This window comes from Telopea speciosissima, chromosome 6 (assembly GCF_018873765.1).
Source record: "Telopea speciosissima isolate NSW1024214 ecotype Mountain lineage chromosome 6, Tspe_v1, whole genome shotgun sequence".
NCBI lineage: Eukaryota > Viridiplantae > Streptophyta > Magnoliopsida > Proteales > Proteaceae > Telopea > Telopea speciosissima.
The window spans coordinates 35354213-35426301 of record NC_057921.1 but is presented as its reverse complement, the minus strand read 5'-3'; the positions used below and the strand labels follow the sequence as shown (position 1 = coordinate 35426301).

The following is a 72089-nucleotide window of genomic DNA, read 5'->3' as shown; positions in this document are numbered from 1 at the left end:
ATCTTTTTTGGGATTGCAACTAGAGATGACCTAGATGAAAATGGAAGGATGAAAAGATGGTATCTTAGACCAGATGATACAACAATTTTCTTTGATCCTAAAAGAGCACCCATTGCTGCATTTTTTCATTTCTTACTTGCCCTAATGATGTATGGTGATTTTATCCCAATCGCCTTGTATGTATCCATAGAGATTGTTAAAGTTCTTCAATGCAAATTCATCAATGAAGATGTGTATATGTACTATGAGGAAGCTGATAAGCCTGCACATGCTCGAACCTCGAATTTGAATGAAGAACTTGGCCAAGTTGATACCATACTTTCGGACAAAACAGGAACTTTGACCTGCAATTCCATGGAATTCATCAAGTGTTCGATAGCTGGTATAACTTATGGTCGTGGGATCACAGAAATTGAAAGGGCTATTATGGCTAAGAGAAAAGGGTTACCATTGGTTCATGTTGAGGATTCTGCTGATCATGAAAACCCTAATGTTAAAGGTTTCAATTTTAAGGATGAAAGGATCATGAATGGTGAATGGGTTAATGAGCCAAACTCAGATGTCATCCAGAAGTTTCTTCGCTTATTGGCAATCTGCCACACAGCCATACCTAAAGTGGATGATGAGATTAATGGAAATATCTCATATGAGGCAGAGTCCCCGGATGAAGCAGCTTTTGTGATTGCAGCAAGAGAACTTGGCTTTGAATTTCACCAGAGGACACAAACAAGCATCTCATTGCATGAGTTGGATCCCGTATCTAAAATGCAAGTTGAAAGGTTAGTTTCTTCCACCTAATGATCATAAAGAATTTATAGCATTAGTTATTGAGAGTACTTACACCTAATTTGCCACGGCCTAGCTCTGATATCACTTATTGGTACGGGTTGGGCCGGGTTTTTTTAATACCCTAGCCCAACCCTGAGTCCTCTTAGCTCAACCCAAGCCCAACCCGGCTCTTGGTTGGGCTAAGAGAGGCCCAACCCAGTCCGATCCTGATTAACCCTAATCGGGCCGGTTTGGCCTTGATTGACCTTGATTTTTTGGGCCATGGTTGGCCATGATTGACTAGTCTCATATGATTGGGTATTCGTTTGGTTGATACTCAATTTCTATTGGACTTTCTTTGGGAAAGACTTAGCCCAATCTTAAAATTTTAAATTCTTTTGTTTTATAGATAAATAGCCCTTTTTCTTTGTTTGGGTAAATTAACAGATAAATACTAAACAAAAATTACAAGATGTAATCAATAAATTGTAAAACCTAACCCATGGCCGAGTTGGGCTTAGCCCAAGGCCTCAACCTTGGTCCAGTTTGACCCTGACCACAGGCCTGGAAATTTCAACCTAACCCGCCCTCAGGGTTGAAAAATCCAGCCCAGACCCTGTTCAAGCTCAGGGAGGTCCAGGACAGGCTCAGATCGATAGGGCCAAATTTACACCCCTACTTACTGAGACTTGGGTAGAACTTATCATTAAAAGCTAGCCAGTAAGGAGAGAGTGTTCAAGTCCTTATAAGCATGCACACGGGTTATTCCCGTTCAATGTGAGATTATTGCTTTTGCATAGAACCCTAACATTAATTACAGGACTTCATCATATAATCCATTAATTAATCAATACGTTTCCTTTTGCAGGACGTATAAACTTCTGAATATCTTAGAGTTTAATAGTGAAAGAAAACGGATGTCTGTGATAGTAAGGAACGAGGAGGGACAAATATTATTACTTTGTAAAGGTGCTGACAGGTTTGTAAATGGAAACATTGTCTTAAAATTGTTTCCATTTCAAAATATATTCTAAAACTGTTCTATAAAATTTTATTCCATGCATGAATGCAGTGTTATGTTTGAAAGGCTTGGAAATAATGGGAGGGAGTTCGAAGTGCAGACTCAAGAGCATATGAATGAGTATGCTGATGCAGGCTTGAGAACATTGGTACTTGCTAATCGTGAACTCAGTGAAGAAGAATACAGAGAGTTTAATGAGAAATTCATAGAGGCCAAGAACCTGGTCAGTGTTGATAGGGATGCAAGGATTGATGAAGTGGCAGAGAATATCGAGAAGGATTTGATTCTTCTTGGTGCTTGTGCTGTTGAGGACAAATTGCAACATGGGGTGAGTTGAGTTGAAGATTTTAAAAAGTAAAATAACTATTACATTATTATAGAGATTGGGTGAAGGACTTGGCTCCTGTCCAACACTCTGCCCGGTCAGTACATGCAGCGCCGGACAGAGTGAGGCGTGAAAAGACCGCCTCAACCTTGCTTGAGCGCCTTGCCCGAACAGGGGTGAGGCGGTCATTTTATGCCTCACTCTATCTGGCGCTGCACATGCAGCCAGGTAGGGTGCTGGACAGGATCTTTTTGGAAGGATTTTGGAGTGAAATTTCACCTTTTTAACTTGTCTCTCCTATATAGGTTACTGAGTGCATTGACAAACTTGCGCAAGCCGGAATTAAAATATGGGTTTTGACTGGAGATAAGATGGAGACCGCAATTAATATTGGGTAAGATTCCTAGATTTAAATATTAATTTTTTGAGAAAGAGAATGCCACTCAGTTGCATAGGGAACGTCGCCCCTGCGTGCGTCCTGACTCTTGACACAAGGACACACGAAATGACCAACATGATTGGGTGGTGTGAATTTAATTTGTTCCATGTTACTGATGGGTTAAATTTTACAGTTTTGCATGTAGCTTGCTCAGACAAGAAATGAAGCAGATAATTATCAACTTGGAGACACCAGAAATTAAAGCATTGGAAAAAATGGGAGACAAGTCAGACATTGCCAAGGTAATTAAATCTAGTTTACCTTTTGCCAAATCTACCATTTTGAAAAAACCAAATTAATAAGTCCGATCAGTTTTTATTTAATAAGGACATAGAAACTAAGGGTGTCAACGGGCCAAGCTTGCCCTAAACCCTAGCCTAACCCTAGGGTTAACCTAAACCCAAATCTAGCCCTGTATTAAACCTAAGCCCAGAAAAATATGAAACCCAGTCGGCCTGGCTCTGTATTAAACCTAGTCCCGGCCCAACCCTGTCCGGTCCCAGGGAAGGTTAGGGCGGGCTTGGGCTGGCCGGATATTTTTTGACACCCTTAATAAAAACTAAATACTCACCAAAATATGAGAGAAATCTTGAGAGCCTTTATATTATCGTAAAGGGGCTAAGTTGCCCATTAATTAGCGGGTCTTGTGTTTTAGGTTCTCATATTGACCAAACATCTTGCAACCCTATTTAATAAAACAGCAATTATACATTGCACGCCATGAGAACCTAAAACAATGCAAAAAAGAATAAAAATCGCAAACATCAATTATACATTGCACACAAGGATTTATGTGGTTTAGCACGATAGCTTAAGTCCAAGATGAGATATATTGAGGTAATCGCACATCGGCTATGGATGCTCCGACTATCAAGCATAAAAGCCACAATTGGCCTCCCCACTTTGAACCAATTGGTTTTAAGATGGAATCATAATATGGTATCAGAGCAGGTACGATGGGTCTCCATCGATGATGGGCTCTATTCTACCCATGAACATACAGCCCACAAGAAGGCCGCACATAAAGAGGATTAAAATGAGACCTGTCTCAGACTTACATAGAAAACTATCTCACTACAGATATATAGCGAAACTACATAGGCATTTATTACTGAAATACAAAGTAAAATTTACCATGTAAAATTTTACACCGAAACAAATGGAGCCTTAATTTGTTTTATATTTTTTAAATTTTATTTTTTCTTAACAAATCTTCATAATCAACCGCAAATGCAAACAACGAAATACAAGACATCGTACCTCCAACAGTTATGACATGTGATTTTGTTTTATTTATTTGTTATATTACAACAGATTTTGATTGTATATTGCTGATGACCGTTTTAGACATCAAAGGCAAGTGTTGTCCATCAGATAGTTGAAGGGAAGGCGCAGCTCACTGCATCAACTGGAGGCTCAGATCCATTTGCTTTGATCATTGATGGGAAATCACTTGTCTATGCACTGGAGGATGATGTCAAAAACAAGTTTCTAGACCTGGCAATTGGCTGTGCATCTGTTATATGCTGCCGCTCATCACCTAAACAGAAAGCACTGGTGAGTTGATGTGATTTTAAACATTATGTTGCATGCCTAGGGGCGAAACAGGGTCGGATTGGTTCTGGGTTTTTTAAAATCCTAGTCCAACCTTTAGTCCTTTTTTAAGCTCAACCCAAGCCCAACCCGACCCTAGGTTGGGCTATGATACGTTAGCCCAGGCCCAACCCTGCCTGGCTCAGCCCAGTCCAGTCCGGCATGATTGGCCTTGATCAGGCTGGGCTGGGCCAGGTTGGCCTTGATCTACCTTGATTTTTGTTAAGGCTTGGTTGATCTTGACTTGCCCTGCTTTTTTTCCATTTACGTTGTCCTATGAATTAAAATATGAGACATATGTGATTGAATATTGGGTTTGTTTCACACTCAATCGACTATTAGACTTTTCTTTGGGTTAAAAAACTTCATTTTTTTTGTGATAGAATTTGGGTTTAAAAATTGAGCCCAATCTTAAAAATGTAAATATTTTTAGTTCAATCGATAATTAGCCTTTTTTTGGTAAGCCAATAGATAATTAGATACTAAAAAAATATTGCAAAATGTAAACAATATATTATAAAGCATAACCAAACATAGGGCAGGGTCGGGCTGGGCATAGCCCGAGACCTCAACCCTGGCCTAGCCAGACCCTGACCCATGGCCTGAAAATTTCAACCTTAACCCGCCCTAGGGTTAAAAAATCCAGCTTAGGCCCTGTTCGGGTTAAGGGCAGGCTCAGGCCAACAAGGCCAAACTTATAACCCTACTTGGCCCACAAAAGTATTTAAGTTTTTTTTTTAAAAAAAAATTGTAGGTTACAAGATTGGTTAAAGTTGGAACTGGTAAGACAACATTAGCAATTGGTGATGGAGCAAATGATGTGGGAATGCTTCAAGAAGCCGATATAGGAGTTGGCATTAGTGGTGTTGAAGGAATGCAGGTATTGATAACATTAGTGTTGCATCTCATATATATCTATGAACTTTATTTTTTTTATTCATATCCACTTTGTTCCTGCTGAGCTCTACTGATAACTATTATGGTTTTTCAGGCAGTCATGTCAAGTGACTTTGCAATTGCTCAGTTCCAATATCTGGAGCGTTTGCTACTTGTGCATGGCCATTGGTGTTACAGAAGGATCTCATCAATGGTATATGACTTTCTTCTCTTAGCATTTCCAATAAGAAAAACTTATGAGTTGCATTTAACATGAAGCATTCCTACATTAGTCTTCTTAATTGCTGGCTGGTTATTGTTTTTGTCTACCTACCATGAGAGCATGCCTTCTGAGTCAACACAAGGAATTTAACGTGATTTGACACGAATATCTACTTCCATCCAAGAGAATCTGAGATTTTTCAGTAATCTAGAAAAACTCTCTATACTACTCTACCACTTACAAAATGATTTGTATAGTGTTTTTCTTAAAGAGACATTATATAGGAAACCTAATTAAACACCCTAATCCCCATACAATTACAATTTTATCCCATATATGTAATGGACCCAAAATACAACCCAATTACAAATACAGACCTAATAATAATTACGTGGATTCCCAAAATATAAAACACATCCAGATTTTAAGGGTGAGTTGTACCCAAGTCCCATCAAGAAAACCAGGGCCCTAAGCTAGGCAGCCCGTAGAAAACCCAATTAGGTAACTTAATTATATCAACAACAAACGCAACCTTATCCAAACTTTATGGGGTCGGCTACATGGATCCAAGTACAACAAATGAAAACAAAGTTCTAGCAAAAAAAAAAAAAAAAGAAGAGGGATGGGGAAAGCAAAGAAAAATAGAAAATGCCAAATGAAAGATGAAATTAGTAAGAGGGAAGAAGCCCAACCCAACACGACAGGAGAATCTCAACTAAATGGGGTCTGCTACATGGATCCTTGCCCTCCAATAGGCCCTATCTGAAGTCATACTTGGTACAATACTCAAGTTATGCATGTCCTTCCTCACCACTTCTCCTACCGTCATTTAAGGTCTGCCCCTAGCTCTTTTAGCTCCTTCAATCGTGATCATATCACTCCTCCTTACTGGGGCATCCCTAGACCTTCATTAAATATGACCATACCACCTTAAACGACTCTCCCGGAGTTTGTCACTAATCAGGATGACTCCCACAACCGCTCTAGTACGTTAATTCCATGTTTTATCCTTCCTTGTTTTTCCACACATCCATCTTACCATCCTCATCTCTACTGCATAAAGCTTATCAATATGACACTTCTTAACTGCCCAACATTCTGCCTCATACATCATAGCCAGTCGTACAACAGTTATATAGAACTTTGTAAGCTTTAAAGGAATACGACGTCAGCCACACAACACTTTAGACGCATCTCTCCACTTCATCCATCCCACTTTAATTCTCTGTGAAACATCATCATCTATGCCACCTTCATTACTTATGATTGTGATTGTTGTCATGTTGTTCTGCAGATATGCTACTTCTTCTACAAGAATATCACATATAGTTTTACTCTCTTCTTGTTTGAGGCATACACATCATTCTCTGGTCAAGTGGCGTACAATGATTGGTTTATGACGTTGTATACTATCATTTTCACGTCATTTCCAGTGGTCGCTCTAGGTGTGTTTGACCAGGATGTCTCTGCCGAATTTTGTCTCAAGGTATGTCCACCCACCAACAAAATGGAATTAAAGAATAAAGATTACAGAATTAACGTTCAGGCATACCCAATGATGGCTTATTACTGACCCCACTTTAATTTGATATGTAGTTCCCTCTATTGTACCAAGAAGGTATACAGAATGTCCTCTTCAGTTGGCTTCGAATATTGGGCTGGATTTTCAATGCAATATATAGTGGTATAATCATTTTCTTCTTCTGCACAAATGGATTGGAGCTTGAGGCATTCCGTAAGGGAGGTGAGGTTGTTGACTTGGAGATTATAGGAGCAACCATGTATACTTGTATTATGTGGGTTGTGAATTGCCAAATGGTAATCTCTGTCAGTTACCTTAACCTTAGACAACATTTTTACATTTGGAAATCAATCCTGGTTTGGTATCTTTTCCTTTTGGCCTATGGTGCCATGTCACCTACCATATCCACCACTGCCTATAGGGTCTTCATTGAAGCCTGTGCTCCAGCTCCCTCATATTGGCTTATCACACTCTTGGTAGTTATCTCTAGTCTTCTCCCTTACTTCACATTCTCTGCTATCCAGAAGCGATTCTTTCCCATGTATCATGAGATAATACAATGGATGAGTAGAAAAGAGGGACAAACTGTAGATCCTGAGTACAACCACATGGTGCGACAGAGTTTAATCCGGTCCACTACAGTTGGTTTCACAGCACGGGTAGAAGTTAAAGCTAGACATTTGAGGGAGAAGCTTCGTCACAAGACATAATTACTATTCATTCATTTGAAGGGCAGAGGAAGCCCAAAAGCTGTAAATTTGGATTCTTTCCTATTTCAGGCCATTTATTTTTCCCCTCAATAAATTTCAACCATTCCTCTTTTATTATTGCAAATTAATTGAACCTGCCCAAAATTTTCAATTTTGAAGGGATGAATTTAATGTTAATCTCTGCACAATGACAATGAGCTATAACCATCTTTTTTGTACTCCTCTCACTCTGATGTGGTTCAAAGAAGGAAAAAAAAAAAATAATCAGATAAAGGTTATAGGCAGCGCCCAATCACAGCAGGCACAACTTGGAATAATTCCTTTTCCCTTTAGGTTCACAAATGCCCCTACGTTTTAGTATTTTCCAAAATAGCTGTAGGGCTTCCAAGTCCACATTTGCGATTGGGGCATCATGAACATTCTTGATAATTAAACAAGCTCCTAGATTTGCTGATTTTTATGAATAATTTGTTTGAATTCAAATTAAATTAAAAAAATAAGAAAAATAAGGATCTTTATATTTCACAAAAATTTGTTGATAAATTTGTCAAAAAATAACTCGCCCATGCAGGACCCAGCCGAGCATTGTGTGTGTGTGTGTGTGTGTGTGTGTATCTATATGTAGGGTCAATCATGGCCAGGCCAGATCCTGCTTGGAAATACCCTGATAGGGTTGGGATGGGTTGAGGGTATGCTAGACCCCTGGCAGGGTTAGACTGGGCTTGGGTTTTAGGTTAAGGCCATTAGGGTTGGGCTAGGGTTTAGGGCATGCCCGGCCCATTGACACCTCTACTGTATTATTAACTCCCTCCCCCCAGTTCATGGTTATAAATATCTTTTTCCTTCATATAGGGTCATTGCTTATTGGGCTCCACTATGAAGAACCCATGCATGCTTGAGTCTCTTAACAATTGGGCCCTTCTTGGAATGGCCCACTTAGATGGACATTTGAAACCCAAGTCCATTAAGCCACACACACATAGGGATGTAAATGAATAGCCGAAATCCGTTTCCGTTTCGTTTCCGTTTTCGTATCCGTATCCATATCCGTATCTGTTTAGCACTATCCGAATCCGTCCGAAAGCTAAACGGATACTGATATGGATAGGCTATAGCTATCTGAAAAGCTATATTTACATGCAAATGGATAAAATATCTGATCCGTATCCATTTAGCACTATCTAATACCGCCCGAAAGCTAATCGGGTATGGATGCAGATCTAGCACTATACGAGCTGAATCCGATCCGTTTACATCCCTACACACACATTCATCATATCCAAGAACTGTTTGTGAATACCGACCACTTGGTTTGTAATTACTTCAGTAGCTAAGTCTTGTGCATTAGCTCTGTTGGTTGCATTTTGTCGGACTATAATTAATTGCTTAAGGATCCATAAGCACCCAGAAATTGCTTACCAGATGCATATGGTGAAGTCTTTGGTTGAGGGTCACAATCTAAGGCAACAATATTAAACAGAGCTAGCTCAACTACTCATGGTTGAAATGAGTTCCTCACATGTGCATCAAAGCCAAACACTTGGCTCATAATTTAGTTGAAGTTGAAGTAACGTGAAAGAATGAACAAATTAGCTTTACATGCAACAGAAATAGGGGTTCAAAGAAAGTGAAATTATAAGTACCCATCCTAGTAGGGTGATAGAAGTAGGGGTGTAAGTTTGGCCCTATGAACCCGAGCCTGGACAGGGCTTGGGCTGAGTTTTCAGCCTATAGAGTGGGTCTGAGTTGGAATTTTTAGGTCTTGCGATGATATGGGCTAAAGCCTGGACCGGCCCTGATTTTATAAACTATTTTACATTTAAAGCTTTAAGCCTTTAGGATTATTTTTAAGAATGATTGATGTTGATGATATCTAATTTTTTCCTTCTGTTTTTTCAGAGCATATAAGGATACAAATGGCATTAAAAAAAAAAAAAAAAGAGGTCCCCCCAGCCCTGACAAAAAAAATGAGGGTTAAACAGAGTCGGGCTGAGCTAGGTTGAGCACGACAGGGTTGGGCTTGGGTTAACTTCAGGTTCTGGTTGGGCTTTGGTTGTGCTAAGAGGATACAAGGTTGGGCTAAGGTTTAAGAGGACCTAGCCCAACCTGGCCCTGTTTCACCCCAAGATAGAAGGAAGACTAAAACTTCGATGGTTCATAACCAATTTCACATCTTCAAATTAATGAAAAAATAAATCATGTATAGATCCAGTAGTTCTTGCTTACACTCTTCAACTAATTGAATTTTACAATAAAGACAGAGCATGTAATTTAGTCATCCACAGGAAAAGAAAAAACATATCAAAATCTCATCCTCTTTTACAACTAAAACAAGGACCCTTTCTTGTAAATGACATTTAATGCTGACAATTATTAAGGAATTGGAGAGCATTAGTGTATGAGAAGCTAGGAATGGGAAGATCAAGCATCATTAGTGTGAAAAGTTACAAAACTCCTTACAATATAGACCCTTTTTATGGTACCTCCTATCCCAACTCTTTTAGTGTTTTATTTTCAGAGATAAAAATTAGGGAAAGTAAAGTATGGATTGTCAATGTGTACTTCCCTCTTAGACTCTCTCTCTCTCTCTCTCTCTCTCTCTCTTTCTCTCTTTCCTCTCTATTCGTTCTCTCATTAAATATTTTGATCTCTTTTCTCTCTCTTCATTAAATATGTTATTTCATTGTTTGTTATTGTTGGCCAAACAACGGTCAGGGATCAAACCATGGTTCCCTAGGGAGACCAAGATATTTATCTTTAGGGTTTTGCACGTCCTGGGTTAGCCCATGGTGTCCCATGGGTACCCCATTTTAATTTTAGGGTTTCCCATGATCGCCCATGGGAACCCTGGTGCATCCCTATTAGGGTTTCTCCTTCCCTATTGCATTCCATAAAATTAATTATCATAATAGGGACGGAGAAACTAGTCTCTAGTCTATCACATGGCAAGAGGGATCCATCCCATACTCGAATGCGCAGCGAAAAATAATCGATTCGAGTTTCTTTCGCATCCCATAAATATTAATAATCAATGAATAGAAGGAATTAATAAAGAACTGCTAACCTGGTGAGCCTCAAGTGTTGCTCCTCCAATAGACAATGGTTCTTCCTCCAATGAACGCTCCAAGCAAACAGATCTGAACCTCCAATGGTGCTACCAAGGTTCTACACGCCAATCCCAGATGCCCTCAAACTCCTCAGCACAGATCTAGGGTTTCACAAACCCTAACTCTCAAACACAGGTGAGAGAAGCAAGAAGAAGAAGAGAGATCACAAGAGGGAGAGAGAGAAACCAAAAATGCAGGAGAGAGAGTGTCTGCTCCAAAAACGTGGAGAGCTTCTTTTTCTGCGTTTTTTTGGTCCCCTATTTATAATAATAGGGTTTAATTAAATCCTAGATAGATTTAATAGAGCCCTAGTGAAAGTCTGACTCTCTCTCTCTCTCAGTCTGGCAGTTCTGTTTAAACTCAAAGTGCTACACAGGTGAAGAAGCAGAATCTAATAGGGAAAGTATTAATTAGATTCTTTATTTAATTATTAATGGATAATTACAATTAGCACCAAATCCATTAATTAAATAAAGAGCCAATTAAATTAGCAAATTCCAAATAACTCCCTATATGATAACAATTTATCATATACAACCCCCCCACTAATCAACACCATCATTATGGAATCTAGGGCATGTACACATGTACTACCAAACCCCAATCCATAGTATATGTCCATATAAGAGCGTCTGTGCATCCGATCGGGACCCGCAAAACTCGATAAAACACTTTATTTGAAATAACTATAAATAATGTATCATTTTATGTAAAATAAATTTTGCAAAACCATTTCCAAAACGCATCGGATCCGGTTCGATCCGACCATGCACTGAGCAGTCTCTATCTTGGTGTTCCCCAATCGGGCAATGGTGACCGTGTTGGATAACTCCTTTACTCACAAAATGTTTCACGCATTCTCAGAACACCGGCTTTGACTCGTTTGAGTCTCAGTCATTGATGGACCAAAGAATGCGATCACACTTTGCAGTGACAGGGTTCCCTCAGGTACAGGATGTCGGTGACACATGTCTATCCCTTCCTACATCTGGCAGTAATACATGAGGGAATCGACAAAGTAGATTCTTCGCCAATGCACACATCAAACATGTGAGCACTCGCATTCGTACCCTGACATCAAATGTCTAGGCATACCCAATGCGACAACCATATGATAAGGGTGCCTAGCCCAAACCCTAGTCGTGACTACCATTTTAAGTATAACTTACGGACACATAATGCTCAAAAAGTTTATATCGCATGTGACAATATTAAACTAAAATGTATAAATGTTCAATACAAAGGTGAACCGGGTTGAACCGGACCGAACCGGATTTGATGGACACACACTTGTCCAACAGTTATTGGCTTAGCGTGTAAGATACCAATATAAGCAGACATCATGTAGATCTCTTCCCCGAAAATTAAACAGACTTTCATTTATGAGCAAGAAAAGTACATATTTCAAATTCAACAATATCAAAAGGTCAAAAATAATATTAAGTAAACCCAACATGTTTGCAATTAATATTTTTGTGGATAGAGTTTATTGCATATGTGTAAAAAAAAACAACTCCTCTTTAACATGGAATCTCCTCACCCTTGATCGCCAAAAGAAATTTTATTGATGCTCAAAGGAAACAGTTGCTTATAACTCATATACATTTTTAGGAATCCTTTTAGAATCTAATGTCATATCTATGTGCTCTAAGAATTCCATTTTATAGATTGGTTTCACACACACACGCGCACACACACACACACACACACACACACACACACACACACACAATATATATTCATTTTAATATATTGGTGAAATCATTTTAACTATGTAAATGAGCACGTCTTAACATAATTATTAGGGAAAAAAAGGTTCCTCCATGCGTATTGTAGGAATCTTTCTTATACGCCAAATATAAAAATTTATAGTTAATTCAATAAAATACTTTTTCATATATATCTATGCAATCTTCCATGGCCTTTAATTCTAATAGAACTAATACTTGACATTTATGGGACCTAGTTCTATCCCATACACAGAATCGTATCTAACCTACCATGTCGTAGTTGTGTTAGCTTTTAAAGTGAACATATAGGAACTAGTATCCCTAATCATTTATTATTTATCTTTGTGGTAGAAATGAATAGATCACACGTTCTCTGTTCGGGAGCATATTTAGGCACAGGCTGCACCCAGACACATGGGACTGGGTTTGGGTCATTTAGGGGCTGGCTGAGCATTTCGCCCACCCTCATGTGTCTAGGTGTACCCTACGCCCTCAGTTCAGAGAACTTTATCCCAAAAGAATATTATTAGCTTTAAATGTTGAAGAGAATGATCCTCTAGTGAAATATCTAGCATTTTAAGTGTTTCCTTTTGGTTTATTAGATGTTAGAATTTTAATTCTATAAGGATTAATATTCTAATAGTATATGGATTACTATTAAATATCTTAAACCAAACTAATTAAAGTTTTGGTCTAATTAAAGAGGTCTGTCATGTTAGATTAAATCGATCTGAATAGGGATAAAATCCCAAAATCCAAGATCTCCATATGGCGTTCAAAAACACAACCAAATAAATAATAGAAAATAGGGATAAAACCACTGACCCTGTTTCGCTGTTTCGCATCCATAGTGATGATGATTGCAGCGAAAAATAAAGAACAAAATCTAGGTGCTTCCCCTCTATTCCCAAAGTCACTGGCCTGATGAAAATACCGAATGCGCAGGGACGATGAACATTGAATATCTCCCTCTCTTTCAAGAATACACTCCTCAATAGGAATTGAGAACTAATAGTTGTTATGGATAGAGGGGGGACCTAGCTCTCCTTATATAGTAATTCCTATAGGGTCTGACTCATCACAGTCCCAGTAGGAATCTATCTGGCCCACACTAAGCCAGTCCATATTAGACTTCTAATACAACTTAATGACCTCCCTAATTAGACCAAAACTTTAATTAATCTGGTTTAAGATATTTAATATGAATCCATATAATATTAGAATATTAATCCTTATAGAATTAAAATTCTAACATTCTCCCACTTGGATTTATATTAAATTCCTTATTTTTAAAGAGATTTAAAAACAGTTTTGACCAAAACAAATCACAGGCTAACAACCTTTTAGAAAAACGTTATGTGCACAATTTAAAAACAAATTGGTCTAAAGGTCGTATTAGAAAGTCAATCCTGTCCCATAGAGTTTTAGACACCGAATCATGACGGTAACTGCATCTATGATCAAGCGACACAGAGCTTTCCATGGTCACGAGAGCCCTCAACTTTACTAACATGGATGCAATGTGGTAGTGTGGCAACGAAATAATACTCACATACTGATTCCTTATGTATTATCCATTTGTCAGTCCAAAATTCCTCTTCTTTAAGTGGCATAAGCTCACTAGAGAAATAATCTTTATGATTCCAACGAATCTGTATGTCTTATCTTGAATAACTCGAGTTTTACTTTATGTGTTACAAGACATACCTTTAGGCTAATAACTTAATGCCCCAATCTTGCTTAAGGTTAACACATTCTTTAAGTCTTTAAAACCAGATATATATACATCATGTCGATAAATGAAACACCCATGTGTTCAAAAGAAATTTGCATGTAAGGACAACTGATACATATAAGCCAAAGTTTACCACACGGTAAAAATCATAGATGAAAAGAAACTTCATTTTACAATGGAGCCAAAACCAACTCCCACTAACCAACCTCATCCCATGATGCACCTAAGCCCATGCTTATGACATGTCTTTCAAAACACAAGGGCGAAGACCTTAGGTTAGGAAATCTATAATCATATCATCTGTACCAAAATGCTCCACTGCAATATCACATTTCCTTACTGTCTCCTTTACGTTCAAAATTTGACCTTCATGTGCTTAGACCCTTTAAGTCTTTTATTGTTGTTTATAACCAACAACAAAGCTGTTATCACTATATATCTGGATGGGTCTATCCATAAAATTTAAAATGGTCAACTACTTCATGAGATTCCTGAGTCAAATAACCTGAGTAGCAGCCCCATGGCATACTACAAACTTTACATGTATAGTAAAAGTGGTTACCAATGTCTGTCTTGTACTGTTCCATGAAACTGCCCTTCCTGCCATTAGGAAAACATAATCAGATGTGGACCTCCTATCATCCTCACAGCCAGCAAGGTCGGAATCTGTATGATCCACTAGCTTGAGTTCAGGAACGTGTCCTTATGTTGTATATAATCTTTTGTTCCCTTCAAGTACCTCAATACTTTCTTGGCAGCAGCCCGGTGTCTAAAAATAGGATCTTACTGATATCTGCTAAGAAGACCCATCACAAAAGCAATATCCGATCTGATACAAACCTGAGCATACATGATACTACCTAGTGCGCTAACATAAGACACCTTCTTTATTTCATTCTTCTCAGTTTCATTTTTCGGGCACTGTGTCGAACTCAGTTTGATACCCTTGAGAACAAGAACATTCCCAGCTTTGCAATCCAGCATACTGAATCTCTTTTGAATACGATCAACATAAGCCCTCTGAGAAAAACTTAGTAAACGGTGAGAACGATCCCTATGGATATTAATGCCAAGGACAAAAAAAACCTCACTAAGATCCTTTATGTCAAATTCCTAGATAATAGTTGTTTTCAGTTATGCAACATCCCTAGGTCACTGCCAGCAAGCAGGATGTCATCCACATAAAACATGAGAAAACAGAATTTGCTCCCACTGACCTTGTGATATATATACATAGATCCACTATGTTTTTCATAAAATCGAATAAAGTCACGACACTTTCGAACTTCAAATACCACTGCCTGAAAGCGTGCTTAAGACCATAAATAAAGTTCTTGAGTCTACACAAGATGGTCTGAACCATCCACCGCAAAACCCTCAAGTTTAAATCAACAAGCTCCCAAACAACATTATGTTTCATCGATTGCACCTCATCTCTTATTACATCTAACCACAAATCTAACTGAGAACTAGAAACAACGCCAGAATAAGTAACTGGATCAACTACACAACCAATGTCGCAGTCATGTTCTCCCAGATGGACTTCATAGATAGAAGGTATTAAGAACTTGATGAACAATGAAGGCATCAGGAAGAGAAACATTCAAGGCTTTAATTTTGGTTTGATAGCCAACCATCCAAACAATATAATCCCTAACACCCCTAGAACCATGATATTCCATATTAAATAGCCCTTGCAGAAGTCTCCCAATCTCAGCATTCGATGAAACTTGGTATCTCTTGAAAATTGCATCCAACAACTCCCTGGTAGTACATTTATTAGGCAGACCGTTCTTCAGGTGTTTCGGTATGGACTTCTTTATAGACAGTACAGCTAAGTGGTTACTCTTTTCCCATGCAGAATGCATAGATCTTTCATCCTCAGCACTATCAGCTGTTAGGTCCATTGGTTTATCTATAACAAGGGACATATGCACATTTGCCATCTCCATGGCAAACATAATGTCCTCTTTCCACTTCTTAAAATTTGACCCAGTAAGAATCTCAATAGTGACCGTAGTATTGTTGACAGAAAAAGTGACTGAAAATTTAAACAATGAACAGTATAATAATCAGCATGATGCAAGTATAGCTTAAAACCTTATAAGCTAATGAGAATTTTACACACATCATTGTGAAAACACCTTTGGGCTGAATTTCCAACATGCAATTGTAAAAATCCCTACATACCAGTGGCCATGGAAATACAACTCAACTTTCAAAATTCACCACCTTTGGGTGTGTAGAATTCTAGGGTCAGCCAATTCATATGCATACTGTATATGTACCCCATTCAAGTACCAATACATGATCACCACCTTTGGGTGTATGACCACACATCAGAGTTGAAGGACATCCCACAATTGTATGAGACCGGTGTTTCACAAATTCAACAAGGAAGATCGCTTTGGTGGCTGTATCTTGTCGAATCCATGGAACCCTCTCTTGGGATTTTTCAAAATTACTTACACCCTTAAAAATTTGTGTTATTTTACAACTTATGACAAGGGGCTTAATCTCTCAAAATTAACACAAATATGGCAACAGTGCTGTTCATCAATGTAGATATTCCAGCAAGTCTAAAAATTAGTTCAGTTTCCAATGAAACGAACCGATAAATTCCAGAATAGAGCATGCATCAAAAGAATACCAAAAATATTTAAAATATGCATATCTGTTTTTAATGTTTTAAAAACTTACACAAAATCCAATGATTCTGTTCATCTAGATTGATATTTCAGCAAGTCAGAAAACTGGTTCGATTCCCAATGGAACAAATCGATAATTTCATAAAAGGGCATGTATCAAAAGAATACCATAAATATTTAATATATGCATATCTGATCAAAACATAGGGTACCACTATGTAGAGCACAGAAAAACAGAGCCAACGCAAAAAACGGGACCTCAAACGGAGTCTCGTAACCCCCAGAAAAATCTGGTCAAAGTTTTCAGTCCAAAAGATTGACTGTACTGATTTGACCGATCCTATTAGCTCGAATTGTAGTCAGTTTCAATTGTGGCTGAGACTATGTCACCGCATGTGAGAGATAGAATTGAAGATGGTTTTGAAGGAGTGGTTGGATTACCCCAGACCGGTTCTTTAAACCAATCTGTAGCAAACCAAGATTTGGCTCAAGGAGACTTTGAGGTAGTTCATAGTTCTCCCCATCAGGAGAGCGTGCAACCTATAATAGTGGAGAGCTATGAAAATGGAAGGATGGTGGTGGTGACCCATCAGGAAGGCACGCAAGAAGAAGAAAGTGGACTTGAAAATCAATTTCATAAAGCTACACGTAGAAAAACTTCACGAGAGAAGCACATTCAGCAGAGCAACATCTTATCGGCCACACGGCGACGAGTAAAAGGCTCACAGGAAGCTGGTATTGTGGCTAGTAGCTTCGCTCAACAGCGGGACGCTGCGTCTAAGTGTCAAGATATCTCAACAGAATTTTGAATCATGCGGTGCCTATTCTGGAATATTAGAGGAATAGGGAATAATAAAGCAAAGGCTCACTTGAGAGCATTAATAAGAGAACAGAATCCAGATTTTTTCTGTTTGGTAGAGCCCAAGGTTAGTATTGATAAATGCCCAAGTAGATACATTGAGTCTCTGGGTATGGATGCGGCTTTTTTGTCAAATGACCCAGAGAAAGGTCCAGATAATATCTGGTTTTTATGGAAGATGGGTCTTCAACGTCCAGGGGCGATCCTCAAATCTGATCAGCAACGAACTCTGCAGGTGATGTACAACGGGGTGAACAGTATCATTTCTGTGGTGCATGGGTGCTGTTTCAGAGCTGCCCGGCGTCAACTTTAAATTGATTTGGCATCGGTGGCGGGGCTTGGTAGGCTGTGGCAAGTAATTGGAGATTTTAACGCTAATTTATATGCTAGGGAGAAGAGAGGTCCTGGCAGATTTAACTTAGGATCGGCGGAGGAATTTGCAACTATGATTGAATCTGCTGCGCTGAGGCCAATTCCTCTCTTGGTAGGAAATTCACTTGGTCCAACAATAGAAAAGTGGGGAATGTGCATGCAGTTCTTGATCGCAGTTTTTGAAATGATGGGTGGCAACATAGATTTGCGGAGCCGATTCAACAGGTCCTAGTTCGCGGATGCTCAGATCATACTCCTCTTGTGGTGTACAATGAAGCAGTTCCACGTCCTCCAAACATTCGTTTCCGCATGCAACGCTTTTGGACAGAGCACGTGGAGTTCTCGAAAGTGATGGGCAGGTCTTGGGCTGAACCAGTAAGGGGAACACCAATGCTTGTGGTGCACAAAAAATTGAAGCGGCTGAAGGGGTGTATGCGAGAATGGGCTAGGCGTGTTTTTCCACATGTGGACAAATAGGTGGATCGCACCAAAACGAACCTGCAGACTGTGCAAAATTTAATTGAAATGGAGGGTTTAATTGAGGAATTGTTCGATAGAGAATTGCAGGCAAGAAAAGAGTTTGATAAAGCAATGGAGCTACAGGAGCAAATATGGAGAGAAAAGTCGAGAGAGAAGTGGCTGACATTTGGTGATCGATGTTCAAAGTATTTCCACCTATCAACCAGGATGAGGCGGGCAAAAATTTTCATTCGTGAATTAGATAAGGAGGATGGATCAACTCTGAAGGATCAAGAAGAGATTGGAAACCATCTAGTTGCTCATTTTGAAAGCTTCTTCCAATGTGGTAACACAACTAGTGATGTAGAACTTCTATCGGTGATTCCATCTTTAGTGTCTAAAGCGGACAATACTATGCTGACCAGGACACCTTCGAAAGAGGAAATTAAATCTGCAGCATATGACTTGGACCCCTCTAGTGCACCGGGCTCCGATGGCTTTCTAGGTACCTTTTATAGGGTGTGTTGGGAAATTATTGAGAAGGATGTATGTAGGGGAGTTCAGAGCTTCTTCAGGGAGGAAGTTGTAACTAAGGGTGTGAACAGTAATTTTCTCTGCTTGATTCCAAAGGTAGACAATGCTAGAAAAGTGGGACAGTTCCGACCTCTTTGTTTGGGAAATTTCTTCTTTAAAATTATCCCTAAAATTATGGCTACTAGACTGTCATCAATTTTGCATAAGTTAATATCTATTGAGCAAGGTGCTTTCCAAAAGAGAAGAATAATTTTTGAAAATATTGGAGTTGCATCAGAACTGACAAATTTAATGGATGCACAGAGCAGAGGACGAGGTTTGGGGCTCAAGCTGGACATACAAAAAGCCTTTGACACTATGGATTAGAATTTCTTATTTGAGGTTCTATGTGCTTTTGGATTCTCGCATACATGGATTCAATGGGTGCGCCAAATTCTACAGACAACCTGGATCTCTATTTTGTTTAATGGTGGACCAGCTGGATTTTTTGGAATGGAGAGAGGGTTGAGACAAGGGGACCCCCTGTCCCCTATGCTATTTATCATTGCTGAAGAAATTTTATGTAGAGGTCTTAATGAGCTGTGAAATCGAAGATGGCTCAAAGCCTTGGCCGGGCCACGACAGGTGACTACCCCCTCCCATCTTCTATACGCTGACGATCTATTTATTTTTATGAAGGCAGATTTATCTAATGTGAGGCGAGTCAAGCATTTCCTTGAGAGATATGGGGAGCATTCTGGCCAAGTTTTAAACCTAGCTAAAAGCAAGTTTTTTTATGGTCAAATAATGGCGAACAGAAGACAAAAGCTCTCATCGGCCCTGCAAATCCCTGAATGTAAATTTCCTACAAAATACCTTGGAGTGATGCTAATGAAAGGAAGACTTAAGAAAGACATAATTCAGCCTTTGATGGATCAGTTTAAACAAAGGCTAGCATCTTGGAAGGGACGATTCTTATCAATGGCAGGACGCCTAAAGCTGATTAGGTCTGTAATGTGTAGCATTCTAATGCACAACTTCTCAGTCTATCTTTGGCCGGCAGGAGTAGTGGAGGCTATGGAAAGATGGGTACGCAATTTCATTTGAACTGGGGACGCGGACAGCTCAAGGGCGATAACAGTTAGGTGGGAGAAGCTGTGTAGGCCCAAGGAAGAAGGTGGGCTAGGTGTCAGGTGATTGCGAGACCTTAACTTGGCACTAATTTCAAAGCTTGCTTGGACCATTAAAACGGAACAATCGACTCTCGCTGCTTTCCTGAGAGGACGACTGCTCAAAGCAGATGGGTCGCTCAAATCTTTGGCAGGGACATCTACTCTTCTACCTGGGCTGAAGAAAGTTTGGGTGTTTGTTCAAATGGCTGAAAGGCTGGAGGTGGGAGATGGTAGCACCATTAGCTTTTGGTATGACAATCAAAGCTTGGAGGACCTGGCTCACCCGCTTCACATTCCTAGAAAGCTAAAAACAGTAGTGGCTGATTATTGGTAAGAGCACTCTTGGATCTTGCCTTCAACTCAAGACTCATTGATTCAGAATCTGTTTAAAAAAGTGCAAGACAGTGGGATCTCATGCCACAGTGGGCAAGATAGCAGGTGGTGGATGCACTCTACAACGGGTATTTTCACAGTCAAGAGTGCTTGGAATGCACTGCGAGTCAAGGGTGCTGCTCCTAGGTGGGTTGCAACAATCTGGAATAAAGATTTACTTCCTCGAGCTGCGGTCTTCGGCTGGCGACTGGCTCAAGGCAAGCTCCCAACTGATGATCAAGTAAACAGCAAATCAGTTCCATTGGCCTCAAGATGTGAACTATGCAATGCAGCTTGGGAAACCGTCCATCATATATTCCTTGAATGCAACTATTCACGATCTGTTTGGATGGAGCTGATCGATGATTTTGGCCAAACGTGGTGCGGTTTCCCTTCTATGGAGTTGGTTTTTTCATGGTGGCAAAGGAAAGCAAAGGTAGTACCGCTTCCTAAGGTTTGGAGTGGTCTTCTAATTATCTGCTGTAATAATATTTGGTGGGAGCGCAATAGGCGACGCCATGATAATGCGAGAAGATCACCAACAGTGCTGGTAAAATTAAGCCTCAAAGAAGTCGGAGAATGCTTAAGGAGTAAAGGAGTTCAAGTGAAAACAGTTCAAGAACTGAGCCTGACTAGAAAGCTAAAGATTCCCACCCTAAGGCCGCTGGAAAGAAAGATAATAGAAGTGATTTGGAGACACCCCCTCAGAGACTGGAGAAAATTAAACATTGATGGGTCATCAATAGGGAACCCAGTCTCAATTGGGGCAGGGGGAATTTTTTGCGACCATTACGGGGCTGTGTTAAGAAGCTTTGCAGAATTCCAGGGAGTTGGAACAAATTTTATCGTTGAGATGGGAGCTTTCTTAACTGGAATCAAGCATGCCAAGGTTTGGGTAGAATGCGACTCTGAAGCGGTGGTTTCTACAATACTTTCTCGCAAGATCCCCTGGAGATTTAGAAGAGAATGGATGAAGATTGCCAATTATCTAGACTCTATTGAATGGTGCATCACGCATTGCTATACAGAGGGAAACTCGGTGGCGGATGCACTAGCAAACTATGCAGCGAAAAGGAAGGCAACCAGTAGTTGGACTACCCCCCCTGACTTTATTTCTCATAAAGTGTTCTAGGAAGCGCATGAAAAGCCTTCCTATTGATTTACGTAACTAAATTGTACTATTTACATTTCTTTTATTAATACACATTTTGCTGACCTTTAGCAAAAAAAAAAAAGATTAATCCCTTAGTAATGAGATAAGAAAATTAATTTGATTTTTTGAGTTGGGATTTCCAACTAACTCAGATGAAGCCAAGTGATCTCTATCAATCAATGTAATAATATATAAGTAGTAGTTTGACTTCGGATCCTAGGTTAGTAGTCTACAACCTCTATCTTAGGCTATTCCGCACAATATTTATAGTAGAACAATCATAATTAAAATAGAGGGGTAAACAACTTAATTAAGACAAAGGGTTTGGTCTAGTTTGACCGGGTCGAGATTGAAACTTGAACCCGAGATCTTGGTCGAGAAAATGTATATACTACTTCCATATCGCCTTGTATCTCGACTCTAGGAACCACAATATCGAGATATTAGCGAGATCTTTACCATGATTGAACCTCTAGACTCTAGTTAATGGTTCAGAAACACCTTCATATGTTCTTTAGCATGGGTTAAGGATATTTGACTTTTTTAATCAGCTACTTTGATCCTTAGACCTAAACTTTGGACATTGAGCTGCCAGTGAGGCTTTCTTATAGTGCAACAATTCATATATTGTACTTGCATTTAGTATTTAGTACAGACTGTAAGGTAACTATGACTGAAGACATGCATCTCTTTGAAACTACAAAAAGTTCACTGGAAATTATAAGCTAATCTGCCAATGGAAGCATATATTTCCTTCATTTAATTTTTTGGGTAGCAATTATCAGTAAGTGCTAAATATGTGTTTCTATCTTTTAATTAAGGTGCTTGCTGCTTGTATCATGGTTATAAAGATCAGTTTTGGTATTGGACTGGAATTTCGTACTGACCGGTCCATATAGATATCGGACTGGATTGATCTGGATTATCCGTAACAATCCAGGATGGGCCAAATGAATGGCCCCAAGCAATCCAGATTGTTATTATTTGTTAGTATATCCTAGAGCGATCTTTTAAAGGAAAATTACATGATTAGCTACTTTTGGGTTTTCATTTACAAAACTGTCCACCATATGTTTGAGTTAGCAAAAATAAACAAAAACAAGTTTAGTTTTACAAAACTAGACAAAACAGTCCTGTTTTGCTTCCTTTCTGAAGTTTCTGAAAATTAGAAAAGACTCCCTGGTTTTCTATGGTTTTCTACTTTACTAGGTATAAGTCGTTGGCAGGCAGGATTCGATCAGGAAAGCATGAACAAATTAAGAATCTGTTTGTCTAGCATTAATTTACCTGTTTTCATCAGGAAAGATATAATGTTGTTTGAAACCTTAAACTTAAAGAGTTAAAGGTGAAGCCTTAGGACGTAACTAGATAAAACAAAGGCGTGTACAAGCTCCTGCCATTGTGGGGTTTGGAGAGGGACATAATTAATGTATATAGCTTTACCTTGTGTCACAGAGAGGTTGTTTCCTAACTCGAACTCGTGATCATTAGATCACAATAAAATAACCTTACTGTTGCGATGAGGTCTGCTCTTTACGAAGGTCTTATGGGAATTAGTTATAATTTGCATTACGAATCAAGAGTTTTCACTAAAGAGTGCTTGTAACGCTCGCTATGCATAAGATGGTCCACGTTCTAAAGGATACCACATTCAATTAGATTCGTTGTAAGGAAAATAATGTATACACTACCAGTTGAATAGCTCTCAAACTCTTTCTCTTCCATGACGATGTGCAACCATGAGGTGATTTCTCTTGTAGATCCATTGGCTTTGTGTAGGAGATGGCCAATACATGCGGGTGGCATGTAGATCTCTCCCGGTAAGATTAATCTTGGGATGGGATTGAGTGTATTGATACGCCAGGGAAATTATTTTAGAAGTATATTTTATCAAGGCACTCTCATGATTCTAAACTCTTGGGATAAAATTAGGCATATAATGAATCCCAATCTTGGCTGATACTACACCTCCTAATCCCTTTTGAGAGTAATTTTTTTAGAAAAAGAGCTCGCAAAATTACTGCTTAGTCCCTTCTAAAATAAAAAATCTCATCTGTGATTATACCCCTATGCGCAGCCTCATTGGCCCCCTTGCCGGTGCAAGGGCTACATGACCAAGCAGCTATCTCTTGTCTTTTTTTTTTTTTTTTGAATAAATAATCCCTTTTGAAAATACACTAGTTTGGATCTTTTACCAACCCAACAATTCGCCCTACCCCCACCCTAATTCGCCTCTCCTTCCTACACCCCACCCTCCACTATTCTCATCTGGTACCTTGACACCGGTGCCTCTCACCATGTAAGCCCTGACCTTCACTCCCTCTCCTCATATGATGAATACACTGGTCCGGATCAGGTTCATGTGAGTAATGGTAAGGGCTTGCAAATTTCAAATATTGGTGATACTTCTCTTTTCTTTAAACTATCTAACGTTTTACATGTTCTGTCCATTTCTAAAATCTTACTTTTTGTTTTACACAATTTGCAAAAGACAATAACATCTACTTTGAATTTCATCCCTCCCTTTTTTTTTTTTCTTTTTTTTTTTGTTGTTGTTGTGAAGGATCAGGTCACCAATTCAATAGTGTTGTCCGATCCGTGAGTGGAGGACTCTCTACACTCTTTATTCTTCATCTAATCCTTCTCCTTCTGTACATGTAGCCGAGTGCACCACTCTGGAAGGTTGGCATTATCATTTGGGCCATCTGCATGAACATTTACTATGTCTTATGTTACAAGTCCAGTAGTTAATTTACTGTGCCAATCCGCATGCTTCAATCGAGTCTGTACCACTTGTCAGTTAGGCAAGCTAGTCGTTTCTCGCTATCAATGTCCCATTCTCATAGTTTATTTCCTTTAGATCTTGTTTATAGTGATGTTTGGGGATCATCTCCTACTCCATTAGTTGATGGCCAGCATTATTATGTAATCTCTATTGATGACAATACAAAGTATATTTGGTTTCATCCCATTTTGTGGAAATCTGGTGTGTTTCAGTTTTTCATCACTTCCAAACCCTTGTTGAACGGCATTTTCCTGAAAAAACAAAGCCATCCAGACTAATTGATGTGGGGAATATCGTTCCATACCTGAGTAGCAATGGGCTGTAGAACACCGTCACTGCCACATCACTGAAACAGGTCCCTCCCTTCTTGCTCATGCCCCCCAATCTTACTGGCACTATGACTTTGAGACTATGGTCGAATTCATAATTAGGATGCCATCGAAAGTCTCTAATGAAACTACTCCCTTTCATTTAGTTTTCCATAAGTCCCCCAAATTTTCTTTCTTTCGTGTCTATGGTTGTCTCTATTTTCCCCATTTTCACCCCTATAATTGACATGGATTACCGTTCTTCTCCATGTGTGTTTCTCAGTTACAGTCCCTCTTATTTTGCATACCATTGTCTTGATTTCTCTTTTAACCGAATTTACATTGTCAGACACGTTCAGTTTGATGAGACCTCTTTCCCCTTTACATCAACTTCAATTTTGGATCCTCCACCTTTGTCTTCCTCTTCCAAACCCTACCTTGTTCCGTGGACATCAACCTCCATTTCCGTGCCCCCTCCACCATTATTTACTCCCGTTCGGTCCCCCAGTATTGCATCTTTACCAGCCAAATCTCCCTCTCCATCAGCACCTACAAAACCCCTGACCACTGCCTCCTAGGCTCCACCCCTTACCCCTATACCGTTAGGTTCCCCTATTAACCCCCCAACCAAGAGTAGTGGACCCCCCCAACCTCGTCCTTCACATATTCCTTGTAAGCGACCTATATGCCTCCCTAGCCTACCCTAAGCCCTCCTACCATCAGGCATGTAATTGATCCCAAATCCATCTGACCAGCCTGCTATCCCCATCTGTCGTCATTGCATGACCCTATGCCCTCGCCCTCAGCCTCCCCATTCCCTCACTGTGACTTCCCCAACATCTGAACCAACTTGTTTCACCCAGGCCTCTAAACACCCTAAATGACGTCCTGCAATGAGTGATGAGTTCAATGCTTTGGTACGGAATGACAAGTGGTCCCTTGTTCCTAGGATCCCTTCAATGAAGTTAATTGGGTGCAAATGGGTTTATAGAAACAATTGCAAGGTGAATGGTTCTCTTGAGCACTACAAGGCTTGTTTAGTGGCCAAAGGGTTCCATCAACAACCCGATATTAACTACGCTGACACCTTCAGCCCTGTAGTCAAGACCACCATGATATGATATGTTCTTACTATTACTGTTTCTCAATGGTGGTCAATAAGGCAGCTTGACGTCCGCAATGCTTTCTTACACGAGGTTCTCTCTGAAGAAGCATTTATCTCTCTACCACCAGGGCTTGAAGATCATCACAAACCAGATCATGTGTGTCGTCTCCATCGGTCTCTTTATGGTTTAAAATAGGCACCCCATGCATGGTTCCACAAGCTATCTCAGTTTCTTCTCCGCCTGGTTTTTCATGCCTCCAAAACAGATTCGTCTCTGTTCATTCTTAAATCGGGTGTGCATGTTGTTCATCTCTTGAATTATGTTGATGATACTTTAGTTACGGGCAGCAATCAACCTCTATTTTCTACCTTACTTCATTATCTCACTGTTGAGTTTTCCTTAAAGATTTGGGTGATCTCCATTTTTTCTTGGGTATTGAGGTTGGTAAACACCGCAAAGTCATATTATTATCACCGTCATGATACATTAGTGACTTGCTCAATCGGTCTGGCATGGCCGAATGTAAATTAGTCCTCACTCCCATGGCCACAACTCAAACATCATCGGTCTCAAGGGGTGTCCTTCTGTCTACTCCCACTGAGTATAGGTCAATTGTTGGTGCGCTGCATTATGTAAATAAATGACCCAACCTCACGTTTCCTTTGCCATAAACAAAACTTGTTAGTTTATGCATCCAAAGCGAAGATCACTAGATCCTAGTCAAACGCATCTTGTGCTACCTCAAACACACTAAGGATCACAATCTTCTTATTGAACGCCCAATGCCAAACTCTCTATATGCATTTTTTATACCAACTGGGCAGACAACAATGATGAGTGAAAGCCCATAGGGAATTATGCAATTTTTCTTGGCCCCAATCTCATTTCATGGTCAATCTCGCAAACAAAAGATAAAAGCACGAGTCTAAATACAAAGCATTGACATATACGACAACATAACTTATTTGCCTAGAGTCTTTATTCCAAGAACTTAGCTACCCCCTACGTGGTCCTCCCCTTCTTTGGTGTGGTAATACTGGGGCCACACTGTTGGTCAAACAACGGTCCAGGGATCAAACCATGGTTCCCTAGGGAGACCAAGATATTTATCCTCAGGGTTTTGCACGCCCTGGGTTAGCCCATGGTGTCCCATGGGTGCCCCATTTAATTTTTAGGGCTTCCCATGGTCGCCCATGGGAACCCTGGTGCATCCCTGTTAGGGTTTCTCCTTCCCTCATGTGTCCCATAAAATTTATTATCACAGTAGGGACGAAGAAACTGATCCCTGGTCCATCACATGGCAAGGGGGGTCCATCCCTAACTCGAATGCGCAGCGGAAAAGGTTGATTCGAGTTTCTTTCGCATCCCATAAATATTAATAATCAATAAACTGAAGGAATTAATAAAGAACTGCTAACCTGGTGAGCCTCAAGTGTTGCTCCTCCAATAGATAGTGGTTCTTCCTCCAGTGAGCGCTCCAAGCAAATAGTTCTGAACCTCCAATGGTGCTACCAAGGTTTTTCAAGCCAATCCCAGATGCTCTCAAAATCTTCAGCACAGATCTAGGGTTTCACAAACCTTAACTCTCAAAACAGATGAGAGAAACTAGAAGAAGAAGAAGAGATCTCAAAGAGGGAAAGAGAAACCAAAACGCAGAAGAGGGGGCCAGGCAGAAACGTGGAGCACTGCCCCCTCTGCGTTTTTGGTCCCCTTTATATAATGCCAGGGTTTAATTAAAAACCCTGAATGGATAAGATTCAATCCCTTTGAGAGTCTGACTCTCTCTCTCTTTATTTGGCAGTTCTGTTTAAACTCAAAGTGCTACACAAGTGAAGAAGCAGAATCTAATAGGGAAAGTATTAATTAATTATTTTATTTAATATTTAATGGATAATTACAATTAGCACCATATCCATTAATTAAATAAAGTACAAATTAAAATAGCAAACTCCAAATAACTCCCTATATGATAACTATTTATCATAAACAACCCCCCCACTAATCAACACCATCATTATGGAATCTAGGGCATGTACACTTGTGCTACCAAACCCCAATCCATAGTACATGTCCATATACGAGCGTCTGTGCATCTGATCGGGTCCCGCAAAACTCGATAAAATACTTTGTTCAAATAATTATAAATAATGTATCATTTTATGTAAAATAGATTTTTGCAAAACCATTTCCAAAACGGCACTGGATCCAGATTCTGATCCGACCATGCACAGACAGTCTCTATCTTGGTGTTCCCCAATCGAGCAGTGGTGACCGTGTTGGATAACTCCTTCACTCACAAAGTGTTCACACATTCCCAGAACACCGACTTTGACTCACTTGAGTCTCAGTCATTGATGAACCAAAGAATGCGATCACACTTTGCAGTGACAGGGTCCTAAGGCACAGGGTGTTGGTGACACATGTCTATCCCTTCCTACATCTGACAGTAATACATGAGGGAATCGACAAAGTAGATTCTTCGCCAATGCACACATCAAACATGTGAGCACTCGCATTCGTACCCTGACATCACATGTCTAGGCATACCCAATGCGACGACCATATGATAAGGGTGCCCAGCCCAAACCCTAGTCGTGACTATCATTTTAAGTAAAACTTAGGGACACATAATGCTCAAAAAATTTATATCGCATGTGACAATATTAAACTAAAATGTATAAATGTTCAATACAAAGGTGAACCGGGTTGAACCGGACCGAACCGGGTTTGATGGACACACACTTGTCCAACACACATATTTGTCAACTAACCTAGTTTTCCAAGCCTGTACAAAGCACGTCAAAATTGATTGCCACTTTGTGCATGAACGTGTTGCCCGTCGTCAGCTGGCAGTCCACTTGACCTTTACTCAAGATCAGTTAATGGATATTTTCACCAAGCCACTATCCACTTCGTGATTTCAGTTCCTACGAGACATGCTGAAGATTCGAGGATCTAACTCTCCACCTTGAAGGGGTGTATTGACCGAGATAGAGTTCTACCTCGACTTGGGAATTCTACATTCGGTTGCTGATATTTTTGGACTCTATATCGCATGTGTAATCACTGTTTGACTAAATCTCTTCTTTCTATTTGTGTAATCCGACTAGGGCTCTAGTAAGGTTGCACTGATTGTAATTATAATCTCTATTTAATATCCTATTGGAGATTGACTAAATCAATGAAAAGTATTCTAAAATAGCAAGTCAAAATGTCAGCCTTTTCATGTGCCATATCATTCTACACACATAAAATTAAGATGAACATATTTATTTATTTATTTTTTTGTAATGAACAATGAGGCTTTTTGTATGATACTCCGCAAAGATGTAAAAGGGATTCAAAGTGGAATCCTACATCCAACCACTCCCTCAAAAATTACAAATAGCAGATCAATCAAATTGCTAAAGTAAATATTTTGTCGGATCTCTCACATTGACAAAACTAGTAAAAGAGAAAAGATATAATAAGATAAAAATCATGATGAGTTAATAATTGATTTATGTGTCTTTTTTACTTCTCAATTAAATTTTTTTTTTTTTTAATTTTTTCCCTTTTCTTTGCTATGTTTGGAAAAAATGAAAAGAAAAAGAAACAAACATAATAAGACAAGAATTGTAATGAAGGCCTGATTTGGTATGATATCTATTTCAATTTCATGGGTTGATTTCTATAACAAGAATGGTTTAGTGTTGGATTTTTAATTGTTTTAAAATTAAAGATTCAAAATACGATTTTGTTGGATGGTTGAGTGCTTTCCTAATAGACACCTAAATAGCCAATAGGTGCCTATTGGAAGACTTGTTTGAGTGGCTAACAAACAAGCCTTATGAGAAAAGACATAGGTTGGGACATATCTCTTGGAGACATCCCTTAAAGGTGTCTCTTCCTCTCCTATATAAAGAGAGGAGGTCTTGCTCATTCTCTAACAATTGTTTTTGAAATACATTTTTCCTTCTCCACTGTAGTTGGTCAGTGTCGATGAATTAGTTAATATAGCCTTTGGACGCCCTTTGTAATCACATTTGGAACTGCAACCTATGTGATCAGAGAGTTGTTTTATCTTGGGGGTATAGATGCATGGTCAACCCGGATTGCAGAATTGGGGCATCTAAAAACCTTAAGGAGAGCATCGTTTGATGCGACTCGACTCTACCATTTATTGTTCGGGTTACACAAGAGGACTTTTATTGTTGACACAGTGCGATACTATCTGTCATACCAATCAGATAAGTTTTGTATTTAATATTTGTTTATTGTATTTCTAGTCTTATACTTGCTGCCCATGATATTGTTTCTAACAATCTTAAGGTTTTTACACTTGAGTATAAGATGAAGTGGTTCACGGTATATGATTGTGACCATTTACCATTGCTACTTAATTACTTATCTTGACTGGGTAATTAGATTTATATCTTTAGTTTTGAGATGGGTCGTGACTCGTGAGAGTCATGGTCGGCCAATTCTTTATTGGTACTGTAATTTATGAGTATAAGAAAGTAGAATTCAGAGGTTCTGTTGCTTCTTGGATTTGCACAAAGAGTTCCTTTTGAAGGAGTACCATTGTAGAACAACAGGACCTGCATTAGTAGAGGCGGTTTCTCAATGTTAATTTTTGTCAGTCCAAATATATGTTAAAGTTTAGTGAGTTCTAGATTGATTCTAGAAAATCCCTTTAAGTATATTCCTTGGACATTTCAAAGCCAAGTCTTCAGATATACAACCGGTTCCATCAGTATATGCAAGAGGTTTCCCATATTCATCTTGGACAACAAACCCATTTTTCATCCCGGCAAGTTTCGACTCTCTCGTATTGTGTAAAAGGCACTTTATCAAACAAATGAGGAGGACCTTACAGTACTTCTCCCCAACACTGGAGGAAGCCATCAGTTCCCTCTGCAACCAAAAGTTTGGTATCCGCTGCAATTGCCCGGATGGTACAACCTATGGGACGGGAAGATGCAATTAAAAATGGGACATGCGTGGAACTGAGAGAGTGGAATTTGGATGTATATTTTCCCTCACAAGCCTGTTGAAACGGTAAGGGATAATAGGGTACTTGTATGTCTAGGGGTTGTCACTATCGTATCTTTTAATAAATTTATTGTTTTATATATGTTGGAACTGATTGAATTTCTCCTAAGAGTTGCAACGGTCAGTGGAGGTGTATACATCTTTAGTGTTTTTCAATTGATTCTTTAATCATTACATACATGTAAGGGATGGGTTCAGAGTACATGAACATGGGTAGAGATAAGATGTGGTCTGACCCATTCTGGAGATGAACCGGCATAAACGACATCGTAATTGCTTCGTGACTGTTGGACTCTGGAAGCAATACAAAGTTATATTCGGCTTGACTTCTTAACTTGAATCATTAGTATCGGCTTGATTGTGTCATGTTCATTATTATTATTACGACTGATTAGCACTTGCCATTTGGGATATACATGTTTCATTTGCAATTGTATTTCTTTTAGTTTTCCTTTTCATAACACGAGGGGGAAAGATATCTATTCTTGGATTTTGGGCATGTTTGCATTATATTTTGATGACATGATCCTTCACACCACATGGAACGTTGCTGCCTCTCATGTGATTCGGTGTATGTGCATGGATCGGTTAAATCTATTGATTCCAAGGGCAACAATCACGAGAAATTTGTGATTGTTGGGTTAATCCATTGAAGCATTATAACTTTTTGGAATGAGGATCGAGGAGAATTTGGATTCATTCTCATATCTCTTTTCTGTATAATATACGGTTGGGACAGCTTTTTGATCATCTCGTGGCATGCAGATTTTCCTTGTGGGTTATAACGGTTTTTGATTCAGTGAATAATATTTATATATGCTGCTTGGTGATTGACCATTCTGATCTCGAATCTCTATTCTAGAATATTAATTTTCATATGATCGTTTTATGGAGATTTTTCTTCCCTTACTTTCCTATCAAACTGATTATATGCAATGGTTGACATGGCATAATGTTTTTGACTCAAATATTTGTTACTTCATATTCAATCATATGTTTGAATGCTTGGTTGATCACGTCTAATGGGCATTTATTTTGATTGGGTTATGATAAATCCAAGTATTGACAAGTAAAGCCGAGTGACTGTATTTGTTGATCAAATTGGTTGTTGATAGAGACAAGTGAGATTGTATACATATTGGTCGGGTGTTTATTCTATCAGTATTTGTGCATGGATTTATGTACATATTTGCTTGGGAGCATGTTATTATGAGAATATGTTTATTTTACATGTTGGGTCTCTTTTAAGAGATATATAAAGGCAAGTAGAGTGATAATCTCTACCTGGAAATTGAATCTAATAGATATGTTTAGGTTTGGTTATGTAAATATTTGGAAGGTTACCTTGGTTCAAAGGTAGCATGTAAAAACATGTGTTGGTGGTTGTGATTCTGTAATATAAGCCTAAGTTATAGGTTCCACCATGGTTTTATTTTTTATGGCTTCGTAAGAAAGTCGGATCTGGAGCCATAAGGCTATGAATATAAATAATAGATATATGGTGATGACCAAAGCCAAATTGTGTTACGAAATACAAAGCGTATGGTCAGTAGAGAAATAAAGACTAATATGTCTTGGTTACATATATCTGGTGAGGCTAAGGAAGGTAGCGTTATCAATTCAGTATAGTCGGGACAAGAATGACTAATACTATTATATAGCCTCTGACCATTATTTTGGTATACATTTAAGGAATGAGTTTAAAGCCTGTGTCATAGGTCATGTGATGGACACCCAACCTATGTGAAGAGGTTTAACTCCTGAATTAGGTTCAAAGGGTACAAACGAAGTCACCGGATGACCTGGCTAGTACTACTAAAATTTACTCATTCTGATTACATGGGAAAGTAGTACCACCACAATGAAATGAGGATGAGTTAGATACTCTTAATCAAGCCAAATCCTACGAAAATGTGGGGGTGTGTTAACTGTGGTGCACATTGGCTGACCTTAATGGATGTAGGAGGTGAGGCCGCCTACCGATGAGAGTTTTAAAGGCGAACTCTTTAAACATCCATGAGACCAAGATAGGGGACAAGGCCGATTTTAAAAATGTATAATTTTGTCTTGAACGGGTTAAGTCACGTAAGGTCGACTGGTAGGATATGGATGGTGAGCTTGCCGGCTACGCCAATGAGAAAAGGTTCAAGAAGTCTGACTTCACTCGTACTCTGTAGCGAAGTTCATCAGACCTAGTGTAGGTTTAAGTCCGAAAGACACCTGCAATGATGTGTCCTACTATGTTTAATATATTCACTAATTCAGTGTTTTGTTTTATCAGTATTTTGAATCTGTGGGGGATTGTTGGATTTTTAATTGTTTTAAAATTAAAGATTCAAAATACGATTTTGTTGGATGGTTGAGTGCTTTCCTAATAGACACCTAAATAGCCAATAGGTGCCTATTGGAAGACTTGTTTGAGTGGCTAACAAACAAGCCTTATGGGAAAAGACATAAGTTGGGACATATCTCTTGGAGACATCCCTTAAAGGTGTCTCTTCCTCTCCTATATAAAGAGAGGAGGTCTTGCTCATTCTCTAACAATTGTTTTTGAAATACATTTTTCCTTCTCCACTGTAGTTGGTCAGTGTCGATGAATTAGTGAATATAGCCTTTGGACGCCCTTTGTAATCACATTTGGAACTGCAACCTATGTGATTAGAGAGTTGTTTTATCTTGGGGGTATAGATGTATGGTCAACCCGGATTGCAGAATTGGGGCATCTAAAAACCTTAAGGAGAGCATCGTTTGATGCGACTCGACTCTACCATTTATTGTTCGGGTTACACAAGAGGACTTTTATTGTTGACGCAGTGCGATACTATCTGTCATACCAATCAGATAAGTTTTGTATTTAATATTTGTTTTTTGTATTTCTAGTCTTATACTTGTTGCCCATGATATTGTTTCTAACATTTAGTATTATTTTTACACCTTATTTCAATGAAATAGAAATTCTGAAATAAGTCGCAAGGCTCAACCTATTTCAGAGTTTCTGTCTTGCTCTTTTTTTTTATTTTTATGAAAAAGATAATATATTGCTTGAAAAAGAAAGTAATTTACAAAGTGTCCTCATTGATATTACCATTCTGCTTAATGAGGGTTTTCCTAGCCAAACTTTTGTTAATATAGACTTAAGATTAGAGTCATCTAGGCAGTTAAAAGAGACATTAGAAAATTTATCTATAAGTTTTGCAAATTCAATCTACAATTTGGGAAGAGAGTGCCATGGAATTTTAAAAGATTCATGAGAGAGAAGCTTGACCAATTCTTTGTTTGGACTCCTAGCATCTGAGATAATGATGCCTATATTTGAAGCTTGTTTCCAACCTTGAAGAATCCCAGAGAGACCCGCTTCCAAAATCTCAATCGATTTAACAACACCTGCAGATATAGTAACAGTTTGTCCATCTATGATAATGCAAAAAGCCCAACTTGTTAATTGTAGTTGATGTTCAAAAAGGCCTGCGCATATTAAAACAAGACAAAAATGTTCAAAGTTAGAAAAAAATAAATTGAAAAAACTGCAAACAGGATCCATAGAATTACTTTCATAAGAGTAATATTGGTCAGAGGGGGGAGAAATATTTAAGTCTTGGATCCACTTTGTTACAGATCTCATCACAACATGGGGATCAGCTGAGCCTAATCCATGGATAACTTTGTTCCTTACATCCCAAATAAAATAACATGTAATAAGAAAAGTTGAACAAAACCAAATTAAAGGCTTTTTATCCAAAGAGTCGGAGAGGAAAAGGGAACAATACAGTTGTGCCAATGAGGGGCTAGAGAGAAGTTCTATTCTCAATCCAAGAGGGCCAGAAGCTTAGATACGTTTAGTCCAATCACAAGATAGAAAGAGATGCCACATGGACTCATCACAAGAACCACATAGAACACAAGTAGATTCGATCACCATCCATTTTGATAGAGCATCCTTGACTGGAAGTCCTGCATTTAAGACACGCCAAAAGAACATTTTACTTTTTTAATGGACATTAAGTTTCCGGAAAATTTCGACCATTTAGAGAGGATTGGATTTGATTGAGACTTTGAAAAGAACTTAACAACAAATTGAGTGGGAAAAGATCCAGATTTAGAGAGAGTGCATCTCCAAATATCATCAATTCTAGAAAGATGAATATTAGATATACAATTAACAATATCAGGGGAAAATAAAGAGAAAGTAAATCAGTGTTACAATTAGAATTAACAATAATGTCCTTTACTAAGCCTAAATTTAGAATAGGAGGGGATGTAAGATGGGTATAGTTTCCCGAGGAACTGGGTATTCATGGATCAAAGCAATAGTAAGTATTAGCCCGGATCTAATTATTTTACACCAAGTGATGGTTTTGAGAGAAGGAAGGATGGTAGCTATACTATTCCAAATCCAAGAACCCCCTTTTTTTTCTCCAAATTGATGGGTAAAAAATTGAGGTTTGTGCGTAATACTTGGACTTCAGCAATTTGGCCCACAAGGAATTGGGCTCATTTAAAAGTCTCCATCTTAGCTTAAGGTTTAGGGCTTGATTGTGGGTTGAGGCAGTTCGAGGACCAAGACCTCCGTTGGCTTTGGGAGAAAAAGTTTTGTACCATCCTATAAAATGGAGTTTCTTTTTAGATTCATAATCCCCATTCCAAAAGCGTAGACAAATAGAATCCAGGGAATTCAAGATTTTTTTGGAAAATAAAAAGGAAGATATAAGAAGGAATTGAAACCAAAATAGATTGTATAAGAAATTTCCTACCAGCATAAGAAAGAAATTTAGATTTCCAACAAGAGAATTTAGGGTTGAGTTTGGTTGCGTAAATCTTTTGGATGTGGTCTGACTGTGGATGGTCATCCATTTGAGTTACCATCTGTTGAATTGTAATTTCAGAAAATAAAGTGTTTGGTTATCATGATTCTGAGACGTGATTCTTCGTGAAAAACTGTTTGGTTACCCTGAGTCTGTCAGTTGGATTCACCCTGAATCTATTTGAAAAACTATTTGGTTACCCTGAGTCTGTTAGTTGCAATCACCCGAAATCTATCTGAAAATCTGTTTGATTACCCTCAGTCTGTCAGTTGAAAATTTTATTTATTTTATTTTATTTTAATATATGGCCTCAAGGTTACCATATTTTAATGTTCTCAAATAATTAAGTCATTCAATTATCACCTAAAACTATTAATGTCATTGCTTGATTTCTTGTGTTTGACGTATAAATTACAAAAATGTGACTCCATACACATCTATATTAAAACGATTGGAACATGGTTTTAACCACATACATAACTAAAAATATATTTACTTAACAAATTGATGGTTCAAGCAACAATATATGAAAAGTTATGAGTGCATTATTAAAATAGTTAGTACAATAATTAGGACATCTTTATTTTTTTATCAATAATCCATATGAACCAGTGTATGAGTTCAAAAACACAATTTAATTTAATTACAAAAATCACAAATGTTGGGCATACACTCCCTCTCAACCTCCTCCCATACTACTTCACTTGTTAAGATCCAGTGTTTTGACAGTATCAAGCACGTCCTCCAACGTCTTAGTATGCTTCTCACATAACCTTGTTTGTTGTTCGGTATCTCTAATTTTTGTTGTGAGGTATCCCGTCAAATAGTTTGTGGATTGATATGGTGTTGGTGTGATGGATAGTAGATCCATGACATTATTCCTTGGTACCTGATTTGAAGACGAAGATTCTCCCTTATCTATAAATTTAAACAACCCACAACCATCATTTTCCCCCTATAAACAAAAAAATAATAATAATAATAAAAAAATTATATTTGTAAATATAGTGTCAAGCCTGCCCCTAACTGGCTGGAAATTTTGAATGAAGGATAGGGACCTCTGGCCAGACATCCAAACACACTGTGGAGCATCACTCCAGCAATTCAATTCAAAGGAGAACCCCTGAGGATGTCCTCCTACATACCTGTCAAAAGATGGATTGCACATCCATGCAGTTGCACTGCCCACAGCATAATGTACTGCATAAACCCCAGATATTCTCTCTCCTAGCCATAAATATGGGGTCCACACCTATAAAGATATGTATTAGGCCCTGGGTGTGGTGTTGGTGCAAGGCCCAAGCCCTGGGCCAAGCCCCTGTGCAAGCACAGAGCATTTACAGCTTTGCTATATTCTCTGGGTGATGCACTGGGCGATTGACCCAATCACCCAGTGAATCGCTCAGAGTGGCTGAATTGTATTTTTTGGACTCTAGACATGTGGGGACCACCCATACAGGCCATGGACACACTCTAGGGGTAGATGGGAATTTTAGGAACCATTACCTACCCGTTGACCCATGTGGACCCCACCTGAGTGGCCAGAATGGCCTAGAACCAGTTTAAAAATGCATTCTTGAAGTGGGGGCTGGATAGCCAAACAGACCCCAGTGGGGCCAACCTTATAAATAGAGCTGGGAGCAGTACATATTTCGTCTACTGCCCTAGCTGAAAATAGAAAGGAGAGGAAGAGAGGAAAGAAAGGAAAGAAGAGAGAGAAGGAGAAGAAGAGGAAGGAGGGGACCTCTGTGCTGCTGTATCCAGCCCCTGTTCCAGCAGCCTAACCATCTGAGGAAAATATTTTTACCTCCATATGCTGTTGTTCCCTATATTCTCTTATGGATCTCTGCTCTGAGGAGGTGAATCTGGCTAAGGAAAACCCAGAATACCTAGGGCTACCTTGTGTTGCTTCAGATCTAACATGCAAACCTGTTGCATGTAAGATCTGAGCATATTTTGTATGATTTACCTGCTATTTTACATCTAAGACTGAGACCAGTCTCTATGTCAGACTACACTGCCCAGTTGCACCCAAAACAGGCAGTCTGGATATGGATTCTTGCATGCAAGTTGCACCTTGCCTAGCTCTGTATAGGAACAGCTTCCTACTATGATTTTACATGTAGAACCATCCTTGCATGCAGCCCAAACCGTGGCCTTGAGGTGAAAAATAGCTAGGCTACTATTCTCTGAGCTGTCTGGACAACTCCTGGTTTCCAAATGGAGGATCCAAGCTATGATCCATGAGGACCATTGGATCCCACTCCTCATGGGGTCCCTAACCACCCTACATGTAATAAGGATCGACCTCAGCACTACCCATGCAGAAAAATCCAAGAAAAAGGGCCTATTCATGCCTCAAACAGGCTTTGGGCGATGCACTGGGCCATTGGTCTAATCACCCAATGAATCGGCCAGAGATGGAAAATGGGCTGTACTGCTGTCCTGCCTTTGGGGCCTTCACTAGTGGGCCATACACAGTGTGAGGAGGTGGTAAATGACCAAAATGCCCCCTTCACATCTGTTCAATGTTATTCATACCTTGGGTACCCAAGTGGGCCCCACAGAGCCTAGTAACCATGCTAGGGATGGTCCAGCAGAGCTGTAGACCTGGGGACTATTTTGTTAGACTATCAAGGCCATGTACAACTAATTACACTGATAAATACCAGATCTGACCCTAATCCACATCTCTAGATGAAGCACCGGGACATGAACCCGAAAGCCCAGTGCAAGACCTGAAGAATTCCATGTGACACCAGACTGAATACCGAGTCAGACCAATGACTCTAAACCAACACTAGGTTATCCCAAATAGTTTGAATATTAAAATAACACATTTCTAATTTATTACGTTAGGATTTGATCCCGCACTCGAGGGGCACAACCAGACACCGGCCGGAATTGAACCAACAACTGAACTAGTAGGATCAGACCAACGTGAGTGAAATGTCATCGTGTATATAGGTGTAGCATAACTAATATGCTGAAATGAATTATAACATAATGAAATTGTGTTGTATATTTACTTCATTAAATCTTGAAAACTGGAAACAACAATGTGTTGACTGCTGAAATCTATGAATGAGCATTGTATGTTGTATGTGACTTGTTAGACTAGATGTCGTAGCCGGCTTGGAAATGAGCGAGACCTGTGGTAGCCCGTAGAATGGAATACGGTTGACACCACCCGACTCATACGATGCCATATAGACATATGGGGCTAGAGTTCACCCATGCTGCGCACCCTTACCAACAGGGGTTAATGTATTGGATGCCTATGGGAGTGACCCTATGAATGAAAAAAGAAAAGAAACAAGAAGAAAGAAATGTTATTGCACCGAAAAGGTGAATTATGGGCTATAAGCCAGAGAAAAGAAAAGTGATGAAAAAGGATAGATACCTCACAGGTTAATCACAGAGTGCTGGTCGAGCTGACCTTGGTGAAAGCCGCGAGAGCTGATTGGTCTTCTCCGACAACTCAATGGGTGTATCGCGGGAAAGGGTTAAAAGTCCGCACCAAAGATACATGTATTGGGGATTGTAGTAGCACTAACCTGCCTTAGTTGTGATGTTAGGTTACTAATTAAATAAAATGAACTGCATCTCATGTAGGATTCATATGATTGTGAATGCAAGTGCATGCATGGTGATGTATTTCATTCACGGGCTCGGTGGAGCTCACACTCTGTTATATATGTTTTTTTGTTAGATGATTATACAGATGGATGTTATTGTGGCGGGGAGACTTATTACCCAGAGGAGAACCATGGTGGTTATGACTATATTGGTGTGGACCCAAACGGAGGTCATACTGTTGGTGCGTGTGTTCTCAGTGGTAGCTAAAGATGAACTGTGAAAGGTGTTGCTATTGACTTTTTATCTTGGGGACTCCTTTTTGTTTTTTGACGGAGTTTTTCCCCGTTTTTACTTTTTAGCTTTCTTCTTTTTGGGACTTGGGTTACCTTGCCCTGTATATATTTTCTTTTGTTTAATAGTATATGGTAGTGATAGATACTACAAGCTTCTCTGTGGGAGTGAGAGAGGGAATGAACCAAGACAGTATTGTACATATTATCATTTCGTGTACTGCTACACTTTTCAGATGCTTTAATATATATATATAGCTTTCTGCAGCACTCTGAGTTTTACATGATGTATTATGGTGGATGTATGTTTGTGAATGGATTAACTGCTTCTAGATCCATGGGATTTGGTAAATTGCTGACATGCAATTCGGGTCAACTATCTAGTCCTACCAGGGGGTGGTTTGGGGTGTGACATATAGGGAGACCAAGTGTGTTACAAATGAAAATTAAAAAAATAAATGATGTGTAACTATACCGGCATGGAACGTGGGCAACACCAAAAATCTCGTCCTATTAAAGGGCCTCTATTGCATCTTCGAACCTTGCACTACCCTTTGCCACAGTCACACATTCTGAAGTGGTTGACCCACATAAAAAATGATTAGTGGATAGGGCACTTGTAAAAATTTCTTCCCAGATTAGTCTTGGTTTTCGAAATTAATATTATACATTGCTCACCATAAATGTCACGTCTAGGCACAATGTCCATCTAGGCAGCTGATCCCTCTTGATTTATGAGTTCTTGACGGGTAAGGTAAGGGATGTGAACCTAACAAGCATGGGCTTTCATCAAATTGATTTCTTACTGTTATTAATATTTTCCTAAATGGCTGCACTGGCATGTCAATAAATAATAACTTACTCCACTGAGACTAAATAAACTTCCTTCCAATGACATTTAATCACTACAGACAATCTCACACATCCCCGACTATGGTGGTTGAATGTCATTGAGAAGAGGATCTCAATGAAGTGCCCAAGTATCAGTAATACCCACATTGGTTTTACTAAAATAGACAAAGGCTCTACAACCAAGGACTCTATTCTACGTTTTTTTAGGGGGGGGGGGAAGCGGTTCAATTCCAAACCCTTTATTCAAAGTCTTTGATACATGTGATCAACAATCCCAAACTCTCAAATACAATCCAATGGTTTATATTTGTACGGTGAAGCATCAAGGATGAGTAACATGCTACCCACTAAGTTAACAAAGATAAGAGTGGCCATTGTGTTAGTATAAATGCAACAAAATTTAGCTTCATGTGGCTTCTGGACTGCAACAAATAGGTCATAAGGGACATATCTCTGAAAAGAAATAAGCTTTGGTTAGTTATTTGTTTGTTTGTTGGCTGGTTACTGTAACAGATATACAAGTTGTGATAAAAAAAAAAAGCAAAGAGGTAGTAGCGCATGCATGAAAGGAAAGGAAAGAAAACTAATTATATATCATTCTTGTGGACCATCCATGGATCTGTTGACCTATAACTCTTTGACAAAACTCTAAGGATGGTTTTTCATCAATCATAAACCACTATGTTGTAGCAATTCCTGGGCTAGAACCTAACAACAACCTATAAAATTGTAGTAGTTATGCATCAATCAAATGTAGAAACAAGTAATAAAACCCATCCAATAAATTAACATCCAAAATGTAATTCAAAACAAACATCCAATAAACTAACATCCATTTAATAAACATCCAAACAGACCATATCCAACAACCACAAAATCGAAGGCAAAACAAACTGATAATAAACATCCACCACAATAGATCCAAAAACCATCAAAACACACAAACATCCATCCAACAAGAGATAAATAGTAATGGTTCTTGTAGTCCTACCCAAAACCCATCAAACACCTAACATCCATCCAATTAGTTCATCCTTAAAAGCCTCATCAGTCACATCTTCAAATGTCCTGGTTAAATTGACAAAGATGTTGTATGAATTTCGATTTGTCTTCTTCACTTGCATTCAAGAAAAGACTGACCACATCCTTATTTTTTATTAAAGCAATTTTTGCCTGGATTTTTAGGAAGATATCAATACCGTTAATTGCATCAACTACATCAGCTACACTTTTTGCAAGTTTTTCTCCTGTGATGTTTTTGTTGACTAGTTTATCTATGGCAGTAGCTATTTTTTTTAAAGGACTTGACACTTTTTCAGCACTCCCTTTCTTTTTCTTCTGCTTAGCACCTTCGACATCTGAATGAGGCTTACCACGATTACGACTGCCACTTGTAATAGGAGTGGAATGAACACCTTCACCTGCAATGGAAGTGTCAACAACTTTGCCATCAATATTTGGAGACTGTTGTATTCGCTCATTGTGAACATAGTCAGCTGGGTGCATAGCATCTTCCCTTGTTGCAATCTAGTTTCCTAACCAAATCGCAAGGGACATGTGGATGGGAAGCCCTTTGCGTGACGGTCAATATTTTTGTTCCTTTTTCTGCCACAATCAATTAACAGATATTGTAATATTTATATGTATTGTTATATAATATTTATAAAATTGAATTACTGAAAGAAAAAGATTATTACTTTGATTTCAGTTCACACATGTTGTGGTGCATCGAACCTTAGCTCCATTGCATTCCAGCCTATGCCATTATTTTTTTGTAAGTCACACAAAGATTTCACCTTTGCTTTCCAAACTCTATAGTGATTCCTAGTTTACTCCCAGTCATAATTTATTTTATGCTTTTTTTTTAATGGCATTTGATATTTCCTGCTACTGTTCCCTCCTTAATCCATTGTCTCTAGACTTTCCACTTTTATGTTGTTCTATGAGGCGTTCAAGCATGAAATAAGAGACTGCACTGGGCCATGTTACAATATCACATGACTTCTTGGAACCATCCTCTGTAGCCATGAAATTGATCCTTGACTGATGAAAAAAACTAAACTCCATAAAAGAAACTACTCAAGAGTGTAAATTAACATCACATACAATTGTAACATACCATATTGTAGTAAAAAAACAATGATCAACACAATGTCCATATCCAAATATGTTCAAACTAGTTTAAAGTAAACTATGCATAAGCATATTACAAATACAAAAGAAACTCCTGCATCAAAACGTATTGTTTTCAAAAGATTGAGATAACTCAATCTTCATCATCCATATCATACAAAATGTCCATATTCAAACTTGTTCAAACTTGTTCAAAGTAGACTACGTAAAAGCATATTACAAACACAACCAAAACTCATATATTCAAATATTTTAATTCCAAAGAAATTGAAATAACTCAATCTGAATCATTCACATTATCAAAATCTTTGAAAATCATCAGACATATCATCAGCATCAACATCGCTTGTCATCCAACTACCCCACATGTTGTCAGCTATGCCTTCTCAGAATTGATCCCAGTCAATATTACCAACATCTTCAACACCATTGTCATCATCTTCATATTCCACATCCGTTTCTGCTATTGTGGATGCACTGTTGGAAGTAGATGCTTCTTCTTCTTCAGCTTCAAAAAATGCCTACTCTTCTTCAACACTATTGTGAGTCAGAATATGATTGTGAAGAACATAGGCATTCACAATCTTGACTTGCGTCTTAAAAGGATATTCTGGTTGATTTCTCAATATCTTGAATCTTCTCTTCAAGAGTGAGAACGCACATTCAATGCAATTGCACAACGAGAAGGGTCGCAAATTAAACAACTCCTTCTTATCAGCTGGTGACAAATTAGAGTTTTGCCACTCTTTCAAATGATACCAAACATTATGGAATGGTCTCAAAAACCCATTTTGATTGGCAAACCCAGTATCAACAAGATAGAATTTGCCTTGAGGTACCACTAACTTTCCTTCTCCTACTTTGTGTATGGCATTATCTAGTATTCGAGAATCTGATGGCGATCTTGCCCAGCCAGCAAGTATATATGTAAACCTCATGTCAAAATCGCATGCAGCTAAGATGTTTTGGGATATACATCCCTTCCAATCATGAAATGTACAATGTTGGTCAACCGGAACCCATGCTGGGATATGTACGTGAACCCACGCTGGGTAGAATCTTCTACGGTTACTTGTGATTCGTTCATGTGTTTTTGTACTTGGAGGCTTGAGTAGTAGTGGGTACAATTTCATTATTGCCTCCAATACCTTGTTAAATTATAGACTTATAGTCTCCCCAGAATGGCCAAACATATGCGAAACTACTCGGTTCTTAGCATTGTGGCCAATTGTGTGTAAAAATATCACCAGTTGTTCATCCACTTACAATAATTTGTTGTCATACAGAAGGCCCCTTTCTCACATGACATAAGCTATAAAAGACCCTCTTGCTCAGTCTTATCATGCTTCAACATGTCTTCTTGGTACCACCAATAATTAGTTGTGTCTCAGTAATGCCACGGAGTCTCTGAGCACGGTAAGGCTCTTTATCGAGGAGTAGTTTTGAATACTGCTCCACTGCTATTACAATAGCAGTAGCCGCTAAGATGATTACTTCTGGATGGTTTTCTTGTCAACCTCCCCATTAGCATCACTCTCTATTTCCATGTCATCATCGGTTTCTCGATCATAATCTATTTATACACTAAGATGATTACTGTCTTTCTCCTTTCTCCAAAATTTTTGAACTATTCTTGAATTACAAAAAAAAATTTTGCTAATAGAAAGCAGTCTGCAGGGAGGAGAGCAACATGCAAGACCCTTGCCATCAAAGAACTCATTCAACAATTTAACAGTTGGACTTCATAGAATGGGATACAACAGAATAGGTCACAAGTACACAATTTATTTAATACATTAACTAATTTAGACGTGCTTAGTGGATTGAAAAAATGGTGATTCTACAACAGCTCAAAGCTATTCCATTCAGATAAAAATTATCCATTAAAAATTAATTCCTTATTTGCCCAATTAATGTAATCAAATCATACACTAAAATAAATCATGAAACTACGGGCACACAATAAGAAAGAAAGAAAGAGAGAATAATGACAATGTCTCTACAGCCTAACATATAATTCAGTCAAGTACGTGGGTTTCTAAATTAGCCCACAAGTAGGCCTCAATTCCCGAACTCAAATAGAGTAATTCAGGTCACATGTCTTGTCTTTCTACTACTATTGCTACTACTACAGTTGCTACTACTTCTACATCTACTCTATTGTAATGCACATAATTAAGAAAACTTCAGGTCACATAATTTATGACTTGGAAAAATCATAAAGGCCAAACTACCACCATTTAGTATGTAGTACATACTACCAACATTTATATGGACAGGTTAATTGGTGGTTGGACCATGAAAACCATAAAGGCCAAACTCACCATACAGTCTTTCCAGGCCAGACCTAACTAGAAACTGTCACCCTTACTTTGACTGAGTTGTTATCTTCAGACCTAACCTCATTACTGATCATTAAAACGTCCTTGCAAATCTCACTGCACCGTAATCTGAAGCAAATTACACCTCCATTGGTTATTGAAATACTTGGTAGTTGTTCAACATTGAAGATGTTGAGGTCATTAAAGTAAATATTTCTGAAGTTACCAAAAAGATTTTAAGTCACTACTAAAGGTCAACCAGTTGCTACCACCCTTTGCTCAAAGGGCAAATTACAGCCTGAGGTCAGTTCATCTTTTATGGGCGACCTTTGATACATTACAGCTCCATGAAAATAATAGAAAATGCAATCCTCTAAGCAGGTAGCACAAGTGAATTGTCTAACTTATACTAGTGAATCCAACATCCTTGTCCATTATTCAAAAATAGAAATGAAAAAATTGACTATTTTTTGTTCCTATTTTCACTACTTCCATGTAACTTTAATACCAGAATCTAACTTTGGGGCCGCAAGAATAGGAGGGGGAAATGACTATTTTTTTTATTATCAACAGTTGCTTCAGATCCATTTTAGTGTCCTTCTAAACCTTCAGTTAGGAAGAGAAGAGAAGGAGGGTTCCCCTTTGCAAAGCTTTAATAAAATCAAAGAGCATTCTTTCATAAAGAAAAAAAGAAAAAGAAAATAGGATTCCCTTGTTCACAATGTTGTCATCTTAGCACAACTCTAATCTACATCAACTTTAGCATCTTATCAAAGTCATTTTAAAGCAGAGAAGCAAAAAAAAAAAAAAAAAAAAAAGGAAATAGAGAAGAGAAGAATGAAGAGCCAAGGAGAGAGATCAGCATGTTAACATACAGCCATACCTGTGACTTGATAGACAAAGCCCTAAACCCAGAAATCTCTGCTCCCAAAACCCTAAGATTCAAAAATTGAAAACCTTAAAAAACAAAAACCCTAAATCGTAGAGAGAGGGAGAGAGCTAGAGGGACAGAGAAGAAGCCATACCTTGTTCAACGATTTGCAAGTTTCCAAGGAGCGCTGACAGCTGAAGGATCGAGTGTTGTTCACATTTTCGAATTAGGGTAGCCCTGAAATCCAAAAATTGAAATCTGAAGAAAACCCTACCATCTTAATGTAGAGAGAGGGAGATAGATAGCTAGAGAAGATGCCATACCATCTTCAACAATTTGCAGGTTACCAAGTTCGACGAGTGTTCTTTACGTTTTTTGAATATGGCTAAAGGCTCGAGTGTTCTTTGTGTTTTTCGAATTAGGGAAGCCCATATGGCTATTCAAAGTTGGACCACACTATTTATATTCAAGGTTTGAATCATCATCCATATCTAAGTTTACCTATAGAGGTGAACCCAGATATGGATTGTGTTTAGTTATAAAATCAGAATTATGTAATTCTGGTAATCCAATGGAATTAGGCAACCAAACAGTTTAATTTTTTTAGAATTGTGTTCTATTGATTTACGCAACCAAACTCAACCTAGAATGTACCTTTTGAACAACGTAATCCAAGTCTTTGACTTTGGATCTAGAGTGGCAGAGTTTAGTACCAAGGTAAGTGGATGTGTTAGACATTTCCTTGATATTCAGGAGAGAACAAATTTTTCTTCATTGAAAACTATTCACATTTTTGCCAAAGAAAATTTCATTCTTAGTGAAATTTATTTCTTGTCCAGTGATATCAGAAAAAAAAAAGGATCTAGAATGGATTTAATAGTTAATAAGTCTTCATCAGAAGCTTTACAAAAGATAAAAGTGTCAACTACAAAGAGAAGGTGAGTTATTTCAGGTTCTCTTTGAGCAACTTTGATGCCTTTAAACAAATTCAAATCTCTATAAGTAGAGAGGAGCCGAGAGAGGGATCATTATCTGCTCCATTTCCTACTCGGTCCATTTTCCCCAAATTCCTCTAATAGGGGAAATGACCACCCTACCCCCTGCCCGAACACACTGCTCTGGTGGGGTTCACCCCCCTATTAGAGGGACTTGGGGAAATGGACCGGACAGGAAATGGAGCAGATAATTTTCCGCTGAGAGAGCACCTCCATGGTTAAAAGGAAAAGGTAAGGGCTGAGAGGGCACCCTTGCCTAAGTCCTCTTTCGGGTTTAAGAAAACAAGGGGACTACCATCAATTTTGAAAAGGAAAGAGGTAGAGCTGATTAAAGAATTCCCAAGAGAAATCCAGTGATTATTGAAACCTAAGTAAGAAAAAAGATTGACCATTCAATTCGATTAGAAGCTTTGGCCATATCAATTTTGATAGCTACAAAACCAGTCTTACCTTTCTATGTATTGAGGTAATGAAAATTTTTCCTATGCAATAGTTACTTTCTCTGATATTTGTTGACCCGAAAGAAAGGCAGATTGAAAAAGAGAAATAATAGGTTGTAAAGACCCTTTTATTCTTTTTGCCATAATCTTGGCAATAATTGTGTAAGAGACGTTGCAGAGACTAATAGGCCTGAAATCAAAAGCTCAACAAGCATTCTCCTTTTGAGGAATCATGCTGATGAGGGTATGGTTACAACCACTAGGTAAATAAGAGGAATGAAAGAAATTTTGAACCAAGCTGAGCACATCCGGGCTAACAATGTCCCAAAAATTCTGATAAAACAAACCTGGAATCCATCTTTCCCTAGAGCTTTGAATGCTCCAATAGAAAAGGTTGCTTGTAATTTCCTCAAAGGAGGGGATGGCTGAAGAGAAGAAGCATAGCCATTAACCAGAGATTAATCAAAAAGACATTCAATGAAACTAGAGTATAATGGTATAGAGGGTTTAAAAATGCATGTCAAATGGTCTGAGAAAATGTGAGCTATATTGTAATTACCATCATTGATATCGGCATGCCCAGATTTTTTAAACAAGAAAGCCTCTTTAGCATCAAGGATCCATTTAATTTTGAAAATTAAGAGATTAAGATCAACTGGGGAATCCTTAAGGTCATGAGAATTTTCCAAAATACCTACTTTGTTGAAATATTCATCATGAAGGTTATGGATATTACCAAAAATAGATTTATTCCAATGACTTAGAATATAACTTAAGGCCAACAGTTTAATGTGAAGATTATCCATGGGGAGAGACTGCTAACGGTGAGCAAGGAAAGGAAGGAAGTCCGAGTGATGAGCCCAAGCTAATTGGAAGTGAAAACATTTTTTGAAAGAAAGTTTGGAAGGATTTTTAGGAAAATTGGGTTGTGATCAGAACCAACAGAAGGAAGTTTGTTGATAATGACCCTTGGGTGGGAGTTTAACCAAGCAAGGCACGCCACCACACGGTCCAGGCATTCTTTAACCAACTTTGGGGGTGTAGGCACTGATTTTTGTCAACCCCTGATTGGCGATGATGACAATGGGACATGGACGATGGACGACGCACTTTCCCTCTTTCTGGACCTAAGATACCTGACCCATAAGCCCAAGAACCATTCTGAACACAAAATGGCCCATTTTAGGCCCAAAAACAAGGAAAAACTGGTACTACGCTCCCACAGCGCCGTGGGCTCCTTCCCACGGCACCATGGGGACGTGTACTTGATTTCTACGGTGTCATGAAGGGGTATGATATCAGCCTACTGATGGCACACACGGCACCGTGGAAAAGTCCCCCACGGCACTGTGGACATCTCCACTGCGCCGTGGAGGACTTACCTGGCCAGTGGTGAGGGTCCCCCTCCCTTATTTTTTAAGGATTTTCGGGTAGAGAGACCCTCCCCAAGTGATTTTTACCCCTCTTTTCTCCATGTTCATCCTCCTTTCTCCTCTTTCTTTTATGAGAGTATGAGTAAGTGAAGCCATCTTCGGTATGGATAGATCCTTTGATTATCCCTTCGAGCATAGAGCATTTCGGCTCCTAGGCATTGTTATCTCGTCAGTGTACTGTTAACAGTCAAAACCCCTTTATTACAGACGTTATTCTATCTGTTTTCTCCCCCACCAAATCACTTGAAATAGCAGTTGCCCTGCCAGAAGGAATCGGTGTCAGTCCATTCGTCCATCTCCCTTGAGCCAAGGGAATATAACTGTACAGGTATAATTACTGCATTCTCATCGTTTCAATGTAGTCCTTTCGTATTTCATCGTTTTAGTATATGTTTTTCATATATATAATGTAGTTTATTATGTTCTAATTCAATTTATAACATCTGAATGCAGTTCATAATACCCCCCATCCCCGTAATAAAAAAGAGAGAACATTCGTCCTTATATAGCATCTAGTATAGAGAGGCCGGTTTCGGCCGGCGAGGTGGGTGTCTAACACCTTCCCACACTCGTAACCTGACCCCTTACCCGAACCTCTGGTCAGACCATATGGAGTCACGTAGCCCGATTCCGTTCACAATGGATAGGGCTACACTTAATGGGTCCTAGGCCCTAACCCTAGATGGCGACTTCACATTATGTTAGCATATTTTAATGCATGATCCCAATCCCCATTTATCAATATTATACATTGACAATATTATCCATACCAATACAAACGGTCGCCAAGAAGGCTGTGGAAACCTCGTCAGAGACCGAGGACCACGGTACTTACAGGTGGTTTTTGTTTGTTCGACCAAGTGAAGTGGGAGCCCATGAAATGAACGGTTTCCAGAGAAAGAGAAGACATGATAAATGAGAGTAATAGTGAAGAGTGATGGTTGTGGACTAGATTCCCCCCAAATTGGTCATTTGGTGATAACAGTTCATTAAAATCCCCCATAATAATAAAACTATGATTTAAAGATGAAATGAAAGCAAATAAATTATTCCAAAAGGAAATACAGTTCTAAGGTTGAGGAGGTGCATAGAAAAATCACACACCAGTGATTACCACAAGTATCCGAGATGAGAACAGCTAAAAAAGGAAGAGGATTGACCAATAACAGAGGCATTAAGATAGTGTTTGTAAAGCACCCAAATAACACCTTTGAGCCCCTTCGGTCCTTCACTATTAAAAAACCCCAAGGACTTGAAATGAGAAGAGAGAATGGGGATAGCTAATGCACTATGGTCTTTACATGCAGTTTATAGAGGAAGACAAGGTTATGGGTAATTTTTTTTATATGATAGGACAAACATTTCTTGGTGAAAGGACTATTAAGGCCCCTAATATTCCATGGAGAAGCAGTTCTCTGTCCGGGAGTGTGGCCTACGCCAGCACTCTCTTGTGTCTATCTCTCTCCTCCTTAAAACAAGGAGGTAGAGATGTCTTTTCACATGGGGAGGAGAGAGATAGACTCATGGGAGTGTTGGCGTAGGCCACACTCCCAGACAGAGAACTTTTTCCCCATTCCATGAAAAAAATAAACATACTGATACAAAGCAAAAGAAGCAACAAGAGATTCAAAATGCAAAAATCACATTCAAGGAATGAAAGATCGGCATAGAGCTTTTAGGTTAAACACAAACCAAGATAAAAATAAACTAAGGAAGATTGCAAGAAAAAAAAAAGGATAAACCGATGGAATCGGATCTGAAGTTTCCAGTGGTTCTCTGATGGTGTAATTCTGGGTAGGGACAACCGATGGAGCATTAATCGTTAGACCCTCAGTGCCAGCAGAAGAGAAATCAGAGGAGAGAGATTGGATCAGAGGAGGATTCAATTGAAGAAGCGAGGAAGGCCTTAATTTTCTCAAAATCTGAGAGCACAGGAATAGTCCAGGGGGTAAAATGCACTTTATTTTCTTTGATAGTGGCATACTGCTAGGGTTCCCCAAGAAGTTAGATGATGCATCTAGACGGCCACTGTCACCAAACAAGGGAGGGCAGGAACCAGAACCCGTCGCCGAAAAAGTCAAACCAACAAAGGGGGAGTCCTTACGAAGAGAAGAAGAGCCAGCACCAGATGATTCACTCAAACATGTGGAGCTAGCCATTTTGGAAGGTGGAACCACAGAAAATACCGGAACAAATGAGGAACATGCAGCATTAACAGGCCCTGCTTGAAGCCAAGACAAATCTTCAACAACCGAAAAGAGGGATGGTGGCGGGCAATAGAAATTCAAAGGTAAATCCGGCAGTACTAAGTCCTCAGTAAGCAAACTTGTAGGAAAATTTGGAGTGCTCTGAGTAGGGTAACAAAGCTCAGGAGATTGAGGAACCTGAGTGTGAGAATCGAAGACCGCAACATCACCTTCTACTGAAGTATTTGCCAGTGTCAGTGAGATATGCATATCTGAAGTGGAAAGAGATCAGTAGAAATAGGAAGATAATCCCCAATCACACCATGAGAGAAGTTGGCCATAAGACAAGGTGTCAGCACATTGTTGTAAAAACCCAACAGAGAAAGATTAGGATCAGGCAAGCCACGCAATAAGGGGCAGTGTGCCATATCATGGAAAATATGTCCACAACAAAAGCAGAGGTAAAAAAGTTCATAACGGAGTAGGGTAGGGTAGGTTATGCCTTTGTCATCCCTAATCTTTGAAGTCACACAAATAGATCTTTTATTTTTTCAGAGAACCTTTACTCGAGCCGAATTGGATGGTAACCCAAGTTCAACAGGATTAAGTTTGAGGTCGATAGCTCTGCCAACACCTGAATTAGCTTGCTTGATGTCACCAACATTATAATAAGGAGGAGGAATGCCATAGATCTGAATCCAAAAAGGGATGGAGTTACGCTCATAGGAGTGGTTGCGATCTTCCACATCATGAAGGACCAAGTGAAGAAGGAGCTTCTCAAACCACCAAGGTGCACGAAGAAGGATGTTGTCCCGCTTAGACTCTGAATCACATTCGACCGAAAAAGTCCCTCTTTCAAAACATTTGATGTAAAGAGCACCAGGAGGTTCCCACAAAGAACAAAGAGCCTCACAGAGAGTGTCCTTGCTTGGTTTTGGGAATCCGATAGAATACCCATGGAAAGTTCTGTCTTGAAGATTATAATGAGCTCGACTACGAGGTAAGCGGGTGAGGGTTTCTGTTATGTGCCCAATAGGGCCCACTCTAGTGTATGGACGCTAGATTGAGCCAACCTAGTATGGGATAGGTTAAAGGGCTTGATTTAATGCGTTCCATAAGCTTCAGAGCTTTTGGCGTATCAGTCAAGTACCTAACATTTGGTATTAGAGCTAGACACCACGTCACGGGTTCGAGTCATGGAAAGGGCTACCTAGAGTAGAGTAAAAGCCGTCAAGAAAGGGCTACCTTCCGTCAGGCAAAAACCCTAGAGCAGAGTGGAGCCGCTAAGAAAGGGCTACCTACCACCAGAGTGAAAGCTGCCTAGAGTGAGTGCCTCTAAGGACGACGGCTGCGGAAGCATAGTGGTCTGTTATGCCTAATGGGACCCATTCTAGTGTATGGGCGCTAGATTGAGCCAACCTAGTATGGGATAGATTAAAGGTCTTGATTTAATGCATTCCATAAGCTTCAGAGCTTTTGGCATATCGCTCAAGTACCTAACAGTTTCAGATTTTCAGAAAGAATAAAATGGATTTCGCCTATCAAAACGGTGGGGACCTTTGGATGATGACCGTCTGGAACCCGAACGGCAGGGCGGAGGGAACCCAAGCGAGAGGAAGACATGGTGAACGCGAAAGCTGAAACACACCAAAAAAAAATAGGAAAAGGACTGTTAGAAATAACGTACCTATAGGTGTAGAACCACAACATGAAGAAGACAAGAAGGCAGATCAACTGTCACAACCCAACGTCAAGTAGCCTATGTAGGAAAAACATTGCTAAGCAATATGCATAGCAAGAGAAACAACAATCGCGCAATAGGCAGCGAAGAGGAAAAAGACAAACATATATTATCAGACATCTCAAGCAATATACGTCAAGACAAACACAGATTATTACAAAACCCCAGCTAGATGAGGGAAGAGGAAGAGACCAGACAATAGAGATCTCGCAAGACAGACCAAAGGCGATGACCGATATAAACCACAAAAAAGAGAAGAGAAAGAACAAAGGAAGAATGGTGGGAGAGGAAGAATGAAGAAGTGAAAGAGGAGAATTGAGGGTATAAGTCCCTAAATACTATCAGAGGGTACCAGTTGGAACGTCAGACGCAATCCAGGAATAAGAGAAAGGGAAGAAAGTGAAATGTGGGAGAAAGTGAGCGGGGAAGAGGAAGAGAAAAAAAAACTTAAAGGAAGGGGAGTGAAAGAAAGGGGAAAATTATCACCTCAATTTGTCTGCCTGTCAATTTCCTCAATTCCCTTTAATAGAGGGAGATGGACCCCACCCAGGCAGTGTGTTTGGGCAGGGGGTAGGGTGGTCATTTTCACCTCCTCTATTAGATGGAATTGAGGAAATTGAGGGACAGACAAATGAGGAGATAAAGATCTGAAAGAAGGGGGAGTGTCTTGGGAAGAACGTCAATCATCTTAAACCACTTCAGAAGCTAGCTTATAAAAATTATTGGCTGGTTTCTATCTTGCTCTTTAAGGAGCACATGGTTAATATGATGGGTAAAGTAGTACTTTCATGTAAAAAATAGAACACCACCAACACCCTGCTACCACCACCATATCGGCCACCATCATCACCACCGCCACCGCCACCTCCACCTACACCTCCACCACCACCACAGTCACCATCCTCTCCCAAAGAAATATAGAGAATTTATTCTTGGAAATTGAACTACCAATTGGATTTGTTATTTTTAAAATGCTTGAGATTGATGCACCTAAGACAATTTCAATTTTTTGACCAAAAATCTATTTGTTGACTATGTTCATGAAATCGAAATAGATATTATACCAAATCACTCTGAAATAATAATTAATTTATGTGTTTTCCTGTGTCATTCATTTTAATTTTTTCTTTTTTTCTTTCCAAACAGTGTTTTCCAAGTTCTCCAAGATACAAGTGTCATTCTAAAATGGGATTTGAAGCCGTGGGTTTATTTTATTGTCATACTTATACATCACGTGTGGAAATAGGAAGTCGTGGGTTATTGTAATACTCCTTTACTGACTGTTGGACCTCTTTTTACTTACTTCTTAAAATATATAGTTGTTGACTTGGTCATGCATATCCCTTCCCTTCCCCCATGCATGCCTACCCTACGTAAATCCATGATCTCTATTCCTAAAACCTGTAAACCATACCCATACGAAAAAACCATCTTAGGAGAATTTTTGAGTCCTTTCCCGCGAAGCGAAATTTAACTTCTGTGAGTTTTGCATGATTAATGCCCCGAATATTTTACCTCTCAAATGTCTTCGTTTTAGATTTTCGTCTTAAAAAATTGTTTCTGTTTTCTTTAAGATTTTTTGTTTATTAAGCGGTCATCGTGCTGTGCACAATTCACAGGCCGTCATGTGGATTTCATGTCAATCCAATGATTGATAGATGACGGCCTGACATTTTTAATTTTGAACAATAATTTTGATTTTTGAAAATCTGTTATCTCTCAACCATTGAATCGGCATGAAATCCACATGGCAGCCTGTGAGTTAAGCGCAGCAAGATGGCAGCTCAATCCCAAGCCACAAAAATCCCCGGCCATGTGCTCCACGGTGAGGTGTGCAATGACTGCCTTAATTACTATCACTCGGGCAAGGCACTCGGACAGGGGTAAGATAGTCATTGCATGCTTAACCTTGTCTAAACAATACGGTCCTGCCAGGCAGCTCAGCAGTAGAGGATCCAAATTGCCTATCTAGCCATCTCAATTAGATGCCACCATCTATAAAAGAAGGATCAGAAATTGTAAATTTCGTGAGTTTTTTTTTTTTTTTTTTGTTGGTTTAAGTGGGTTTAGAGTTTAAGTCTCTTTCGGAAGTCTATTTTCCTGTGTCTTCTCGTTTGAGGATCTCTGTTTCTTCCTTCCTGGGTATTAATATTCCTTCAAAACCCTCTGTTTCATTGATTTTTGGAGGCCGGGTTTTAATTAAGATGGCTGGTGGTGGTAGAAGAAGAAAGCTGAATTTGAGCAATATCTATGGCTTCTCATGTGGGAAAAAATCTATGATGGAAGATGAAGAAGAGGTCTCACAGATTGGTGGACCAGGGTTTTCAAGGGTGGTATTATTAGGCAACGACGTCCATGAAGAAGAAGCCATGGCCACCGCGAATCCAATTAATTATAATGACAATTACGTGAGAACCACCAAGTATACAATTGCCAGTTTCTTTCTCAAGTCTTTGTTTGAGCAGTTCAGTAGAGTTGCTAACATATACTTCCTGATTGTTGCCTGCTTGGCCATTACACCTCTTTCTCCTTCCTCTCCTATCACTTCGGTTCTCCCTTTGGTTGTTGTAATTGGAGCTAGCATGATCAAAGAAGCCATTGAAGATTGGAGGCGTCACAAACAGGTATCTATCTATATATCCTTTTCCTGCATCTCCTTATTTAGCTAAGCCAGATGGCTAAGTCATCTGAGTTAAAATTTATTGCTTTAAGGAGATTTTCTTATGGAAAAAGATCCTGTGCAGCCGTGGCGGGAGCTGCACAGGTGCAGCACCGCTAAACGACAGCAAAACCAGGGGTAAGGCAGTCATTTCACAGGTGGGTCCCACCTGGACCCCACATGTGAAATGACCAACCCCCCTGTATTTGGTGTGGTTTTCGTACTACACCCATGCGCCCGGTACTCCTCTACTTCCGCCTGCCTGGTACTTCCGTGCGCCCACACACACATGGCGGGCGAAAAGTACCGGGCTTTACTCCCGCTCGGGCAAAGTGCTCGGGCAGGGGTAAGGCGGTACTTTTCGCCTGCCTTGTGTGTGGGGCGCACGGAAGTACTGCCCGAGGCGGAAGTAGAGGAGTCTGATTCACACCCATGCAGCTCCCACCACAGTCTGCAGCACCAGAGCCAAGTCCTTTTCTTATTGATAGCCTTAAGAAGGTTCCAAATAATTTGCACCTTAACTTTTTTGCGCCTTTTTTTATTTTTTTGATGAAACAAAAGGTAATCATACAAACCACACATCAATCCAATGACACTCTATAGGTGTTCTAGGAACTTGACATCTTATTTATTTTGGCTGTGTTTGGTATGCATTCTAGGTCGATTTTTCATTCTTGAATAATAAAAACAACAATTTTTATTATCCAAGAATGCGAAATCGACCTAGAATGCATACCAAACGCAGCCTTTAATTGTATATTTTGTTTTGTTCTCAAAAAGTTTTTAAGATAGGGGTATAAAAGAGTTTTCAAAATATCATTATGCCATTATCAAAATGTGTCATTGTCATGCATATTTTTTCAAGTACACATCTGAAATGATATTATTACTTTTATTGGAAAAAATTGTATGTCATACCAGAAGGGGCAAAAATTAAGATAAGAGATTATTTAACACCTTGAGGGGTGTTAGTGTCAATAAGAAAATCCCTTTAGTATAACACGGTTTTTTTTTCCCAACGTGGGTAAATCATTTCATTTCACATGTGTAGTAAAATAATGTACAAAGACAATGATGGATTTTGACAATGATATAATGGCAAGTTGCTTTCAAAATATTTTGAAAAGCTTTTTTTTTCTTACATCCTACTTAAAGAACATTTGGGAATAAGACAACGGGCAACCAAAAGAAGGTTACAAATTCTAAATATACTTATAGAGGTATTATCTAGATCTTCCCTTTAAGAAGTTAGATTCTTGATTGATGCTTTGTCTTATTTTAGATTTTATGTGGCAAAATATGACTGAAAAGTCTCATTTCTGAAATATTGTGGCAATCGTCTTGCTTGTCCAAATTTAATTTATGAGGGTGTTCCTATTTGATCAAGGACTTTAAATTTATTAACTAGGTGTCGTTCGAACTAAAGATATGAAAATATATTTTTTTCCATTTATTTTTATATGGGATTAGTTTTAAGTCTCAACTCTCAGGATATTTTAAAAATTGCTTCGAGTTATCTAAAGCATTGAGGTTCTGTCAAATAATAAGTAATTTTTTTTTCTTGCCCTCGTAATATAACACATTTCTTTCGGTGAGAGTAAAATCATGTCATTTCACATGTATACTTAAAAAACATGAGAAACAACACAATGACGTAATGATAAGTACAATTCTAAATTATTTTGAAAACCCTCTTTTACCTTTGACTTAGAAAAACATCGATAGTATGACAAAAGGCGTTTAAAAGAAGGTTATATGTTCTAAAAGAAACTATAAAGGGGTCATTCAAACAATTCCATAGTTAAATAATAGCATATTTATATTGTAGATAACCTCGTGTTTTTCTATGGTATGGTTATATAAAATCCATCACTAATTATGATTTGAATAGGCAAGCCTCCTTTGGATCACCTTTCATCGTTGAAAATAAAGTGTCAATTCATGAACAAGGTTTTCTACTATTCATTTTTACCTTTACACCTTGGTAAATTGTTTTATGTGTCCATTGTTAATTAATTTACCATAATTTTTACAGGATATTGAGGTAAACAATCGAAAGGTAAAGGTGCATTGTGGTGATGGAAGTTTTGATAATACAGAATGGAAGAACTTGAGAGTTGGAGATATAGTGAAGGTAGAGAAGGATAATTTCTTTCCTGCTGACCTTCTTTTACTTTCGCCCAATTATGAGGATTCCATTTGCTATGTTGAAACCATGAACCTTGATGGGGAGACAAATTTGAAACTGAAACAAGCACTAGAAGTAACTTCAGATCTACAAGAAGAGGTTAACTTCAGTAATTTCAAGTCTATTATTAAATGTGAAGACCCCAATGCAAATCTATACACTTTTGTTGGAACTATGGAATTTGGAGAGCAACAATATCCACTTTCACCTCAACAACTTCTTCTTAGAGAATCAAAGCTAAGGAATACAGATTATATCTATGGAGCTGCTGTTTTTACAGGTCAAGATACAAAAGTCATGCAAAATTCCATGGAACCACCTTCCAAGAGAAGCAAAATTGAAAAGAATGGTGAATGGGTTAATGAGCCACACTCAGATGTCATTCAGAAGTTCCTTCACTTATTGGAAATCTGCCACACAGCCATACCTGAAGTGGATGATGAGATTAATGGAAAAATCTCATATGAGGCAGAGTCCCCAGATGAAGCAGCGTTTGTGATTGCAGCAAGAGAATTTGGCTTTGAATTTCACCAGAGGACACAAACAAGCATCTCATTGCATGAGTTGGATCCCGTGTCTAAAATGCAAGTTGAAAGGTTAGTTTCTTCCATCTAATGATCATAAACAATTTATAGCATTAGTTATTGAGAGTACTTACACCTGATTTGCCACGTCCTAACTCTAATACCACTTATTGGTAGGGGTGAAACAGGGCCGGGTTGGGTCGGGTTTTTTTAATACCCTAACCCAACCCTGAGTCCTCTTAGCTCAACCCAAGCCCAACCCGGCTCTAGGTCGGGCTGAGATAGGCCCAACCCTGCCTGGCTCAGCCCAGCCCAGTCCGACCCTGATTAACCCTAATCGGGCCGGTCTAGCCTTGATTGACCTTGATTTGTTCTGGGGCATGGTTGGCCATGATTAACTAGTCTCATGTGATTGGGTATTGGTTTGGTTGATACTCAATTTCTATTAGACTTTCTTTGGGTTAAAAAACTAAGCCCAATCTTAAAATTTTAAATACTTTTGCTTTATAGATAATTAGCCCTTTTTTTTTTGTTTGGGTAAACCAATAGATAAATACTAAACAAAAATTACAAGATGTAATCAATAAATTGTAAAACCTAAACCATGGCCGAGTTGGGCTTAGCTCGAGGCCTCAACCTTGGCCCAGCCTGACCTTGACCATAGTCTTGAAAATTTCAACCCTAACCCGCCCTTAGGGTTGAAAAATCCAGCCCAGACCCTGTTCAAGCTCAAGGCGGGCCAAGACGGGCTCAGGCCGACAAGGCCAAATTTACACCCTTACTTATTGAGACTTGGGTAGAACTTATCCTTAAAAGCTAGCCATTAAGGAGAGAGTGCTCAAGTCCTTATAAGCATGCACACGGGTTATTCACATCCAATGTGAGATTATTGCTTTTGCATGGAACCCTAACATTAATTACATGACTTCATCAAATAATCCATTAATTAATCAATACATTTCCTTTTGCAGGACATATAAACTTCTGAATATCTTAGAGTTTAATAGTGAAAGAAAACGGATGTCTGTGATAGTAAGGAATGAGGAGGGACAGATATTATTACTATGTAAAGGTGCTGAGAGGTTTGTAAATTGAAACACTGTCTTAATAGTGATCCCATTTCAAAATATATTCTAAAACTATTCTATAAGCTTTTATTCCATCCATGAATGCAGTGTTATGTTTGAGAGGCTTGGAAATAATGGGAGGGAGTTCGAAGTGCAGACTCAAGAGCATATGAATGAGTATGCTGATGCAGGCTTGAGAACATTGGTACTTGCTTATCGTGAACTCAGTGAAGAAGAATACAGAGAGTTTAATGAAGAATTCACAGAGGTCAAGAACCTGGTCAATGCTGATAGGGATGCAAGGATTGATGAAGTGGCAGAGAATATTGAGAAGACTTTGATTCTTCTTGGTGCTTGTGCTGTTGAGGACAAATTGCAACATGGTGTGAGTTGAGTTGAGTTGAGTTGGAGATCTTAAAAAGGAAAATAACTATTACTTAATTGGGAGAATGTTCTCTGTGCCGAGGCGCAGGCTGCACCCAGACACATGGGGGTGGGTGCAATGACCACCCTGCCCCCCTGAATGGGAGGCCCATGTGTCTGGGCGTAGCCTGCGCTGCGGCACAAAGAACATGAGCCCTACTTTATTATAGAGATTGGGTTAAGGATTTTGGAGTGAAATTTCACCTTTTTAACTTGTCTCTCCTATATAGGTTCCTGAGTGCATTGACAAACTTGCGCAAGCTGGAATTAAAATATGGGTTTTGACTGGAGATAAGATGGAGACTGCAATTAATATTGGGTAAGATTCTTATATTTGAAAAATATTAATTTTGTGGCAGTCATTTTGTGTGCCCCTATGTATCAGGGTGCATTGGCGACGTGACGTGTCTAACGTGACATTCTTTCTCTCATTTATTTATTTAATATTTACATTTGGAGAATTTAATTTGGTCCATGTTTCTGACTTGGGTTAAATTTTGTAGTTTTGCATGTAGCCTGCTTAGACAATAAATGAAACAAATAATTATCAACTTGGAGACACCAGAAATTAAAGCATTGGAAAAAATGGGAGACAAGTCAGACATTGCCAAGGTAATTAAATCTAGTTTTCCTTTTGCCAAATCCACCATTTTGAAAAAATCAAATAAATAAGCCCAATCAATTTTTCCTTAATAAGAAGATAGAAACTAGGGCTGTCAACGGGCCGGGCTGGCCGGCCTTGCCCTAACTCTAGCCCAATGCTAGGGGCCTTAACCTAAACCCAAGCCTAGGAAAATATGAAACCCAGTCGGGCCCTGTATTAAACCTAGCCCCAGCCCAGCCCTATTCGGGCTCGGGCTGGCCTGGTTTTTTTGACACCCCTAATAAAGACTAAATACTTGTCCAAATATGAGAGAAATCCAAAGATCCTTTATACTCTGGTAAAGGGGTTAAGTTGCTCATTAGCAAACAGGTCTTGTGTTTCATTAATCGAGTGATAGATTTTTTTTTTCAATATGATTTTGTAGAAAATATGAGAACCTAAAACGATGTAGAAAAGAATGGAAATTTCAAACAACAATTACACATTGCACATAAGGATTTAATTATGTGGTTCAGTAAAATTGTCTACATCCACAATCAGATGCAACCTGCTTCATTATCAAGGGAAAATAGGTTACAACTGCTCGTCCTCACACCTCACTTAGACTAAATAGAAAACTATCTCGCTACAGATATATTGCGAAACCTACATAGGCATATATTACCGAAATACCCATGTAGCCCTAAGTAAGTTTTCCTGGCTCTGTTTGTGTGTTGGTGTAAAATTTTACCTAGAATCACTTCAAAAAATTTTAGATGTAAAATTTTAAATGTTGAAAAGTGTTTTAATGTTTGTTTTTTTTGTTGGAAACAAACATTAGAAAAAATTTATATTTACAAAGTAAAATTTACCATGTAAATTTTTCATGTAAAATTTTACACCGAAACAAACGGAGCCTTTGTTTCATATATCTTTAATCCTATATTTTCTTAAGAAATCTTCATAATCAACCCACAAATGCAAGCAACGGAATACAAGACATCGTATCAAAGACCCATCGTACCTCCAACAGTTATGACATGTGATTTTGTTGTATTTATGTGTTATATTACAATAGATTTTAATTGTATATTGTTGATGACCATTTTAGGCATCAAAGGCAAGTGTTGTCCATCAGATAGTTGAAGGGAACGCGCAGCTCACTGCGTCAACTAGAGGCTCAGATCCATTTGCTTTGATCATTGATGGGAAATCACTTGTCTATGCACTGGAGGATGATGTCAAGAATAAGTTTCTAGACCTGGCAATTGGCTGTGCATCTGTTATATGCTGCCGCTCATCACCTAAACAGAAAGCACTGGTGAGTTGATGTGATTTTAAACATTATGTTGCATGCCTAGGGGTGAAACACGGTTGGATTGGGCCGGATTTTTTAAAACCCTAGTCCAACCTTTAGTCCTTTTTTTAGCTCAACCCAAGCCCAACCCGGCCCTATGTTGGGCTGAGATACGTCAGCCCAGGCCCAACCCTGCGGGGTTCAGCCCAGCCCAACCCGACCTAATTGGCCTTGATCAGGTCGGGTTGGGCCAGTTTGGCCCTCATTTACCCTGATTTTTGTTAAGATTTGGTTGGCCCTGACTTGCCCTACTTTTTTTGCCATTTATGTTGTCCTATGAATTAAAAAAAATGAGACACATGTGGTTGAATATTGGGTTTCTTTCACACTAAATTGACTATTAGAGTTTTCTTTAGGTTAAAAAACTTAGCCTAATTTTAGAAATGTAAATATTTTTCGTTCAATAGATAATTAACCTTTTCTGGGTAAGCCAATGGATAATTAGAAACTAAAAAAAAAATTGCAAAATGTAAACAATATATTGTAAAGCATAACCAAGCACAGGGCCGGGCCGGGCTGGGCATAGCCAGAGACCTCAACCCTGGCCCAGCCCGACCCTAACCCATGGCCTAAAAATTTCAACCCTAACCCGCCCTAAGGGTTAAAAAATCCAGCCCAAGCCCTATTCGGGTTTAGGGCAGGCATGGGCCGACAGGGCCCAACTTACACCTCTACTTGGCCCACAAAAGTATTTAAATTTTTTTTTAAAAATTTTTGCAGGTTACAAGATTGATTAAAGTTGGAACTGGTAAGACAACATTAGCAATTGGTGATGGAGCAAATGATGTGGGAATGATTCAAGAAGCAGATATAGGAGTTGGCATTAGTGGTGTTGAAGGAATGCATGTATTGATAACATTAGTGTTGCATCTAATATATATTTATAAACTTTTTTTTTTTATTCATATTTACTTTGTTCCTATTGAGCTCAGCTAATAACTATTATGGTTTTTCAGGTAGTCATGTCAAGTGACTTTGCAATTGCTCAGTTCCAATATCTAGAGCGTTTGCTACTTGTGCATGGCCATTGGTGTTACAGAAGGATCTCATCAATGGTATATGACTTCCTTCTCTTAGCATTTCAAATAAGAAAAACTTATGAGGAATTGCATTTAACTTGAAGCATTCCTAGATTAGTCCTCCTAATTCCTGGTTGGTTATTGTTTTTGTCTACCTACCATGAGAGCATGCTTTCTAAGTCAACACAAGGAATTTAACGTGATTTGACACGAATGTCAACTTCCATCCGAGAGAATCTGAGATTTTTCAGTAATCTAGAAAAACTCTCTACACTACTCTACTCCTAACAAAATGATTTGTATAGTGTTTTCCTTAAAGAGACAATATATAGGAAACCTAATTAAACACCCTAATCCCCATACAATTACAATTTTATACAATATATGTAATGGACCCACAATCCGACCCAATTACAAATACAAACCTAATAATAATTACGTGGATTCCCAAAATATAAAACACATCCAGATTTTTAGGGTGGGTTGTACCCAAGTCCCATCAAGAACACCAGGGCCCTAAGCTAGGCAGCTCGTAGAAAACCCAATTAAGTAACTTAATTATGTCAACAACAACCTCAACCTTATCCCAACTTAATGGGGTCAGCTACATGGATCCAAATACAACAAATGAAAACTAAGTTCTACCAAAAAAAAAGGGATGGAGAAAGAGAAGAAAAATAGACAATGCCAAATGAAAGATGCAATATGAAAGATGAAATTAGTAAGAGGAAAGATACCCAACCCAACACGACAGGAGAATCTCAGTTAAATGGGGTTGGCTACATGGATCCTTGCCCTCCAATAGGCCCTATCCGAAGTCATACTTGGTACAAGACTTAAGTTATGCATGTCCTTCCTCACCATTTCTCCTACGGTCATTTAAGGTCTGCCCCTAGCTCTTTTAGTTCATTCAATCGTGATCATATCACTCCTCCTTACTGGGGCATTCCTAGGCTTCCGTTGAATATGACCATATCACCTTAAACGACTCTCTCGGAGCTTGTCACTGATCGGGGTGACTCCCACGACCGCTCTAATACGTTAATTCCGTGTTTTGTTCTTCCTTGTTTTTCCAGACATCCATCTTAACATCCTCATCTCTACTGCACAAAGCTTATCAATATGACACTTCTTAACTGCCCAACATTCTGCCTTATACATCATAGTCAGTCGTACAACAGTTATGTAGAACTTTGTAAGCTTTAAAGGAATATGACGTCAGTCACAAAACACTCTAGACGTATCTCTCCACTTCATCCATCCCACTTTAATTCTCTGTCAAACATCATCCTCTATGCCACCTTCTTTACTTATGATTGTGATTGTTGTCATGTTGTTCTGCAGATATGCTACTTCTTCTACAAGAATATCACATATAGTTTTACTGTCTTCTTGTTTGAGGCGTACACATCATTCTCCGTTAAAGTGGCATACAATGATTGGTTTATGGTGTTTTATACTGTCATTTTCACACTACTTCCAGTGATCGCTCTAGGTGTGTTTGACCAGGATGTCTCTGCCCGATTTTGTCTCAAGGTATGTCCACCCATCAACAAAATGGAATTGAAGAATAAAGATTACAGAATTAACGTCCAGGCATACCCAATGATGGCTTATTACTGACTCCACTTTAATTTGATATGCAGTTCCCTCTATTGTACCAAGAAGGTGTACAAAATGTCCTCTTCAGTTGGCTTCGAATATTGGGCTGGATTTTCAATGCAATGTATAGTGGTGTAATCATTTTCTTCTTCTGCACAAATGTATTGGAGCTTGAGGCATTCCGTAAGGGATGTGAGGTTGTGGACTTGGAGATTATGGGGGCGACCATGTATACTTGTATTATGTGGGTTGCGAACTGCCAAATGGTAATCTCTGTGAGTTACCTTAACCTTAGACAACATATTTACATTTGGGGATCAATCTTGCTTTGGTATCTTTACCTTTTGGCCTATGGTGCCATGTCACCTACCATATCCACCACTGCCTATAGGGTCTTCATTGAAGCTTGTGCTCCAGCTCTCTCATATTGGCTTATCACACTCTCTGTAGTTATCTCTAGTCTTCTCCCGTACTTCACATTCTCTGCTATCCAGAAACGATTCTTTCCCTTGTATCATGAGATAATACAATGGATAAGAAAAGAGGGGCAATCTGTAAATCCTAAGTACAACTACATGGTGCGACAGAGTTCAATCCAGCCCACTACAGTTGGTTTCATAGCACGGGTAGAGGCGAAAGCTAGACATTTGAGAGAGAAGCTTCGTCACAGGACATAATTACTCGCACCATGATTTTGGATCTGTTGTATACTATTCATTCATTAGAAGGGCAGGGGAAGCCCAAAAGCTGTAAATTTGGATTCTTTCCTGTTTCAGGCCATTCATTTTTCCCCTCAATAAATTTCAACCATTCCTCTTTTATTATTGCAAATTGAACCTACCCTAGTTTTTCATTTTTTGAAGAGATGATTTTAATGTTAATCTCTGCACAGTGACTATGAGCTATAGCCATCTTTTTTGTACTCCTCTCACTCTGATATGGTTCAAAAAAGGAAAAAAAAAATCAGATAAAGGTTATAGGCAACGCCCAATCACAGCAGGCACAACTTGGAATAATTCCTTTTCCCTTCAGGTTCACAAAGGCCCCTAGGTTTTAGTATTTTCCAAAATAGCTTTAGGGCTTTCAAGTCCACATTTGCGATTGGGGCATCATGAACATTCTTAATAAATAAGCTCCTAGCTTTGCTGATTTTTATGAATAATCTGTTTGAATTCAAATTAATTTTAAAAAAATCAGAAAAACATAAGGATCTTTATAATTCACGAATAATTTGTCGATAAATTTGTCAAAAAAAAACCCGCCTGGCAAGACCCGGCGGGGCATTGTGTGTGTGTGTGTGTGTGTGTGTATATATATAGGGTCAATCAGGGCCAGCCCGGATCAGGCTTGGAAATACCCTGACAATGTTGGGTTGGGTTGAGGGTATGCTAGACCCTGACAGGGCTAGACTGGGCTTGGGTTTTAGGTTAAGACCCCTAGGGTTGGGCTAGGGTTTAGGGCAAGCCCGGCCCATTGACACCTCTACTATTATTAACTCCCAACCCCTAGTTCATGGATAATTAGAAATATCTTTTTCCTTCATATAGGGTTCATTGCTTATTGGGCTCCACTAAGAAGAACCCATGCATGCTTGAGCCTCTTAACAATTGGACCCATCTTGGAATGGCCCACTTAAATGGACATTGAAACCCAAGTCCATTAATCCACACACACATCATCATATCCAAGAACTGTTTGTGACTACCAACCACTTGGTTTGTAATTACTTCAGCAGCTAAGTCTTGTCCATTAGCTCAGTTGGTTGCATTTTGTCGGACTATAATTAATTGCTTAAGGGTCCTCAGAAATGAGTGCTCTTGCTTACCAGATGCATATGGTGAAGCCTTTGGTTGAGGTTCACAATCTAAGGCAACAATATGAAACAGAGCTAGCTCAACTACTCATGGTTGAAATGAGTTCCTCAAAGCCAAACACTTGGCCATAATTTAGTTGTAGTTGAAGTAAGTTGAAAGCATGAACAAATTAGCTTTACATGCGACAGAAATAGGGGTTCAAAGAAAGTAAAATTGTAAGTACCCATCCTCGTAGGGTGATAGAAGTAGGGTTGTAAATTTGGCCCTGTGAACCCGGGCCTGGACAGGGCTTGGGCTTAGTTTTCAGCCCGTAGAGTGGGTTTGGGCTGGGATTTTTAGGCCTTGCACCGATATGGGCTAAAGCCTGGACCGGCCCTAATTTTATAAACTATTTTACATTTAAAGCTTTAATCCTTTAGGATTATTTTTAAGAATGATTGTTGTTGATGATATCTAATTTTTTTCTTCTATTTTTTAGAGCATATAAGGATACAAATGGCATTAACAAAAAAAAAAAAAAAAAAAAAAGAGGTCCCCCCACCCCTGACAAAAAAAAAAAAGGATTAAACAGATTCGGGCTGGGCTAGGCTGAGAAAGACAGGGTTGGGCTTGGGCTAACTTCAGGATCTGGTTGGGCTTTGGTTGTGCTAAGAGGATACAAGGTTGGGCTAAGGTTTAAGAAGACCTAGCCCAACCTGGCCCTGTTTCACCCCAAGATAGAAGGAATACTAAAACTTCGATGGTTCATAACCAATCTCACATCTTCAAATTAATGAAAAAATAAATCATGTATATATCCAGCAGTTCTTGCGTACACTCTTCAACTAATTGAATTTTACAATAAAGACAGCATCTAATTTAGTCATCTACAAGAAAAGAAAAAGCATCTCAAAATCTCATCCTCTTTTACAAATAAAACAAGGACCCTTTCTTGTAAATGACATTTAATGCTGACAATTATTAAGGAATTCTTGACCACTAGTGTATGAGAAGGTAGGAATGGGAAGATCAAGCATCATTAGTGTGAAAAGTTACTAAACTCCTTACAATATAAACCCTTTTTATGGTACCTCCTATCCAAACTCTTTTGGTATTTTGTTTCCATAGATAAAAATTAGAGAAAATAAAGTATGCATTGTCAATGTGTACTTCCCTCTCAGACTCTCTCTCTCTTCTCTCTATCCGTTCTCTCGTTAAATATTTTGATCTATTTTCTCTCTCTTCATTAAATATGTTATTTCATTGTTTGTTATTGGCTTAGCGTGTAAGATACCACTATAAACCACTATAAACAGACATCATGTAGATCTCTTCCCTGATAATTAAATAGGCTTTCATTTATGAGCAAGAAAAGTACATATTTCAAATTCAACAATGTCAAAAAGTCAAAAATAATATTAAGTAAACCCAACATGTTTGCAATTAATATTTTTGTAAATAGAGTTCGTCGCATATATGTAAGAAAAAACACCTCCTCTTTGACATTGAATCTCCTCACCCTTGATCGCCGAAAGAAATTTTATTGATGCTCAAAAGAAACAGTTGCTTATAACTCATATACTTTTTAGGAATCCTTAACAATTTTTTTGTAGTTATAAAGTAGACTAATGCCCAAAGTAATTTCATACTAAATAAAGCCAAAACAACCTAATGCACCCAACAACTTGTAGATTCTAATGTCATATCTATGTGCTCTAAGAATTCCATTTTATAGATTGGTTTCACTTTGATATATGTATATATTCTTTTTCATTTTAATACATTGGTGAAATTATTTTAACTACGCAAATGAGCACGTCTTAACATAATTATTAGGGAAAAAAAGGTTTCTCCATGCATATTGTAGGAATCTTTCTTACATGCCAAATATAAAAATTTATAGTTAATTCAATAAAATACTTTTTCATATATTTTTGTGCACTCTTCCATGGCCTTGGATTTTCAAAGCTATGTTTTGCCATGTGGTTAATTAATACCATTAGAACTGAAACTTGACATTAATGGGAATCTACCCCATACACAGAGTCACATCTAACCTACCATGTCGTAGTTGTGTTAGCTTTTAAAGTGAACATATAGGAACTAGTATCCCTAATCATTTATTATTTTTCTGTGGTAGAAACGAATAGATCATCGCACGTTCTCTATTCAAGAGCGTATTTGGGCACAGGCTGCACCCAGACACATGGGATAGGGTTTGGGTCATTCAGGGGCGGGCTGAGCATTTCGCCCACCCCCATGTGTCTGGGTGTACCCTACGCCCTCAGTGCAGAGAACTATATCCCAAAAGAATATTATTAGCTTTAATTGTTGGAAATATCTAGCATTTTAAGTGTTTCCTTTTGGTTTATTAGATTGTAGGGATTTTCAGCAGGACAATTCACTAAATGCAAATCATCATTTCCTTTTTCTTTTTAATATTTTAACAGATTAAATGACTAATACCTTAGTATTGAGATAAGAAAATTAATTTTATTTTTTGAGTTGGGATTTCCAACTTACTCAGATGAAGCCAAGTGATCTCTATCAATTAATGTAATAATATATATAAGTAGTAGTAGATCGATTGTGATTTGGATTGAGCCATTCACTTCTTCTTTTTGGACCATTTGTCTTTTATTTACACAAAATTTTGGTAAATCCAAATCACCAGTCATCACTCTCAATTTTCAAAATTTATTTGATAAACGATTCCATTAGGATTGAATCACAAACTTCTATATATATGTAAGACTTCTAAAACTTTGTTTTAAGCGAAGGAATCATTTTCATTGTCATTACACAGATTTTGATTTTTGTGATTACTTTTAAACAAAGAAATAAAAAGGGCAATGGCGTGTAGTACCAAATGAAACTTTTTGTGAAAGGAACGTTAACCGATCGCTGGGTGCAGCGTGTATCTATGTCGAGATAGAGTTCAATCTGAAAAGATCGTTGCATGTCCTTTGAAAAGATCGAAAGGACCAGGGATGCACTGTTTTTTTTTCACGTCGAAACACAACACCAAGTTAGCGTTCCTTCTCCCAAACTTTTTTACACTATAATTTTAGGAGAAATGTTCTCTATGAGGGGTGTATTAAGAAAATAATCCTCTCCAATTCCCTTAACGTGTGCACCACGGCAGTTTGCGGTGGAGATGTCGACACATGGCAGCTCGGACATCCAACAGAGCCGAGTTCGAGAAGAAAGAAAAAATAAAAAGAAGTCAATGAGTCGCACCGTTGGATATTCGAGCTGCCACATGTCGACATCTCCACCCCGAACTACCGCACTACACACTTTTAGGAATTGGAGAGGATTAAAATCCGAGTGAATCTTGGTTTTAGTGCACGGTATCAGATTAGGTATCGGTCACCTGCAAAATTGATACGATATCGATACGGAATCATCATGGATCTACCGTACCGGACAAATTTGCCCCTCATCTCCCTTAAAAAAAAAGGATTTTTTACTGTTTTACCCCTTGTCCATACTGTGTCATCGTTACGGTATCGGCATGGTATTGAGATCGACGACTGGTAAAACGTTACGTATCATCTAATACGATATCGATATCTCAAACTATTGAGTGTATCGTTCACACTCGGACACCGTGAAGATAGAAATGACAACCCCAACCCCTATGAAAGGCAGAAATCCCACCCCCATGATGTTTCAGCATGGGTTCATTGGCCTCTATGCACGCAAGGACCACGCTCCCCAATAGAAAAGCTCCCCCCATAATTTTAATGTGAGTCAATATCAGGCATATAGGGCTCAACACAAAAGTCCAACATGGTGGTGGGTCTTTGATGCCTCTGTTTCAACCAATTCTTCATATATATATATATCATATTTGGTTTAGTTGGCAATATTAATGAAATCGTAGTAGACAAAACAAGTTGATATTTGGGATTAGGGCAAGGTAATTAGGTGATTACCTACGGAGGTTAGAGAGTTGATATAACTTAACATATATATCTATATATATATAATTCTAAATAGATTTCTTAATTGGAAGCACCAAAGTGGTTGGGCATCAGAGATTCAGAGGCTTTATTTGGGCAAATATATAATTACGTACGTACCTACCTACGTCATGAGTCATGCAAGACCCACTCCACAAAATGTCTCGTGGGTATGGGCTTAATGATCAGTATTGATGTGGGCCGTGATGATCTATAGCTGCAATGAAAAAGCTATATAAGATGTTTCATCTTAAGCTTGCATACTTAGGACCCGTTTGTTTACCAGACAAAATGGAAAAGTAAAGAAGTTCTAGGTTTCACATGTAATGAGGTTAAAGGCGGTAAAATTTTACGCTGTAAATTTTACTTCGTAAATGTAAAATTTTCTATTGTTTGCTTCCATAAAAAAATAAAAAATAAAAAATACAAGGGAACACTTTTTAACATTTAAAATTTTTTAGGTAAAATTTTACGTCGAAACAAATAATGGTAAATTTAGTGACCTACGATAATCATATCTTGTCATGTATGATTATTTTTTTCCCCTTACAATTGTAGTCGCATATATCAATACTTATTTCAAAAAAATATAATTTTTTGAACAACTTTAAAGCACCATTCTAGCAAATGATGATCAGATTAAATAAAAAATCAACACTTCACTAGATGATGGTGTGAAAAATCATACCTTTATAGTATGGGTGCCAACATATATTGCCTATATCTCTATAATACACAATTATATTTTTGAATAATTAGATTAATCAAATCATCAAATTATTAGATTTTTTCTCTTACAATTTTAGTCGTATATATAAGTACTTATTCTTTCAAAAATTTATAATTTTTTGAACAACTTTAAGCATCATTCTAACAAATGATGATTAGATTACATTAAAAATCAACACTTAACTAGATGATGATGTGAAAAATCATACCTTTATGGTATGGGTGCCAACATATATTGCCATATCACAAAGAAGTCGATAGTCTACATCTTTATAATACACAATTATGTTTTTGAATTATTACATTAATTAAAACATCAAATTGTTAGATATTTTTCCTTACAATTTTAGTTGCATATATCAGTACTTAATTCTTTCAAAATAAATAAAATTTTGAACAACTTTAATGCACCATTCTAACAAATGATGATCAAATTAAATAAAAAATCAATGCTTGACAAGATGATGGTGTGAAAAATCATACCTTTACAGTATGGGTGCCAACATATATTGTTATATCGCAAAGAAATCGAGAGTCTACATCTTTATAATACACAATTATGTTTTTGAATTATTACATTAATTAAAGCATCAACTTATAGATATTATTCCTCACAATTTTAGTTGTATATATTAGTACTTATTTTTTTTAATATAATTTTTTGAATAACTTTAAAACGCCATTCTAACAAATGACAATAAGGTTAAATAAAAAATCAACATGTGACTAGATGATGGTCTGAAAAAAAAAAATATCGCAAATAAGTCAAAGTCCACATCTTTATAATACAGAATTATGTTTTTGAACTTTTGAGTTATTAGATTAATTAAAACATCAAATTATTCTAATTTGTACTTATGCTACTACACATCTAATATATTTGAGAGAGACACTATAGAATGACAAGAAGAAGACAGTTCTGATTGTCCCCTATCACCTTATGTTAATATGTGACCCCACTTACATACAAATCTTTCTCATAATTAATATATATTTTTTAGGGGGGAGTTAAGAGTCTATGGAATCCACGCAATTTGCCTGAAGTCTGTTAGGGTGTTTAGTGTTTACAACTACTTGTAACAATATGTCAACAAACAAATTTAATGCTTTGTCCATCCACCATTCATAAGGTCTTAGAATATAGACTAAGGGTAAAATGGGTATTTAGGTTTTATCCATTTGGATTTAAGATAATTCAAGGTTAAATGTGTAATTATTCGATTAATTTCCCAATTATATATTAACTCCAAAACAATTCTAAAATAATACAAACAAGAACTGATATAAATTACAGTTCATATCTCAAAACTAAACATGGAATCGAACCGATTCATAACCAAGTCAAACCCAAAACGGGTAGGGATCTTTATCGTCTACGGTTCCCTGCCCGATACGATTCCTACAGTTCCCTAATAAGGGGGCAAAATGACCATTTCACCCCCTGACCAAACACTCTGCCCGGGTGGGATCTACCCCCTCTTATTAGAGGCACTAGGGAACCGTACCGTACAAGAAACCGTAGGTGATAATTTTCTACACGGGTATGAGTTCAAAACATAACTGGATATGGGTCCAATCCATATCCAATTTCTAGATTTTAACACTTAAAATTTAATTGGATTAGGCTTCACCAACTAAAACTTAAAACCCACATATAGAAAACTTCTAATTTCCCTTAAGCCATCTACAATAGATAATTTAAAA

General features: G+C 38.5%; 1 protein-coding gene and 1 pseudogene across 1 annotated transcript in view; both read left to right on the top strand.

The window, feature by feature from the left end:
• LOC122665357 (putative phospholipid-transporting ATPase 9) overlaps positions 1–7483 on the top strand; it is a 10401-nt gene extending 2918 nt beyond the window's left edge. Inside the window, exons 2-11 of the mRNA XM_043861489.1 lie at positions 1–779; positions 1637–1747; positions 1841–2117; positions 2420–2508; positions 2687–2795; positions 3901–4110; positions 4901–5026; positions 5138–5236; positions 6540–6731; positions 6842–7483. The exon at positions 1–779 is cut by the window's left edge and continues 561 nt beyond it. Of these exons, the coding sequence (XP_043717424.1) occupies positions 1–779; positions 1637–1747; positions 1841–2117; positions 2420–2508; positions 2687–2795; positions 3901–4110; positions 4901–5026; positions 5138–5236; positions 6540–6731; positions 6842–7477 (2628 nt within the window). The 3' untranslated portion in view covers positions 7478–7483. The remainder of the gene's footprint in view (positions 780–1636; positions 1748–1840; positions 2118–2419; positions 2509–2686; positions 2796–3900; positions 4111–4900; positions 5027–5137; positions 5237–6539; positions 6732–6841) is intronic.
• A 47186-nt stretch (positions 7484–54669) lies between these two features.
• On the top strand, positions 54670–64682 carry LOC122665358 (annotated as a pseudogene).
• The last annotated feature ends 7407 nt before the right edge of the window (positions 64683–72089 follow it).